Source organism: Rhyacophila brunnea, unplaced genomic scaffold (assembly GCF_057557595.1).
Source record: "Rhyacophila brunnea isolate RB1 unplaced genomic scaffold, BYU_Rbru_1.0 scaffold_13, whole genome shotgun sequence".
NCBI lineage: Eukaryota > Metazoa > Arthropoda > Insecta > Trichoptera > Rhyacophilidae > Rhyacophila > Rhyacophila brunnea.
Window position 1 is genome coordinate 9,129,947 of NW_028232785.1, and position 72,089 is coordinate 9,202,035.

The following is a 72,089-nucleotide window of genomic DNA, read 5'->3' on the forward strand; positions in this document are numbered from 1 at the left end:
TTTCAATGGCTTTTCCACAGAATGAGTCATTTTGTGTGATTTTATGTGACTATATAATAGGGACGAGTAATTACATACATTACATTTAAACTGTTTTTTACCAGAACTCGTCAACATATGTAATATTATGTGATTTGATTCATACTTTTTTTCACTAACATGAGTCAATTTATGTGCTTTCATGTTACCAGATGTTATACACGAGTATTTACATTTATCACATTTAAATGGCTTTTCGCCAGTATGAATCATTTTGTGTGACTTCATACTACTAGATTGTGAACAAGCGAAATCACAATCACCACATTTAAATGGTTTTTCGCCAGAATGAGTCAGTTTGTGTGATTTCATATGACTAGAATTAACGGATGAGTAATTACATTCATTACATTGGTGAGTAATTACAGTGCGTAACTTTTTATTTGAATGTGTTATTTGATGCTTTTTCATATTGTCTTTTGTTATACACCGATAATCACATTCGGAGCATTTATATGGTTTTTCACCAGTATGTATCATTTCATGTCTCTTCATGTCACGAGATACTTTACATGAGAAATTACATTCATGACATTTAAACCGCTTATCTCTTGTAGTACAGAATGTTTTACTCTCTGAAGAACTCACTCTGTGAAGTTTCAGCATGTCTACCGTTGCAAAGAAACTGAAACAAATATTGCACGCAAAGTTATTATCATAAAAATGACTTCTTTCCAACTTTATAACAGCTACTAATTCAGCGTTAGATTGAATGACATTTTGTTCAACTCTTTCGCTCGCATTTGTCAGACTTTCATTGTGTTCGTCTGGTTCTTTTTTAAATTCTTTTTCATGTATGCGTATGTCACCGGCATTTTCTTCCACTTCTGACATGCATATGGTCTTTTGAAGATTATACACCATTACTGTGCCAACAGCTTCTGCCTAAAGGAAACAAACAGAAAAACTAATTATATTTTTGTCAGAAATCCTATATTGAATATACATATTGCGTCCGTAAGCTTTTCCAATTAAGCTAAGGGCATCATGGAAAAGCAAACTGATGCGAATCAGGTTCAAGATACGTCGGGTGTTAAATTATTTTTTTGAGTGTAATATATGCATGAGATATTTTCAAATTATTTATATTTAATATATAGAATTTTATATTCTGAAATCATTTATTGTATTCGTTGAATACTAATATATATATATATATATCTTCTTCTTATTGTTCCATCCCCTAGCGAAGGTCGGCCATCATCAAAGCGATCTTATCTTTGTCGTCTGCTACCCGGAACAGTTCAGTGGAGCTGCACTCGTACCAATCACGGAGGTTCTTAAGCCACGAAATGCGGCGCCGCCCTCTGCTACGCTTCCCATTGATCTTTCCTTGAATGACAAGTTAGGGAATGCTGTATTTTTGTCCTCTCATAATGTAGCCGAGGTACTGTAGTTTCCTGGTTTTGATACTACGTAGAACTTCTCGGTCCTTCCCCATTCGATTGAGAACTTCAACTTTTGTCACCCGGTCAGTCCAAAGAATTTTGAGGATGCGCCTATACAGCCACATCTCGAAAGCTTCAAGTCTCCGTGACATCTCTTGGTTTAGCGTCCATACTTCCATACCATAGAAAAGAAATGAGAGAACAAAACAAGGTACCATACGCAGTCTCAGACTTACGTTAAGATATTGCTAAGGAGGCGTCTCATTTTGAGAAAGGCGCTCCTTGCGATCTCAATTCTAGTTTTTATTTCCTGAGACTGGTCCCATTTCTTATTGACCCATGTACCGAAATATTTATAATGGGTCACACGTTTGATTGGTTCGCTGTTAATGACAAAATATATATATGAAATATATTATAAATGAAGAATTTATTCGTAAAGCTTTCTATCTAATAAAAACACTTTCTACATAATAAAAATAAAGCCATCCACATTTTTATTGGACAATGTATAGGTACTTACAGAATACAATGCTCTGAATGAAATGGAAGGATAAGTTCAACAATCTTTTAATCTCATGACTATATTCTCATTGTAAATAGCCGTTAATTAGAGTTAGTATCGGTCTATAGTGTCGAGGGTCCCAGGTTCGAATCCTGCGTATGACAAGTACACATATTGTTTTTCAATTTGTGTATGAGTCAGAGTATGGACCTGATAGGTTGAGCAAGTGGCTGACATCCATTTCTTGTAATAATAAAATATGTTAATACAAAACTCCACTCTGTGGAGGCCCATATGATCCTATTAGGATCGGACATGCTCGAAAGAAGAAAGAAAAAGATTACCGATTTGGCTAACAGTTAATACAAACATTCTCCTGCCTAGAAATAATTCTCCTAAAAGACTGTGTACTGCATACCCCTGGTATTAGCGCATTTTCTTTGTGCACAGATGAGGCGATCGATTCGTCAGAGGATTTAAAAGAGGGCATCGAATTTTTAATGTGATAAGTACGCCTTTACCTTAGGAATTCCGGCTATACTCCCAGGGCAATTCACGAATGAAGCACTTCAAAATACGTCACCGAACCGCTTTAACTGAAGTACAGGAGATATTGTGTGTATAGAGCTTCGAACGAAATGGCTAAGTGAGAAAGCATTCAGCATGCTTATACCTCATGTTCATGCGTTAGAGTAAGATAGAAAGTAAACATGTCATGACGGAACTCTTCTGAATTTCATGGAAATTAAATAACATTTTTATCCATTTTGGTAATGACTTCATATTTAATCAGTACTTACCGTTAACGTTGCATTATTAAACCATTCATTGTTGAAGTACGTCACCAATTAATCTTTAAACAAGCTAGTTACGTCTCCAATATAACAATATTACAACACGGAATTTCCGTTGTATTTTGCAAACAAACATGTGTGTTTCTGTATTTCAAAATCACAATAAATATTTAAATGAGAATTTAAACACAAAATAATACTTTCAGCGGTAATAGTAAAGCAAAAGATAGAAAAAAATAGAATAATAGCCTCTTCTATACTACGTACGAATTTCTGACGTTAAATAAATGTCAAACGGAGAGTTGCTAGCCCCTCTACCGCCAAAGCGTGTATACTTCAATTGCATACTGTACTCGACACTACCGGTTGACTTTTAATATACTTCGTTAAAGTAGGCTTGCGCTTAACGTAAGCGCAACCGGTCATAGTGCTTCATACGTGAATCGCCCTCCAGGCCGAACTGAAAGCTATTGCGTGGATTGATGCTTTGCCTGTTTCGCGGTGATCTGTTATATGACTAGTTTTTTGATTTTTTCGCAATCAAGGTTTTTTTCAAAATCATTACAAGATGCATATTTCACAGAAGTAAGGTACCTATACAACTTCACAAAAACAACAAAATCCTTGTAACTAAGATCAAAATGGTTAATAACATCAAATCAAACGTACAAGTACGAATATAAACAATATAACAGTCTTGTCTTCAATACCACCTTCAATAATAAATTATTATTTTTAATTACAGGGTTTAATACGGTCATTATGGTTTTATTTTTATCGTGGAGTGCCTCAAAATTAGTCAAGTGTAACAGGCATCCACGTCCATAAAACCACCACTGACTAGTATTCAGTAATCATTATAGTGCTACAATGTTTGAGGCTTTCACGGTTATTTTTTTATCGTAGCAGATTTTTGGGTATCCACCGTGTGTCCTTCCTTCTTTCAACGACGTTTTGGGCTCGTTGCAGAGGCCATTATCAAAAAATGATTTATGATGAAATTTAGTGTAGGTACAGTATATGAATGTTAACGTTGCTCTAAGAATGTCAAAAGAAATCCGATTAGCTAAGAGCAAAATTGCTCTGAGTAATGTGTGAATCGTTACGACCAGAGATACCGGCTCGAATATTGGATTTTGCTGATTGTGAGTGCAAGAAGCCATGATGTTTTTAACCGTACTCCATCATCCCTACTAATATTTTCAGAGTTTCTATGGTTATAGCAACGTTTACATTCATATACTGTAACGATATTTATTCAGTTGTCTCTGAATAAATGCGTTTTGAACACTGGCGACCCCGTGCAGCAAAAATACGGCGCCGTACGCTTGCAAATCTGGAATTGAGTATGTTTTCACGTTGGCAGCTATGCGGCGTGAAACAAGACGTAATCGACCAATCGGGCAGGATCTAGAAGGAGGACATTAACGGAGAGTGACGAAGGAAGACGTGTTTAACGAGACTTCGTGCCGGTTCGGACACCGGCCAATGGAGGCCATCTTGCGGTAAATCGTTAACCAAGTATCACCCTTTTCGCCTATTCTAAGGATTCACTTCATTGTTTTTATCTTAATAATACCCCACAGAAACTATTTCTTGTAGGATATAGGCCAGGCATTGTTCGATTATAACTGTTCTCACTTTTAGTATATTTGTGGTTGGACCACGTGTCATTTGCAAATCTTGTTGAATAAACCTAATGTTTTGGACTTGGCTCCTTATCAAACAAATCTTTTATTTATTTTTATTGTTGCCTGATTTATTCCCAGTGTTATTTTCACTCCGTTGAATAGATCCGGCATGGCGCCCTTTAATTCTTTTGCTCTAATTAATTATTTCCTTAAAGGTGTACTAGAAGACCTCTTTGACAAGTGAGCGTTTACAACTGTTCTCACGACCCTATAATAAATATGTTTGCTTTTCTATAGAGATTCCATGGTTTTACCGTTTATTCATTGGACTGAGCTAGGCCGATTTTAACGGAAATTGAGTGGTAGTATTCTATATCAAATAATAATTTTACTACACCTTAATTACGTTTACAATACCTACACTACATTTCATCATAAAACATATTATCTTCTCTTGATAATGTCCTCTGCAACGAGCCCGAAACGTCGAGGAAAGAAGGAAGAAGGACACACGGTGGAAACCCAAAAATCTACTACGATAATTATAGTGCTCTTATCCGCAGCATTTTTCACAATAGTAATGATGTGCAGTCGAGCCCCTAGCAGCTCTATCATACGACAGCCGCGGGAGTAGGACAAAGATACAGCACTCGAAATGGATAATTTTACGAATCGGAGCGCTTAATAATTTTACGAAAATCTTTAGATAGATGAATGTATAAATACATAATTATCTAATTTTATGTATATTTTATGAAACTAGATGTGACTGATTCTTTGTTATATGGCTTACTACGAGCCATCGAGTATTATCGAGTATTTTTTTGTGATACCTAGTAAAAGAGGTGATGTTTTATTGTCTTCAACTAAAATAGAATACGTTCATTCTAGTTTAATCATACAATGGAAGAGTAACGCGCCAATCAAATTGAGGTGCATGTAGCCTACTGTCACGGCGACAAATTTAATCTATGCTTTCGTCATTTTCCATAATATTTTAAATTCTTCGTGAATTCAGTAGAGAATGGCACTGATGAAGAGTGCCAACTATAATGTATTATTAATTTGAATTATTATTATATATTCATGCCAATTTCAATTAACTTTAACAGTTTTACGTGTGCACGTGTCTACGTGTACGTTTGAACAGATCTCAACCTGCAGACCAAAGATAATAGACAACATTCTTATAGAAAATACATACTGCCAACCGCTAAAAACAATAAAAAAAACGTGATTTGACATGACAGTCGAAAAGTGTAGGCATGTAGAAGGCGATAAAAACGTTCACTGAGTCATGCGAGTGCCGATGTAGTGCAGTTCAAAGTGAGGTGACCTCATTATTGTTCTGGTGATTTCAGCAGATTTGGCCTACTTAACTAACAAAAAGATTCAAAATGTGCTACGGGATGAGAGCGTCAGCTTGATAACATTTTAAACACCAAGAAAAACGACATTACACACCCTTTCCCGTAGCGGCAGCTTACTGTGACGTCACGTGATATTCTGCAACATGCCCTTCAATTTGGTTCGCGCTTTAGAGTTGACCATTATCAGTTTTGATACTGGATAGTCATTAGATTATGTCTTCTTGAAATTGGACATAGCTGATAAACATTATCTAAATTATATAGAATATTAAACACCTACCTGATTATCTGGTGTGTATTCCGAATAAGAACAACTAGGTTGTGATTCTGCACAATTGATTGGGCGTGTTGTGTCATCAACAAATTCTTCCTTGATGTCAAGATGGTATAAATCAGTGTCAGGTTTTATTAACATCAGGTCTGTTATAGGGTCCTAAAAAAAACACATTTTTGACACATATAATACACTATGCGGTTTCCCTTCTACTTCAATGCTGACCAAATGGTTATAAACCATTAGAATATGTCAAATGACAAAAAGTTAGAAGCCTTCAAGGATTCACATGTAGGTAAAAATGGAGGTTTTATGCTATTTTCAGAGCAGCAAGATAGGTGCTGTTAAAATATAGCATTTATTGCAACAATTACAACCAATTTATTTTAATTGTAACAATAAGTGCTTATACTTTGATACAAACCGACCCTAAGTATGGTAATATTTATCACTTTAGCGGTCAATAAGTATAGAATATACCCACACGTAGGTACTATAATTCGATGACAAAAAGAGAACAGAATAAAATTCAACGATGGCGACTTACCGCCAAAGACGGCGGAAGACCAGTCACAAGCACCTAATATTCATCAACATATTATTATTATTATCATCTACTTATAAGTTTACAAGATTATGCGAACATAGTAGTAGAAAATATACAAGTTTTGAAAACCTAACCTCAAATGTATGACTATCGTTGTTGGCAGCCTCTTGTTTTATATATGTTTGAGTATCGGAGCCGTTGGGATCGATTATTGGCACATGGAACCAATTCTGCTCTTCTGTTTCAGGTTCCAATCCATTTGGTTCAGTTTTCACGTCCATTTTGATGTATTCAAGCCGTAATTATGTCAGAATTGTCGTGGTTGTCATTGACTACTAAATCATAGGGATGTAATAAAAGTATTGATAAATTATTACTGATATTTCAATACTTTTGCATCTATAATAACTTTCTGTTTATATTACACTGTGTATAAAGACAGTACCTAGTACGATACTTTATTGTCAATGTGGGATAATAAATACTAGGTACTATGATACTAATGCCTGCTTATTGTTTTGTGATAAAATTATCATTATTTTCCTAGTTTTTGCTTCTAATAATACATAATATATTATTAGCATGTATATTATATGAAGTAGAAGTGATTTCTTTTAAACATATCTTCTTCGCGTATGTTTAAAATAATTAATATAATATACCGAATCATAAATAAAATATCATTTTGAGGTTACATAATATTTTCAACTTTGTTTTCTGTTGATGTATCAAAAAAATCCCACTCTAGTGTCTGGTCTCTTATGTTGGATCGAGTGGGACGTGAACTCACATCTTTCACTTTCCGGACGTTTGCTTTGGCCTCCAAGCTATCGATCCGACTATGATTCATGTAATATATTTATTATAGTCATGTGTAAACTGAGGTAATGGGCCGTCCACAATGATGATGGGTATTTTAACTCCCCCCCCCTATCTTCACATAATTTTTTACCCCTTGTCTGTATTATGTCACATTCTGTCACTCCATAAACGTTGAAAAACATAATTTTTTTTTTTTTTAAATATTCTTAAATTTTTGGTATACTCTGTGACGTCACATTCCCTGACCCTTCCTTACAAACCTTCATAGAGCGTGATCGCCCCCTAAGTAGGTACTTCAAATCAGTATCAACCAATCAGTAGATGTCAATCTGCTTTATGATTAATGTAAAGAACATTACTAGGTAACTTAATTGTGACATACGTCTGATCTTTTGTGACTTTTTTAAATATGTTTCCTTTTCATCATTCTTCTCTTCTCAACTCTCAACTCTTCTCAAAATTTTTAAGACCTTGTGTACTTATATTCAATTCTGAATAAAAACAAGGTACATTGAAGTATGGAATTCTCGGTTTTTACAGGTATTTCAGTTTGTATAATGCAATGTTAATTATATATATTTGAAATAAAGAACAAAAGTCATCAGTTGTTTTCACAAATACATTTATTATGTACTCTCAAACAGCATCCTAAATAAAATGGAGTACATAAGCAATTTAACTATAGGTAATTAATGGATACACACGTGACAGAATTAAAATAATAAGTCTTAGGGACACATGCAAAGTCATATTTACATAAATAAGTAAGATTATGCCCTACCTACGTGTGACAAGGAATGGATTTATTATGGAATGGTACCTAGTTAGATGGAGTCTTATTCCAAGTACCAAACGTTTTTACCCACTTATTAAAGTAATAATGACTATGCATAGGGTTCTTACAATAAAAACATGCAAATTTCCATAATAAATAAAACGTATTGTTATAATTTTTAGATTTATACAGATTTCGAATTAAAAATATAAATTCAACTCAGCAAAACAATTAATTACAGTTGTTACTTAATTTATTTCAACCTTACATGATAGATTTACATAATTTTAAAAATGTATTCGCTTTTCTGGTGCATAGTGCGTAGTCTCTTTTCTTTTAATTGAAAATAATATTACGATTTTTGTAGAAGAACTAAGTGTAATTATTGTTGATATACTAAAATGACACTGGCTTCTACGTCAAAGATCTATCAGCGAAAGTGGGATATGGCTCCACCAACGACAGGCACAAATTTTAAATTTGTTATCTCCAAATGTACAATCGCGATTGGAGGTAACCAAACTGACAAATGTTCACTACACTATTCAATTCTTGACTGGTCACGAAGGATTAGCCTCCAAGGTCACGAAGCTTGGACTTATTACTCAACCAACATGTCCATGTGGCGGAGAACTACAGGAAGCAAATCTCGTCTTCTGGAAATGTCTGAGAATGTGCTGCAAAAGGGAAGAGATGCTCAAGTCGCTGTTGTCACCAGCTGTTGGACCGGGACGAACGATTTGCTCACCACAAAGACCGTTGCGACGTCTTATTGTGGACGCGAAGATCCTTTCACTTAGTGTTTGTATACTTAATATTTTGTTAACTAGATTTATTGTTTTTGTTAGTTAATCGTGCTCTTCTCTCCTATGGGCACTTTTAACTCTGTAAACTCAGTCAAAGCATACTTGATATTGTGGCACTTTGGTTTCTGCTCCTGAGACATTACCAGGCGTAAACAACTGCTGACGTTGGACATTCAAACGTAGAGCCTCGTTATACACTCGATTAAGACCAAGTGTGATGCACAGCGGGTTAGCTTGGAGGGCGTTCATATTTCAGTTGATTATACAGTAAAATAGACATTGAAACTGTTAACGTCTATAAGCCCCTTCTTAAGGGATATAACGTAGTATTTTATATTCTACACAATTCTCGAATCAAGAATATATTAATCGATAAAATGTAAGTCTTAAAATTACAAAAAAATTTATACAATTACACATCACGTTACTGCAAATGATCTAAAGAATTATTGGTAAGAACGATTACTTTTTGATCAAATACCTCTCGAATCAATTATATAAAACATAGCATATACAAACGTCTTACAACTCTAAACAATTAACTAAACTTATTAATAACATAGATTCTAAATGTTTTTCATGTATCTATCAAAAGTCGTCAAACATTAACCTTTCACTAAGTCCTACAATATCATATTACCAAATTAACTAAATCTCATGCAGCGTTGCCATATAATTTATTTTACCAAATCAACATTGAAATAAAACCATGTGAAATAAAAAAAAATCGAGATACAGTAGCAAAACACTGGGCAACTTAAAAATGTACAGTTTAATATTTCTTATGTTTATTTCTATATCAATCATAAGTGACACAAATCAACTACAAAACTCATATTAATAATATTAAACAATTTGTTTTTTAACTTCAGCAGAGTATATCTGAGTATTCATCTGAGAAAATACCTGTTCGGTAAAGCAATTAGAATTTGACAAAATAATTGAAAGTAGCTTGAAAATATTTTACAGGTATACCACGCATCCACCGCGTTTTTTTGTCTTAAACTAAATATTTGTATTTGTTGAATAATAGCGGTCCCGGGCAGGAAACGCTGATCTAAGGACACCAACATAGATTAAATGATACAAATATATTCATTAAACTTTCGAGAACTAAGAAATATTCCATACAGATTTTATTCTTAACTGGTTGCCAGATCCACAATCCAAACATTAAACACCATTACTGTTATATAATGTTGAGGCTTACGCGGTTTTTTTTTTATCGTAGTAGATTTTTGGGTTTCCACCGTGTGTCCTTTTTCCTTCTTTACTCGACGTTTCGGGCTCGTTCCAGCGGCCATTATCAAGAGATGATATGTTTTATGATGAAAATGTAGTGTAGGTATATGAATGTAAACGTTGCTTTAATAATGTCAAAAGGAATCCGAATAGCTATGAGCAAACGTTGCTCAGAGTAATGTGTCAATCGTAACGACCAGAGATTCCGACCCAATATCTTGGTTTCAAACATGACATGCATGTCAGCAATTGTCGAGCATTCGATGGATACAGGACGCAAACTTGACTTTGAAACCAAGATATTGGGTCGGAATAAAGGATATTTCGCACGATTGGTAAAGGAGGCCATTGAAATCCATAGAAACCCTAAAAATATTAATAGGAATTTTAGATTACGGTTAAAAACGTCATGGCTTCCGGCACTATCGGCAAAATTCAATATTCATTGATAACTTGATAACGGTTTCTGCAACGAGCCCGAAACGTGGAGTAAAGAAGGAAGAAGGACACACGGTGGAAACCCAAAAACTACTACGATATAATTACTGTTTTCTCTTTAAAAGTACGCTGAATGCGAGATTTATGTCTCAAACAAATATTCTCTTAATAATAATTGTCATAAACGTACTGAACAAACAGGTACTATTTAAATTATACGTGCATAATATGTACATTGCGATAGTTACTTATATTAAAGAGTTACATTATTATATCCAATAATGGAAAGCGTGCATTAGAAGGTTTTAGATGTTATGGTCATTTTGATGACTTTTATTATAAATTGGCGAAATAATATCGACCGTGTTTAGGAAAAAGGGCGCAATCCACACAGAACAAATTTTACAGAAGGTAAAAAACGTTTTTTGAATGATTTTGGTTTAATATTCATAAAAAAAATAGGCACAGACATTGGGTGCATGCTGATTGATGATTTGATGTAATATCTTTTCGATCTACTAATAATTAAAGAAGTTATTACAGAAAATCATTAAAATTGAGGGTAAATGCTTTTTTTCTTAAATTAAAATTTAATTAAAGCTCAATTAAAACCTGAATTAAGATAATAAATCGGCATTTGCGGCTTATTTCCTTTTAACAGAACGTGTATTTAGTTGTATACATTGTTAATATCTAGTAAAAAACACTTTTCGAAAAATCGGGGGTTACGCCCTTTTTCCTAAACTTACGAGATATATCTTGTGCAGTCGTAAAATAATGTTCATGAGATTGTGTTGACCTTTATTATCTAACGACACTTAAAGCAATTTCTCTCTGTAATGTTACATCAGGGATGTTCTTAAAATTATAGATACCAGCATAAAGTTCTTACAGATTAACAAGAATTAGAATATCCTTGGATGAGATTTCTACATGGTTAAAATTTATACATTTAGAAAACATTAACTTTTTTTCACGATGTTGCAATAGCAAATGTCATGATTATTTCGGAATAATTGAAAGCACACCTAAATTATTAACAGCAGAATGAGCCATTTTGTGTAAATTCATCTCACTAAATGTCATGAAGGAGTAGTCACACTCGTCACACTCAAATGGTTTTTCACGGAAATGAGACAATTTATGTCTTTTGAGGCTCTCTGATTTAATACTTGCAAAATTACATTCCTCACATTTAAACGGCCTTTCTCCAGTGTGAGTCATTTTGTGAGCTCTCATTTTACTGGATGTAATACAAGCGAATTTACATTCATCACATTTAAACGGTCTTTCGCCAGTGTGTCTCATTTTGTGTGATTTCATGTTACCAGATGTTATACACGAGTAATCACATTGGTCACATTTGAATGGTTTTTCACCAGAATGGGACATTTTATGTCTTTTCATTATGTCAGATGTAATACTTGTAAATTTACATTCGTCACAATTGTAAGGTCTTTCACCGGTATGAGTTCTTTTATGAGATTTTATTTTACTCGATGTAATACATGAGAAATCACACTGATCACATTTAAAAGGTCTTTCCCCAGTGTGAGTCATTTTGTGTGATTTCATGTTACCAGATGTTATACAAGAGTAATTACATTCATCACACTTATATGGTTTTTCACCAGAATGAGACATTTTATGTCTTTTCAGAGTGCCAGATGTGATACTTGAAAAATCGCACACGTCACATTTGAATGGTTTCTCACCGGAATGAATCATTTTATGTGACTTCATGTTAAAAGATGTTATACATGAAAAGTCACACTCATCACATTTAAAAGGCTTTTCACCTGAATGTATCATCTTATGTCTTTTCAATGTGCCAAGCATCACAGAAGAAAAATTACATTGTTCACATTTAAATGTTTTTTCACCAGAATGGGTCAACTGATGTGATTTCATATTACCAGCTGTAAAACATGAATAATCACAGTTGTCACATTTAAACGCTTTTTCACTAGAATGAATCACTTTGTGTCTTTTCAATTTACTAAATGTTATAAATGAGTGGGAGCAGAGATCACATTTGAAGGGCTTTATACCGGAATGACCCATTTTGTGTAATTTCAAGCTGAATGATTTTGTGGAAGAATAGTCGCATTCTTGACACTTATACAGCTTAACGACGCCATTGCGATTTCTTTTCTGTTTTGGTTTTGCATGTAACGATTTGTGAAGCTTCAGTAAGTTTGAAGATGGAAAAAAACTTGGGCAAATACTACACGCAAAATTTTTATCATAAAAACAAGTATTTTCCAACACTATAACAGCCACTAATTCGCGGTTAGATCTACTGACATCTTGTATAGTGTTGCGTACATCAATAAACTCTTCAGTGCGATTCGCAGTCTTAACTATTGCGGTGCTGGCAGCAAAAACCTAAAAATATACAGAAAATTAAATAATGACGTACGTCTTCATGGGCAGTGTTTGAGCCACTGTTTGATATAAACTTCTACTATTTATTCCCACTTTATTCTGTCCCTAGCTACTTATTTACTAACACCCACGGTGGCGCGCGGCTTAAGCATTGGACTACAACGCCGTGGATCCCAGGTTCGAATCCTGGGTCTGGCAAATGCACATATTGTTTTTCAATTTGTGTCTGTCAGAGTATGGACCTAATAGATTGAGCAAGTGGCTGACATCCATTTATCGTAAAAAAACAAAATCTGTTAATACAAACCTCTACTCCGTGGAGGCCCATATGATCATATTAGGACCGAACATGGTCGAAAGAAGTTTCTTGCAATCATGTATGAAGATAAATGTCTCGAAGTAGCAACAAATTGCTTAACTGGATCAAAAGCGATCCTCATCAATGACACTAAAATCAAGCCGGACAGTGAATACGTTCATCTCAGGAAACAAATCGATGGCTTAGTATTGAACAGTAACAACTCGAAAATCGTAGTTTTGATCGTAGTGAATCGTAGTCACGATATATAAGTTTTATAAGGAAACATGTAGGAATGTATCTATTTGAAATTGAAATGTATGGTCAATCGCCAGTTTTAAATAGAAATAATTCGAAATGGATCTGTACAAAATTGGTTCTTTTTGAAAGTTTGTAAAATTTCATATGGATCTCGAGATATCTAATTTTTTTTTCGAATTGTTTCAGTATAAAACTGGGAAGAGCTCATTTTTACAAATATTTTGACTTATTGCCATTCAATACTGGGCCATCGAAATGAAAATGGATGATGTGGTATGTGTGGCGAGATTGCTCGCAGAATCAACATGGCGAGGAGCATATTTTGGCGTCGAAACGACACCTCACATTAAGTCTTATGCGGCGAATACATTCCCATCACTATACGTGCTTTTACGTGCTGGCATGCTGATAAATTTAGTCTATGGTTTCGTATTTGCGCAATATATTATAAATGATCTCTATAAATCCATGTATCGAAAATGCCACCTCTAATTAATTATCAATATTTTAAATAGTTATTCATAGAAATTTCAATTGTTTGAAAATTTTCTGTACGTTGAAATTACTTAATGCATCTATCAGTAGCAAAGGGTGGAGGTAGGCTGTGAAGATCCTCCATATATAGTGCACGTTAAACTTTGTTAGTCATACGTATTTGTTTTTATTGAACTAAGACTACAATTATTTACAGATTGTGGTGGTTAGTTTTAAAAATCAATTAAACCCTGCCTTACCAAACCATACCAGTTTTGGTATACTTGGATCGATACGAAAAAATTGTGTACACTTTTTCATTAATACTTATTTGTTTTCGTTGAATTAAGAATACATACTACATCAATCTATAAAGAGATAAAAAAAATATTATTCTATTTATAAAATATCCAAAGTTATGTATCATTTAATTGCATAATTTTAGATATTTTATAGATAGACGAGTATTTTTTGACTATTATCTATTATGGCTTGGTTTCGCAGGAATTGAATTTTAAAAACTAACCAACATTATCTGTAAATTGTCTTATTTTAATGAAAATAAATGCGAATGAATGACAAAGTTTAGTCTGCACTATTTATGGCGGATCTTAACATCCTACCTCCACCCTTCGCCACTGGCATCCATAGATAATATTTTGAACATAATCCAACCAGCCGATCATAGATAATATAAGTCAACACCAGAAGAAAGGAAAATAAAAACACGATAGTGTATAAAAAGAAGATTTATAGAGATTAATAATACCTGATTATATGGCATGAATACAGAATGGGAGCAACTTGGTTGTGAATTGTCATAGTTCAATGGGGGCACCGCGTTCTCACAATGCTCTTCCTTGACGTAAGCTCGTTGATAACCAGTCTCCGATTTTACAGCTGTCAGAACTGCGGAAGGGTTCTGAAAAAAAAAACAATTCATTAGGATTTAGCTTCTGTTAAACATGGCGTCTATTGTTGTATATTTCAATCATCCACAATACAGGTATTTGGTGTATATTCACAACAAATGAATTTTATATCTTTAAAACGATTAAGATATCGTTTTCTTCTGAAATAATTATACCGCATTCAAATGAAAAAAATATGATATACTAGCTGTATCACCCGGCACTGCCCGGGAGTTACGTAGAGTGCATAGGATTGAATTAAAAAAAGTAAAAACATATAATATTAGAGATTTTTATTTAATTGTACATTTATTGCATTTAAATATCTTAAATAGTACATATTCAATTTATTATTGAAAAACTATCCCGGGGTGCAACGGGTTAAAACTGAAATTCGAGACCCCGACCACGCACTCCGGGGCTAATGCCGCTACATACAATTATTGTCTGTGAGTGAAGCATTCCAATCTATGCGTAACGCCAACCTGCCGATTAGCGATTCTAATAACACAATTATTTGTATCTAACTTTGCCATTTGACCTCCGATCGAGCTGAAATAAACGCTAATATTTTTTTAATGTACACATTCTAGCGACATTTTCAATAAAAATGGGGGTTGCAGCATTAACTTCCGCGGTTCAAGACCCTGTACGCAGCGGCCTTTTCCGCGAAACCCGGAAAACTGTGCCCGGAGTGCAACGGGTTATATCTGAAATTCGAGACTTCGACCACGCGCTCCGGCTCGTCAGCCTCCGTCTACTTTCCAAATTTTGTCGAAATCCGACTGCGCGTGTGGATTTGTATAAAGAAAAACCGAAGGACGGTACAAACAAACATGCAAACATCCAAATATATTTTTCAAATAATAGTGTAGCCAGCCAACACAAAAGATAATTAAACATTAACGATGCAGTGTTAACATCAAAGAATTTAGACTCTAGATAGAAGGAGTCTTGTATGCATTCCGTATTACAATAAATTTTGAATAATTTATTTTCTTCTTCTATTGGCAGCGCCAAAAACAAAATGACACCTATCGTTCCGATCTGAAGTCTATTGCTTTGTTAACATAACATACTTATAGATTTTTACAACGTTTTAATTAGCTCGTATTCTTGTTTGTCCAGTGGTTGTTTGTCCAGTACAAATCTTGCAATCGATTTTTAACTAACTTCCCGACTAGCTAGACATTTGAAACCTTTAGAATATATCACAACACAATGACAAAGCATTCTTTTAATACTTTTAGCCATTTTCGGTTAATTCTGTTTTGTATGGAAAGTTATTTCAGGAAAATCCGTAAAAAGTAAAAGGCTATTATTGGTTGCTAAGGGAGTGGTCCTAGCAACTAAATTATTAATATATACGTGCGTTACTATGGAAATCAAAATGAAACGTCAAAATGACATTTCAGTATTCTACATTTCGTCGCTTAAGAAACAACACCGTGGAAGTCAATTAATTAAAATTTTTAGGGGAAACAAAAAACGTCTCAAAAAATTGAAAATTGATACCTTTTAACTTATTTTTTTGTGTTTAGTTAAAAAACATTTTTTTTCTTCTTGCTTCTCGCTGACATTTGAAACATGACATTGATGCGACAATTAGCATGTTTGCGTGTAAACAGTAATTATAAACCAGCTAAAACCATAGACTATAGATACATCTAGACGCCACCCGTTGCATTGCTAAATGAAGCTACGTGCCGTGCGTTTGGTTTGTGGGCGAGCGAACGCATTCGCCTACAAATGTTCGAGACTATAGACCATTTCGCTAGTGCTCGCCCAAAGTGCTCGCACTAGACGCTCAGAATTAAAATATAATTTTCTATTTTTTTACGTTATATAGTATTTTTAAGCGGTCAAAATGCAACCATTAGGTAAAGATATACATAATTTAAGTTATTTTAAAGAAACACCGGATCACTGATATTAAAATAAATAATAATATACAAATAAATTGCCACGAACATGTATCAACTCACATATGAAAAGTAATACCATCTTCTTGCTTATCAGTACGGCTACCATATTTTAATACAACACGCAGAACCACCTTTCCTACTTAATTAACTAAAAATATATACCACTGATTTTATGTTTAATACAAAAAATAGCAAATTTAGCAACACGAACTCGCAGATTATCGATGTTACGTGAAGCGATTCACCACGATTTGCCAGCGATACTTTTGGAAACTGACTCAAAAATATGTAAACCTTTTATCTTACTCTAGCGCGTGTCGCAGAGATAATAAGGGTGCCGAATACTTTCTCACTCGCACTCATGCATCATTTTTGTTCAGGCCTTGGCTAAAACAGTAAAACGTTTTGAGTACTTCCTGCGCACTAAAAAATATCGCATCTACGCACTTTCAATGTGTTTTTTTCACTATACGGCTTCCAGATAACACAGTAAAACCCGCCAATAAAATGATTTGAATTCGCGGATGCGATCAAAACAAGATAAAAGTATATAATTATGTAGATACTTAGCTGGTTTGCAATTTGCAGCAATAGCGAACCTACACTCCGTGCAAACTTCTTATCGACCAATGTATCAACAATAAAACATGCACATGAGAACGTTTTTGACATTTTAACTAGTGACATAATAATAACCTCAAAACTTGACGTCTGTAACTTTTAATCAAATGTTAAAACAATCGATTATTTGGTTACCGACGAAGGACAGTTATTTTGAGTATGGAAATATAGTTTTTGTTTTTTTTTTAATTATTAATAACCATGTCCTTGCTTTTTCGTACAAGGTGGGTGGTTGTTAGTAATTTTGGACAATCATAAACACCCAGGCTTTGAGAAAAACACAAATATTGTGCACTCACCGGGATCGAACCCAGAACGCTCGGGCGGAAGACCAGTGCCTTACCCACTGCACTACGGGCGCCACATGTATAGATTGTTATTAGGTGTTATCTAATTAACAGTGTTAATTTTGACATTTGTACAACAATTTAATGATTTTGCGTGATATCCGAGATGAGTGATATAGCGCGAACACAATATTACGATCATATCACGTGCAAAACTACCAAGAGCCAAAATGTTGAAAAAACCATAGTTTGTAGAGCCATGCCGAAGGGTGGAGGTAGACTGTGGCGATCTGACCTAAATAATTCACACAAAACTTTGACAGACTCACTTTTTTGTTTTCATGGAACATAGAAATTGCAGATAGTCTTTAAATACAATTAAACCAACCCATAAAGTATGTACGTATATTAAAAAGAAATAAGTATGACTGACAAAGTGTAGTGTGCTCTATCTATGTCGAATCTCCACAGCCTAACTCCAGCCTTCGCAGCTTGCAAAGACGGAGCGTACATAACAAGAAAATGCACGTGTAAACACGTACCTATTGTCATGCAAGTTACAACATTGCATGCATGAATCAAAAAAGTTCGGAAGCTTCTGGATTTTCACGCGAGAGTTGGGAGATGTTCGATATCTTACCATACGAAGATTTACGCAGAAAAAAAGTATTTATTAATACATAGAATTGTCAAGTTTATATGATTCAACAGAAATTTTTAAAACGTGGTAAGTACCTATATAAAAAGTTCTTTTTATCTTGTTATTATTTACGCTTCATCTGTCATTGTGCTTAGTTTTCATTAAAAACAATACATAGTTGGTATAACAGTATTTTTTAATTGTCTTGTATGATATCAATAATTGGTGTAGCACACATTTGTTTTGTTTTTAACAGTAAATTAAATGAATTACGGGTCGTTTTTAAGTATTTTTTGACGTATTATTTCTGCGTCTTTCTGTATTTTTAAAGTATTGTATTGCGCTTTCAATGTAGAAAAAACGCCGAATTCAGATATACATGTATAATGTATACATTTAAAATGTGTATAATGTCCAAATCAAATGAACAAAACACGTAAAATTCACTACAATTCATTAGCATTATAAAACTAACCTCAAAAGCACAACTGGAATAGTCGGGAATCTCTTGCTTTATGTAAGTATTGCATACCGGATCAATTGGATTATTTATGGGGACATCAAACCAGTGCTCTTCTTCTTCATTGGTGACAATTTCATCAGGTTCACGTTTCACGTCCATTTTGTGTATCGATTTGAAGTGCAGCTCAAACACGTGTAAACAAACCTTCAAGCATCGTCTGGCTAGGGCAGTCACTTAAGTATTGATATATTTTTACCGTTACTTCGTTACTTTAGCATCAATAGTTTTCTCCGTAGTTGGAATATTAAGGCTATACCTCAGTTGAGGCATGGTCTAAAAAATCGCGGATAGGCGATGCGCGGATTGCGGGTCGCGGTGCAAAAGACGCATGCCGAACGAAATATAGTTTGTCATATAAATCCGAGGTTTGTTAAATTTAATTAACGAGGTTTTACTGTAATTATTTGTTATATTTTGACACTATTATAAGATGCGACTACCAGCACCTGTATGGATTTACTGGCACCAATAGTGTGGAAATTAGGAGATACATTAGAGAAAGGATTAAGGCTATACCTCAGTTGAGGCATGGTCTAAAAAGATCGTGGCTAGGCGATGCGTGGATTGTGCAAATGACGCGTGCCGAACGAAATATAGTTTGTCATATAAATCCAACATGCCTCCATTTAATGTTCTGTTTTTGTTCTATTAATTACAATAATAATATTTTCATTGACATTTTTCTTTTTCAAGTAAATGGGTAACGTTTTTAGCCATCTTTACACGATTTAAGAATTAATACCCCCGTCGCCATCACAAAACATATTGACGTGTTCCCAGATCGACGTTCTCTCTCCGAATGCCAGTGAGTCCAAAATTTCGTCGCGCCTATAGTTGAATATTATTTGCCGTTTCACTGATGTTATCGTCTTAAAATAAACTGCTCATTATCGACGATTACAATGTATTAGAATATTTGTCAAAATGTGAGACATTATTATCAATGTGGTGTTAACATTTTTACTCTAGATATCATCATCAGCCGGGGTCAATCCACTGCCGCATGAAGGCCTCTTCTATTTTCTTCCAGCTCTCGCGATCCTGTGTCGTTCGCTGCGACGTATTTCCTTCGAACTTTATCAGTTCGTCAATCCAGCGGCTTTTAAGGTAACCCTGTCGCCGTCTAAATAGTATCTTCAAGAATGACCTACCATTATGTCTTAAGCGTAGGGTGTTCAACCAATGTGTGCTTCCCGTGCTCACATATGGCTGCGAGACGTGGACCCTCAACACGAGAGATGTCCAAAGGCTAAGAGTCGCACAGCGAGGCATGGAGAGGTGTATGTTGGATATCACGCGAAAAGACCGTAAGAGATACGAATGGGTCAGGAAGCAGTCAGAAGTACGCGATGTAATAGACGTTGCCAAACAGCTGAAATGGAGGTGGGAGGGGCACATTGCTCGTCGAAAGGACAGCCACTGGCTAAATGCCGTCATCCAATGGTACCCAAGGGGCACGAAACGGCCACTCTAGATGTACGTCATAACAATGTACAACTCACACTAAAAGTACATAATATGTATGAAACCAAAGAGATTGTGCAATGTCTTTTGTCAATATTTTTTGACTTTGTGGTTTTATTTTTAAGTGTATGGTTTTTTAAATCTAATAGAGCTCCTTTAAGTAATAAAAAGTGTCTCATTCATGCTTAATAAGCTTAGTTTCATGGTCACGGAATGGAAAATTATTATGCCCAATTTCATAAAAATAATATTTTTTTTTCGACCATGTCCGATCCTAATAGAATCATATGGGCCTCCACAGAGTAGAGGTTTGTATTAACAGATTTTCTGTTTTTACGAGAAGTGGATGTCAACCACTTGCTCAACCTATTAGGTCCACACCTTGAAAAACAATATGTGTACTTGCCAGACCCAGGATTCGAACATGGGACCATCGGTATTATAGTCCAACGCTTAAGCCGCGCGGCCACTCTGGGCGTTATAATAATTAATATTGTATTGATCAATATTTTGCTGAAAAATTACTGTCATTAATAGACTATTCAGCAATAGAACAAGGAATCTGCTAGCTATATAAAAATGGTTAATTTGAGTGAAAAAATTATATTACGCAAATTTTAAACATGTACAATCTTTGGCGAAAATGCCCATGCATGAAAGGAGTTTATTTGTATTATTATAATTTCGGTCTTTGCCAATAAAATCTCATAGAAATCGTAAATAACAATATCGATCATTAAAAACACAGTTATGGAGATGGTAGGTAATTTTATTTAACTAATTAAAGACGTTCACAACATGTCATTAGAATAAAAAGTAAGTACTTACATGTAAATCAAATTCGTTGAGAAAAAAGCAAACCAAAAAGCCACCTTAAAATTTAATTAGTCGCGTGATAATTTTCTTAGCTAAAAGAAGACGGCATATTTCTGATAATACTATGTCGTATTATTAGGCAGTTAATTACCCCGAAAAGTTGACTTTCTGTACTGTCAGGCGTGATATTTTTTAACACGGCCATGACCCATGACCGCGCTAACTGCTAACTATCACAATATTATTATTGTTGTCGTTGAGTAACACAATTAACACTTTTACCACTTGCTTCATTCTAATCGGATGCATTTGCAAGAAGCAGTGTGGTGTGATGACAATATTATTGTAGATAACCGTCTTCTTGATGGAATAAACCATGGCGCCCACATCCTGAAGCGGGCCCCCCTACCTATCGCTAATGGTAAAGTCAGTGTGACGCGCTGCAGTAGCGTTAACCAAATTTAATGGTGTATTTCTAGCAATGTATTTACATCCATTTGAATTATGGAGCTGTTCTTTAGTATAGGCACACAGTAAAAAATTGCATCGTACAACCAGTCTTAATTTTTAAAATCATCAAAGTAAAATAGCGCCGCAGGCGTTTTTTTTACCATTAGAGCAAATTTGTGATCTGTGTTTATATCGGTATGATCGGCTCGTCCCGCCGGGCCCTTCCTGAGCCCGGGCCCTCAGACTAGAGGCCTGTCAACCCCCCCTTGTGGAGGCCATGGAATAAACTACTCCGGGCGATATCCGTGTTATTTTAGAGCAATAAAAATGACGTAGACGTGTCACCGGGTTAACTATTTAGTTAGAATAACTCTGCTGGTCAGGTAATAAAAGATATTGGATTGAAATATTATCAAAGTAGGTATTTATTTATTAAAAGAAATAGCTTAAAAAGTTATGAGAAATTTGCATATAGATACACGAAATTGCTCACATTAATAGGTACTTATAATTAACAACAAATACGATGATTTATTTCTTTATAATAAGATAAATTATTAGTATTGCTTGCTTGTTTCTCAACACATCCTTACTTCACCGAGAACAAAAATGTTCACAGCATATGCGGAGGTACTCACTATGAGAACACATACTTTAAATCAGTGATTCCAAACCGGGTCCACGAGCTCTGGTAGGGTTTCGGTGAGAATTATTAGAAAGAGTTTACTAAAAGCTAAACTCGGAACTGTTACGAACAGGTTACTGAACGGTACGACAGCCAATGGTTAACACGGTATTTACATGTACCGTTTTAGGGGTTTCGCCAACCTAACCGATTCGAAGTCACTGCTTTTATTGAATATTAAATTATTAAAACATTTTGATTTAAACTACGTTAGATTTCGTAACACTCTGTATATAAAAGCATATTTATATGACCTATTCTTATTTATATAAAAAAAAATTGATAAAAAACACATCTTAATTAATTCTATATAAGTTGCCAAGGGTGGAGGTAGGCTGTGGAGATCTAACAAAGTAGTGCACACTGTCAGTAATACTTATTTGTTTTCATTGACTAGGTTGGATAGTTATAACATTCAATTAAACCCTCCCACACCAAACCACAAAGATTATAAAATATTCTTCATACAAACCCAAAATAATAATATTTCCATCATAATATGAGATATTTTATCTATTATGGTTTGGTTTAGGCTGCGTGTAATTGAATTTAAAAAAAACTAACCAAAGCCACCAGCAATAAACTTAGTTCAATGAAAATAAATGAAATGTGAAATATTACTGACAAAGTTTATTTATGACGGATCTCTATAGCCTACCTCCATCCTTTGCCACTGCTCTATATAATATGAATATATTTATAATATAGGTAGCTACCTCAAGGATTCTCTAACATTGCGTACTTAATTAGTTTTTCCCAACGTGTAGGTTGTGAGCATCAGCTCCATTGCTTTTCTTCTTCTTATCGTGCTATCACCTAGCGGAGGTCAGCCGCCATCAAGACCATCATTGCCCTACCATCGACTACACGAAACAGTTCAGTGGAACTACACTCGTACCAATGACGAAGGTTCTTGCCATGAAATGTAGCATCGTTTTCTACTACGTTTATCTTTCCCTGGATGACAAGTTGACGAAAGCTGTATTTTTGTCCTCTTATAATGTAGCCGATGTACTGTGGTTTTCTGATTTTGATACTACGTAGAACGATTTCATGTAAATTATACGAAAAACATTTCACCGTGGCACAGTTCGCCGTGAGCTATGTTATCAGAAAGAGGTGACCGTATACTATACGGTCTCCAATTAATTCAATTTACATAGCTGATTTTGGCAAAATACGTGTTTTTAAGAATAAAAAACTAATCTAACCTAACAAATAGTATATCGGCTATTTTCAAAATTTGTTTGCTGTTACGACCAGAATCGTCTTTTATTTAGACATGAATACTTATGTCAGTACTATAAGACCCTATATTCCCGATACAACATTTCACGGTGAAGTGTGATACGGCGAACTGCATAGGCACAAATTTTCGAACACGACGCAGAACTGCGCAGTCATTACTTATTAGATCAAGAACTTTAACTTATGTCACCCGGTCTGTCTAAGGATTTTTGAGGAGATATACAGAACACCTTAGCAACCGTAAAGTTTGATAGTTTTGACAGAAAACATGTCATGAGCAACGCCAAACGAGAGGAAACGACGCTACAGGCTTCATGTAAGAACAGTCGGAAATAACAATTATAACAAATTTACTCTATGTAATACGTGCGCATTGATCAGAATGTGGTATATACCAAAATCTAAGTGCAGTACTGCATGCAATGACGACGATATTCCTCCGCGGGTTTCCGATCTGCCAGTTGCCAATGATGGCAGTCTTTCTAGACAAATTATTGAAATCCGCATGGGTGAGGCGGGCCGCATAGAGGTCAAGGCTCTATGTGTGAAACCAAATGTTGTTTGTTCGACGCGTGCATGCTGCCTGTGCTCTTGTATGGCTGAGACGTGGCATCTTACTAAACTTTAAAAATCCCGGCTCCTGAAGTTTTCAATGTGCGACAGGGTTATATAATGTTTGAGGCTTTTACGGTTGTTTTTTATCGTAGTAGATTTTTGGGTGTCCACTGTGTATCCTTCTTACTTCTTTACTCGACGTTTCGGGCTCGTTGCAGAAGCCATTATCAAGAGTTGATATGTTTTATGATGAAAATATGATGTAGGTATATGAAATTAAACGTTGCTCTAAGAATGTCAAAAGGAATCCGATTAGCTAAGAGCAAACGTTGCTCAGAGTAATCTGTCAATCGTTACGACCAGAGATACCGGCTCTAATAATGGATTTTGCTGATAGTGCCGGAAGGCATAACGTTTTTAACCGTAATCCATCATCCCTATTAATATTTTCAGGGTTTCTATGGTTTTCCATGGCCTCCTTTACCAATCGTGCGAAATATCCTTTATTCCGACCCAATATCTTGGTTTCAAAGTCAAATTTGTGTCCTGTATCCATCGAGTGCCAGCAATTGCTGACATGGTGTAATGTTTAAGTCAGTATGCCCTCTCGTGTTCACTCACACGCTTCTTTACTGTTCTATAAGTTTGGCCTATATACGTTTTTGGGCATCCGCGACAGCTTAACTGGTAAACACCTGCCGAGTCCAAAGGTTGCGAGTCCTTTACCGGTCTTAACATATTTCGGACCTTTGTCGTTGTTGAGTATATTGTTTCGATTTCATGTTTCCGAAGTATCCTGGAAATGGTATCGGTGGTGTTTTTGATATAAGGTATATAGGCCCGGCCTTTGAACTGTATCTCTTCCTCCTGACTAACCGGGTTAAGTTTGATTTTGCTTTTGGTGGCTTTTTGGATCATCTTGTTAGAATATCCGTTTGTTTGAAGAGCCTTTAATACTTGATATCTCGGATTTTAAATACGATGATTCGCCGAGCTCTTGTCATCAATTTCAAAATCAAACCCATTTTTTGAGCAGGGTGATGCTGAGATGATGCATGTAAATAACGATTGCTATGGGTTGGATTTGGTAGACTCTGTGTCCTAGAGAACCATCCAATTTTTGATAACTTCCACGTCAAGAAATGGTAGAGCTCCATTTTGATCAATCTCTATTGTGAATTTAGATTGTTTAAATGGGCCAAAAACTCATTTAGAGCTTCTGTACCGAGGCCATATTAAGAAGGTATTACGAACTACGATGCGACAGGGTTTATTGTTTTCACCGTTACATATGTGCCATTTTATATTATTTATAATAATTGTAGCACCATGAAAATTTATAGGTATAAACAATGTAATTACATATATTCAGTAAGATGTGCAATTTTATGGGTGTTTAAAGTAATCAACGATTTGCATGAAAATGCACATACATCGCATTTATGTGGTCTTTCTATGGTATGGGTCATTTTATGTTTCTGTAAACCGTCAGACCGCTTGCAAGAAAAAGGACATTTGTCGCATTTGAATGGATTTTCTCCATGTACCAACATGTGCTTTTTTAAATACCTTGGCGCTATACACGTATAAAAACAAACGTCGCATTCATATGGCTTTATACCAGTATGTTTCATTTGATGTTCTTTGAGACTATTGAGCCGTGAGCACTTATAAGAGCACATTTTACAGCTATACGGTTTGTCTTTAGTATGAATTAATTTGTGCGTTTTGAGATGTACGGGCAAGACGAATGAACGGGAGCATACATCACATTTAAATGGTTTTTCACCAGCATGGTTAGTGATTTTATGATATCTTAGAGTAGTACTCCGTGGGGACTGATACGAACACATATTGCATTTATGACGCATTTCAGTGGTGTCCAGGACATCATCATTGTCATCAGGAATATTACTGAGTAATGTAGTCAGTTGATTAGCAGTTGTATTTTCAGTTGAACTCTTTTTTAAAATAACTTGTTGTCGTCTTTCAACGCTGATTTTTTTAAACGATTGGCGAAAGCGAAAGAAATCAGCAATGACATCATCGTGAATGATTTTGTGTCTTTTTAAAGCACTTACAGACCTAGCGACTTCATAGCAAATATTGCATATAAAATTCCTTCGAAAAAATGTTACTTTTTTCAGCTGAATACGCACTTGTTTCGGAAAATCTAACAACATGACTTCCTGTTTTATATTTCGTACATCTATAGTCATTTCTGAATTCTGCATCATTTTGTCGTGAAGTTCATCGGCTGTAGATTTTAAACAGTTTGTGGATTGGTTCATATTATTGAACGTATTTGAACTCGTGCCAGCCTGTAGATAGTCATTAGTATTGTCAGCTCCTGTTAAACATTGCTGCGTGGAAACCTACGAAAAGAACAAACATTTTATATAAAGTAAACACCCAAAAATATTTTCGTCAAACTGACTCACATAAGGTCATGGCCCAGTGTGATTGATAGGGCTCTAGCCTTGTCTCCCGGGCTCTAGAGGCCCAGCGTCACGGGTCGAGCTGATAAGTGAGACAATCACACAACATAATTTTCCCCTAATGGGAAGTCGCCTGCGGTGCTATTTTACAGCGTTTTTGTTAGTTCGTATTCTTTTTTGTCCAGTACAAATCTTGCAATCGATGTTTAACTAACTTCCTGACTAGCTAGACATTTAAAACTTTTAGAAGATATCAGAACACGATGCCAATGCATTCTTTTCAAGCCATCTTTAAGCAAATTGAATTCATTTTCATTAATTCTGTTTTGTATGGGAATTTATTTCAGAAAAATCCGTAAAAAGTAAAAGACTATTATTGGTTGCTAAGGGGGAGGTCCTAGCAACTAAATTATTAATATATACACGCGTTACTATTGAAATCAAATTAAATGTCAAAATGACATTTCAGTAGGTATTCTATATTTCTTTGTTTTTTATTTACTTCATATCAAGTACAAGTTTGAGCATATTGAGCATAATAATTCAACAGAAAATTTAAAAACTTTAAGAAAATTTAAGAACTAAAAGTTCTTTTTATCTTGTAATTATTATTTATAGTCTTAACATTATAAAATTTAATGTCTAGACATAAATATACTAAAATGTCTAAACATACGACTAGTCGTATGATGCAATTTTTGATTACTGTGGGTCGATATTCGACAACTCAATAATTCTATTGGGTTTATTCAACAATACAAAAAATCGCTAAAAATACTTCTTTTTCTTCCACCCTGTCACGTCCCAACATTGGGGCATAGAGCAAGCACAAGTTGGCGCCACTTCCCTCGGTCCATCGCCAACTCCTGCGCCTCTCGCCATGTCAGACCTGCAGCACGTAGGTCGCTTTTGTAGCATCGCTGCAGGGTGAGGCAGGGCCGGCCACGGCGACGATACCCTTGAGGCTGTGCCACAAGAGTACGAAGTGCCGCACTCTTTGGCGGCATCCGGAATACGTGTCCCAGCCACGTAAATCATCTCTTCGTGATAACTTCAATCACCGAAGGCTGTTGTGTCTGCTCACGAACTCGGGTATTTGTAACGCGGTCGTACCAATGTACCCCTAAGACTCGGCGGAGACATCGATTCTCAAAGCTCAAAAGCCGAGACTCTTGAAGCTTAGTTAGATGCCATGTCTCACAGCCATACAGGAGCACAGGTAGCACGCACGCGTTAAACAAACGACATTTGGTCCTCACAGAATACAGCCTTGACCTCCATGCGACTCCAAGTTGGTTGAACGCAGCGCCCGCCACACCCATGCGGATTTCAAGCTCACTAGAAATACCACCATCATCGGCAACCGTGGCACCCAAATATTTGAATCTGGACACCAGCTCGACAGGCAGACCGGAAACCCGCAGAGAAGACAAGTGTCGGCGTCGATGCATGCAGCACTGCACATGGATTTGGTCTTAGCGGCATTCAGATGAAGACCCACGCGCTTCGAGTTCGCGGCGAGCCTGTTCACGGTTACCTCCAACCTTTCGATCGTCGAGTCAAACACGACTGCGTCGTCTGCATACTCCAAGTCGCACAGTCTCTCTTCGCATAGATCGGTTGTGTTATCATGATGTAGGCGTATCCCACTGTCGGCGCAAACCGTCTTACGCATTATGAAATCCACCGAAATATAAAAATACACCGAATACTTAAATTCACCTGAAACAACATTTGGAAAACGATTCTGAAAAAGTCGCACTGCCTTTAACCCTAGCGATGGGGAGGCGGGGCTGCCAAATATCCTGGCCTGGGGCATTATTTATATTCGTCAAGAGCGCTAAACAGGCGCGCACACGAAGTTATGTAAAACGAATAATATATTTCTTTTTTCGTCAGGAGCTTATTACCCAGGGTCGTGATCAATTTATATTTGGTTATCAAACGGCCTTTTCAAAGGGTTGTCCTCACTCTTCTCAAGATTAAACAGTACCTACGCAATGCAATGCCCGTGTGAATGGAAGACCTGTGAAACTTAGCATTTCTTGCAATCATCAAGAGCATCCAATGTTTGCTTAATATTCTTCAAACGCGGCATGTTTAAAGAACAAGACAGCGCGGATGACACAAAAGGAAACTAACGATACTAATAATGCATAACCGAAATACTTTTAAGTGAAGAAGCGATGTTGGACCTACCCCAGCCAAGTCCTGCTGATACCTCAAGAGAATATCAAATTTGCTTGCCTGTTCCTCAAGCTGACTGATTTCGGTGGCATGGAAGGCCAGTATCTTTCCCCCCCCCCCTTACCTATCACTAAGAATAAAAGCAATGTAGCTCTATACAGTGACATTTTCCAAACGGTTTTCGAAGCAAAATTAAGAGAATTTAGTATATTTTAGCGATGTTTAGTATTTTTTAATACATCCATTTAAATGATTGAATTATAAAGTATTGACACACATCAAAAATTATTTGAATCGTATAACCACATGTTTTAAAACCATAATTAACATTAACATTCGAAGTAAATAGGCGGCTTTTTATTTAATCTTGATAGAAATAATACTGAAATGTCATTTTGACATTCATATTGATTTCCATAGTAACGCACGTATATATTACTTAATAATTTAGTTGCTACATACCCCTAGCAACCAATAATGGTGTCGAAATAACTTTTCATACAAAACAGAATTAACTGAAAATGAATTCAATTCTACTTAAGGATGGCTAAAAGTATTTAAAAAATACATTGGCATCGTGTTCTGATATATTCTAAGTTTCAAAAATCAATTGCATGATTTGTACCGGACAAAGAACCAATGGAAAAATAAGAATACGAGCTAAGAAAAACGTTGTAAAATAGTATTGCCTTCGTGCTTTTTTTATTTGAGATTTATGTGACTATAAAATTTTGATATGGGGGGCATGGAGGTTTTTGAAGCTTTGCAGTTGGGCTTGGCAGAAATAAGGTTGGGAAACACTGGTCTAAATGAAGGCATAAAGATGCCAAAATGCTATACATAACTATGGCAGACATAGTGTTCCAATTTTATTAGGTTCAATAAGTCCGTTACCTATCTAGAAGAAATTTTATCATGTGCGATGTATAATGAACGAGTCCTATTTATCGGAGATACTATATTATAAACACGCGGCAACTTTAAAATGGCAGATAATTGTACCGGATTACCTGTGATTTATCATCAAACTTCGATGCATTCGAGAATGCAGGCAATTCTTCAATCGAATGACGTCTTTTAACAACGACTTGTGTACTAAGAGGATCGATTTCCGTATCAGCTTCCACATCAAGTTGGCACTTAACCTACAAATTGATAATTGGGTTAGCCCATTTGAAAGACGCATAAAATATTTGTCATAATAATAGGTACACGCCATAATTGTTTGTCAAAATTACCTGCGCAGTGACATCATCCACATGTTCTTGTTTGATCAGAGTCTGTGACGTTTGGCCTTCCGTGTTAGACGAACTGTTAATTGGTATAAACAGCACACCTAACGGTATTCCTGTGTCAGATTGTGGGTCTGCTGGCTCGGTTTTAAATTCCATTTCTTATATTTTGTATATTTGATCAAAATTACCATGACACAAGGCAAAAATGTATAAATAGGGAATGACGTCATATTACGGTGTTGCTATAATCGATAATAATTTTACCTTCGTGTATATCTGGATATCTAAAACGCACGCAGAAACGCAGCAACAACAAAAATCAACATTCTTTTTAAAAAATATCGATTTTTGACGTCACAAAACCTTCTTCATTTTGCACTCATATAATATTTAAATAAAAAATATAATTTCTCATTCCTTATTTATGGTTTTCATTCAATTTCTACGGTAATAAAATAACTCTGTAGGTTTTCTTTTTTTATAATTAATTATATTGATACGTCTAAAATAATATTATCCTAAATCCTGAGTCTGCCAAATAGACAATAATATAAATTGTTTTTTTACTTTGTTTTCGGAGTCAGAGCATAGACCTAATAGGTTGAGCATGTGGCTAACATCTATCTAAATATTTAAAAACAAAATCTGTTAAAATACAACTGCTTACATTCTGTGGAGGCCCATATTATGATAATCTGAGGCAGTGTTTCCCAAGGTGTGGTACGCGTACCCCTTACGGAAAAGAGCATTTTATATTGTTGGAATTAACTTCAGATGGATTCTTGAAACATAAATATAAGGAGTGTACCTACTTTAACCTCATTCTAGTTGCAAATGTAACATGTGTAGGTACATGTCCAGTTTTAACAGATAGAGTCCTGGATTATTATTATCTTGTCTTTTCCAATTTCTATGTGAAGTTGTTTTTTCAGTATTATTTGAAGACATTAAGTCAGAATAAAGGAATAGGCTTTTGGATGTGGAACCGCATTTCAGATTAAAATTAACAACCAGGGAACCAAATTAATAATCATGATGATCTGTCTCAAAATAAACAATTTCATCCTTCTCATTGATTATAATGAACGATATTTATAATTATAACTGGTTATGATATAACTATGAATTTTATTTTTCGTTTATTATTATTTTGTTTATGTAGATACTTACTTAAAAAGGAAAAAATAAATATATTTTGATTGTTATTAAAGTGTATGCAATTTTTTTTGGACGAGGGGTAATGAGTGTTACGAAAATTATAGAAGGGGTACAAAGAATATGTCGAAAGTTTTGGAAACACTTTTATTTATTTATTTATAACCGTTTTAAGGCCTTAACATGTACCTATCACACAAGACCGGAAACTTGTAGGTATGCAGATGGCCGTACCACAGTTCATCGTGAGCTGTTGTATCGGTAATAGATAGACGCATGGTATTGAGATCAAATTCATCTCTAAATAAAGTAGTAATAACACTGCCGGAATCATAGGGAAAGATAGGCGAAAATAGGTGAGTAAATTTGAAATACAATCATATCACATAATGATTATGATTAAGTCATACCTATCAAAAATATCTGATAATAATGTCAGCATATTACTTAGGTACCACACATTTGATACCAATCAATATAAAATTGAATTTGTATTTGAATCTAATCAAATTGGAACATTAGGTACCGTCTATATAATACACAGATGGCAGTCTAATCGATGACAAAGTAAGGGCAACTTTTGTAGCCTACGAAAATGGACACATAAATAACCCCCCGAAAATTTAAGCTCGAAAGCTACTGCACTGTTTTCCAAGCAGAAATATTGGCTATCAGAGAATCTCTTGAGTGGACACTGAAAAGATTAAAGTTCCACAGGTACATCTTTACTAGGTACCTATGTCAACATATTCTTAGATAGCCAATCCAGTCTGGTAGCTCTCTAAACCCATCATCCACACACCCCCTAGAAAGGAACATTTTAACACTATCATCACAGCTTCGAATGATAGTAACTGTTGATATATAGCCGTCTAATATAATAACATAACTAAATATTATAAGTAATAATTTAAGAATATTATTAATACGTTTAACTATGGCACTGGCTGTCCGCCAATGCTAAATACTAATTAATACTAATTACAGTTCTATGTTCACTTGGGTGTCCGGCGTGACAACAGTGTGTACTCGAAGGTCTATTGTAACGGTCGCATAACAAAATGTAATCTATTACTCTGTATATTATTATTCATGAAGTTGATAATAATAAAGTTAATCATATATGTAAAACTATGTTGATAATTTAACATCCTCTAAACGATCCATTATTCTCAACAGTAACAAACCCTAGATTCTTCTGGATAAGAAGTCACACAGGGATAGCCGGAAACGAGGAAGCTGATAAATACGCTAAACAAGCCACAACAGATAAAAGACCTTCAACCTTCACCCTCTAATTTACGCAAAACAAAAACTAAACGAAGATACAATAGAGCTATGGAACCACAGATACACAATATCCAAACATAAACTCTGCAACAACGACTGCCCTATACTAGACAGGGAGCGATGAACTCTGTGTAAACAGCATAACAATGAAATTGACCTCAAAAAGCCTCACGAAATACTAAACAATAAAAAAAAAAAGAACACTACACTCTTGCCATAAAGAAAATTTAAGATATAAATGGATGAACATAATTAGCCACACATCAATACAACTAACCTTCCCAACCACTTTGTACGAAAAAGCAAGGGAATGGTTATTTATATAAAAAAATGTTCCACGAATAACGCGTTATCTTTTGATCTCAATGCTATACGGTCATTTCTATCCGGTATGACCGCTTCAGGGGTTCCGTCAACCTAATCTGATTGGAAATCATTGCTTGTTATTGAATATAAATTTTTGATTAATTTGATTTAAAGTACCTACTTTACATTTCGTAACACTGTATAATATTATAAAATCATATTTATATTAGGTATCTACCTATTGTTATTTATATAAAATAATAATGATAAAAACACATCTTAGCTCATTCTCTATAAGTATCCAAGGGTGGAGGTAGGCTGTGGAAATCCAACAAAGTAGTGCACACTGTCAGTAATTCTTTATTGTTTTCATTGACAGGGTTGGATAGATTTAAAATTCAATTAAAGCCTGCCTAACCAAACCATAAAGATTAAAAAATTATTTCCATATATAAAGACATAAAGGCTAGTAATTGTGAACGCTTTTTACGCAATTGTATTTTGACAAAGCATAAAATTTAAACGGATGAGTTTTTTCAAAATTTGTGTTAGTCTTTTATTAATTGGAAGTTGCATTTTTTTGAAAAAAAAACTTTGTAAGTACAACTAATATAAAAGTTATGAATTATTTTTGATCTGAGGTAAAGCGTTCACACTTACCAACCCATGTGAGGCAAGTGGAAACTCGGATGACAACTTTCTTAATATAGTACGCTGGAAGTAAAGTGTTAGGCAAGTGAATAAAAAAAAAACAATTGAAACCTATAAAACGTTTATTTTTCTAGTAAATATTGATAATTGCAAGAGTTATATAAATAGAATTATATTGTGGGCATACAGGCAGAAGTCACTAACTCCAGTTTTGACGAAATTGAAAGCTTGCCTGGCATAAGTCACGATTTAAGATTATTGAACATATAAAAAAATAAAAGTAATGAAGAACTCAAAAATAGAGATTTTACAACCATCTTAAGAACACCAAAAACACAAAACATTGAATATCTCAGAACTGTGTATTTGTAATTAGTGACTTCTGCCAGTATGACAACGATATAAACTTTTTTGGGTGAAAAAATGAATTTCAAAAAAATTCAATTTTAAATATATTTTTTTTAAATAGTAAAATATTTATACAAATCTAAAAAAGGTCAATATTTGCATTCAGATATTATGTTTTATAAAACAAATAGTGATAATATAAAAGAAAAAATGCTTGATTTATTGGAAAATAATACCTACCTACAAAATATTTTTAATTAATAATAAACATTTTAAGGCTTCTATCGTTGAATATAAGACTGTACAAAGACTGGTTTTATCCAAATTCCAAATTAGGTGCTTTTGCCGCAGATTATCCAAAATATCTAAATTGTGAAATTAGTTTTTTTTTTCTGGAATACTCTATAACTTGTGGTTTTTTAATAGAAGAATTGGTAAAATTGCGAAACCAAACTTTTCCTGGGATTTTATATTTAAAAGCACTTGAAGATTTCCTCACATAATTATTAATCATTATTAGAAAACATGAAAAGTTGAAATTAACTAAAGTTAATACGTGTAAACACCGTTCACACTTGCCTTACTCAATCGGTTCACACTTGCCGTCCATGTCATTGTTAGTAAGGCAAGTGAAAAAATTACTGCTAATGTAAACAGAATTTATAGCCGTTTTGACTTTTATCCTACTATACTAATATTAAGTTCATTAAACATGTGTTTTAAAAAAATTAGCTCACTAACTTAGTTTTTATCGATGAATTAAGCAGTTCTATTAGCACGCTGTTGATTGTTGTTTGCATACTGTGTTTCTGCCAGTCAATGAATATAAGTATTTTGGTGACGTAGGGCAAAGTAGATTCCAGTATGAATTGTTGATTCATATAGCCAATTATTGTTTCAACAGAATACGGTAGAGGTCAATTATCAAAGATTTATTTTTAGCCCATTTATGATCTGTGTTTACACTTGCATCATGTTCACACTTACCAGTTTTTACCTTAACTATATCATAATAAGAGATATTTTACCTATTGTGATTTGGTTTAGGGAGGGTGTAATTGAATTAAAAAAACTAACCAACGCCATCAGCACATAGTTCAATAAAAATAAATAAATGAAATGACAAAGTGTACACTATTTATGACGGATCTCCATAGCCTACCTCCATCCTTTGCCACTGCTCTATATAATATGACTATACTTATAATATAGGTAGCTACCTCAAAGATTCTCTAACAATGTGTACTTAATTAGTTTTTCCCAGTGTGTAAGTTGTGGACAGAAGCCCATTTGATTTTCTTCTTTTTATCGTACTTACTATCCCCTAGCGCAGCTCAGCCACCATCAAGATCATCCTTGCCCTACTATCTGCTACACAAAACAGTTCAGTGAAATTACACTCGTACCAATCACTAAGGTTCCTAAGCCACGAAATGTGAGATCGTCCTCTGCTACGTTCTTCGTTGATCTTTCTTGGATGACAAGTTGGCGAATGCTGTATTTTTGTCCTCCCACAAAGTAGCCGATGTACTGTAGTTTTCTGGTTTTGATACTACGCAGAACGATTTCATGTAAATTGTACGTGGCACAATTCGCCGTGAGCTTTTTTGTCAGAAAAAGATAAACGTATATTATACCGTCTCCAATTAGTTTAATTTACATAGCTGATTTTGGTAAAATTCATGAATTCAAGAATAAAAACCTAACCTAACCTAAGAAATAATAGTGTATCGGCTATTTTCAAAATTTGTTTGCTGTTACGACCAGAACTGTTTTGTATTTAAACATGAATTTTATGTCAGTACTATACGACCCAAAGAGGTTGGACGGTCTTTAATATACCGATACAATATTTCACGGCGAAGTGTGATACGGTGAACTGCATACGTACAAAATTCAGAACACGATGCAGAACTTCGCGGTCCTTGCCCATTAGTTCAAGAATATCAACTTTTGTCACCCGGGCAGCATTCAGCCAACTTGCGAGTCGCATCGACGTCAAGGCTATAAATCTATGACACTAAATGTTGTTTTTTCAATGCGTGCATGCTGCCTGCGCTACTGTATAGCTGTGAGACGTGGCATCTTACTAAGTGTTAAAAATCTCGGCTGCTGCACTTATCAATGTGCGACAGGGTTTATTGTTTTCATATGCGCCATTTTATATTCTTTATAATAATTGTAGCACCATGAAAATTCATAGGGACAAACAATGTAATTACATCTATTCAGTAAGATGTGTAATTTTATGGGTTTTTAAAGTGTTAAACGATTTGCATGAAAATGCACATACATCACATTTATATGGTCTTTCTTTTGTATGGGTCATTTTATGTTTCTTTAAACCGTCAGAACGTTTACACGAAAAAGAACATTTGTCGCATTTTAATGGATTTTCTCCGACGTGTATCGCCTTATGATTTTTTAAATACCTTAGCGCTGTACACGTATAAAAACAAACGTCGCATTCATATGGCTTTATACCAGTATGTTTCATTTGATGTTCTTTGAGACTAGTGAGCCGTGAACACTTATAAGGGCAAATTTTACAACTATACGGTTTGTCATTCGTATGAACTAATTTGTGCTGTTTGAGATGTACGGGCAAGACGAATGAACGGGGACACACATCACATTTATATGGTTTTTCACCAGCATGGTTCATTATTTTATGATATCTCAGAGAAGTGTTCCGTGCTGACTGATACGAACACATATTGCATTTATGACGCATTTCAGTGGTGTCCAGGACATCATCATTGTCATCAGGAATATTACTGAGTAATGTAGTCAGTTGATTAGCAGTTGTATTTTCAGTTGAACTCTTTTTTAAAATAACTTGTTGTCGTCTTTCAACGCTGATTTTTTTAAACGATTGGCGAAAGCGAAAGAAATCAGCAATGACATCATCGTGAATAATTTTGTGTCTTTTTAAAGCACTTACAGACCTAGCGACTTCATAGCAAATATTGCAAATAAAATTCCTTCGAAAAAATGTTACTTTTTTCAGCTGAATACGCACTTGTTTCGGAAAATCTAATAATAAGACTTCCTGTTTTATATTTCGTACATCTATAGTAATTTCTGAATTCTGCATCATTTTGAGGCGAAGTTCATCGGCTGTAGATTTTGAACGATTGGTGGATTGGTTCATATCATTGAACGTATTTGAACTCGTGCCAGCCTGTAGACACTCATTAGTATTGTCAGCTCCTGTTAAACATTGCTGCGTGGAAACCTACGAAAAGAACAAACTTATTATATACCAGGTAGGTACTTTAGGTCCTAAAGTCAATGATATTAATATGGACGAAGCATCTGGAAAAAAATGACTCATTTTTCTGTCGGGTCTGCCGAATGGCATAATCTGTTCTAAACAGTGGCGCACCCAGGATTTAATATTGGGGGGGGGGCAAGGAGGAGAATGTAAATTAGTCCCATAGACTCTTTTGCTTCTTCACAGCCTAATTTCTCGTTTATCGGTCTTTTGTCTATTGCACTCGGTGTACCTATACCATGGTCCCCACATCCTGAAACGGGCCCTCAGGCTAAGATATTTGGCGGGTCCCCTAAGCTAAGATTAAATGCAGTGTGAAACACTACATTAACGTTTTTCAAATTGTGTTTTAGTTCAAATTAAGGGTACTTATACAGTGAATTATTGGCGATTTTTAATACATCTACTTTAATAATGGAGCTGTCGAGTATCGACACATAATAATCAAAAAATATATTGCACAAATATATAAGTAATTGAAAATGTTCATGGCCATGAAGTGTAATAGCGCCGCAGGCATCTTTTTTTACTATTAAAGCTAATTTATGATGTGTGTTTATCCCACTTATCTGGTCAACCCAACACGCCGGGCCCCCCACAGCCCGGGCCCCCAGGCTAGAGCCCTGTCAGCCCTCCCCAGCCATGACCTACACCACTCTAAAATTCGGGTGGACACCGAGAATTTTTTGACCGTTCCCTTAGTATTGTTTCTAAAAACACCTGACATTGGTGTTTCGAAATTTTTGTGCTAGAAATTAAAATCTAAGAAATTTTTCTAAAAAGGGTGCTGGAGAATTATTACAAATCATTTTTTTGCCGTGTTTTATTGGCTTTCGATGTCAATGTTTAAAATCATTCTGATAATTTTAATGTTTGGGGGTGCCAGGGCTCCTTGCCCCCCAAAATCTAAGAAATTTTTCTAAAAAGGGTGTGGGAGAATTATTACAAATCATTTTTTTGCCGTATTTTATTGGCTTTCGAAGTCAATGTTTAAAATCATTCTGATAATTTTCATGTTTGGGGGGTGCCAGGGCCCCTTGCCCCCCCTCTGGGTGCGCCACTGGTGTAAACCACTCCGGAATTCAGGTGCACACCGAGAATTTTTTGACATTTCCATTAGAGATTGAGTTTCTAAAATATTTTGTGTTAGAAATTAAAATCTAAGAAATTTATCTAAAGAGGGTGCTGGAGAATTTCAAATCATTTTTTGCCGTGTTTTTATTTGTCTAATCTATTGGCTTTCAATTTCAATGTTTTTGGGGGGGGGGCAAGGCCCCTTGGGCCCCCCCTGGGTGCGCCACTGGTTCTAACGCCATTACAATAAAGCTGATATTGCTATAAATTCCCGATGTTTTTTGTCGGTCTGCCGAAGTGCATAATTCATATTTTAATATCAATATCATTCGCTGAAATGAACATTTACACTAGAAACACTGTTCTAACGCCATTACAATTAAGGTGATATTGCTATAAATTTCCGATGCGTGATATCGCATAATGGAAATTGCAAATTTTGTCACGTGACGTCTACCTATACATGTGCGAATGTCGCTATGCTCGAATTTACTTGCTTGCTACTGTACTGAGTGCGTTGTCCATTAATAATGTCATTGCCTAAAGTAAACTCCCAAAAATATATAATTATAAAAATTTTAATTAAAATATTATATAGGTACTAACGAAAGTTAAATTAAAAATAATATTGCCTTCGTGCATTTTTTATTTGAGAATAAGTAGCTAACTATAAAATTTTGATACGGGGGCATGTAGATTTTTGAAGCGTTGAAGTTGAGTTTGGCCATTGCCGACTCAAGTAGAAAGCCAATACATTCACAATGACTGGTCCTACTTTTACCGCCCCTCCCGTTGTTGTCTACCTATGAACTGTCATTGCCTGTCATTGTTCTATAGAGTGCTCATACTGACGCGTCTGTCGTGTCAACACAGAGAATGGTTTGAATTTAATAGATAAGTTACATGATAAATAATACACTAGCATTAACACACCTTCTACAAAAATATAATGCATAGATCAATACTACATATTTTTGGAAATCGATATTACCACCGGTTTTTGTGTGAAGGACTAGTCTGACTTTGACAGCTGATGAATAACAGGAATGTATATTATTTATTTATCACACTGATAGTGAATATATTTGATCTGAGAATTTTTTATAATTCAATTTGAAACGAGAAAGGGCGAATCAATATGTCAAACAATCTGCGATCTGATTTTGACAGCTGAAAAGTGTACCACTCATTACTTGTGCAAAAAGTTATGCTCAGGATTTATTAATCTAACGATGGCGGTTGTTTTGCAGAAATAAGGTTTGGAAACACTGGTCTAAATGAAGGCATAAAGATACCAAAAAGCTATGCACAACTACTATGACAGACATTGTGTTCCAATTTTATTAGGATCAATAAGTCCGTTATCTAGAAGAAATTTTATCATGTGCGATGTATGAACGAGTCCTATTTATCGGAGATACTATATTATAAACAAGCAACTTTAAAATGGCAGATAATTGTACCGGATTACCCGTGATTCATCATCAAACTTCGATGCATTTGCAGGCAATTCTTCAATCGAATGACGTCTTTCAACAACGACTTGTGTACTCAGAGGATCGATTTCCGTATCAGCTTCCACATCGAGTTTACATTTAACCTACAAATAAATAATTAGGTTAGCCCATTTGAAAGACGCATAAAATACTTGTCATAATAATACACGCCATTATCGTAAATCAAAATAACCTGCACAGTGACATCAGCCACATGTTCTTGTTTGATAAAAGTCTGTGACGCTTGGCCTTCGGTGTTAGACGAACTGTTGATTGGTATAAATATTACACCAAACGGGGTTCCTGTGTCAGATTGTGGGTCTGCTGGCTCGCTTTTAAATTCCATTTCTTATATTTTGTATAATTATTGATGATCAAAATTACTACGACGCAGGGAAAAATGTATAAATAGCGGTGACATCAAATTACAGTGTTGCTATAATCGATAATAACTTTACCTTCGCTATAAATCTGGATTACTAAAACGTAGGAACATTATTATTAGTGTCTCATACAAAATAATACAATTCAAAAATCAATAGTCTTTTAGCTATCTATCCTGAAAAATATCAATTTTTAACGTCAAAATGCCCTCATATAATATTTAAATAAAAAATATAATCTCTCGTTACTAATTTATGGTTATCATTCAATTTCTACAATAATAAAGTGAATACGTGTATTAATTAAGGCTCTAATGCCGGCGCTCCATTGGCACGCAAGTCAGACGATTTACAGTCTTCGGACTTTTTTTTCGCGTGGAGCACCCCAGGTCTGCGGACTTTTTAATCCGCAGACCAGGCTCGTTGGATTTCAAACATGTTTGATATTTTACTCGCCGAGCCGCTGAAATTCGTACGTTCACCACGCTTTACCGTCACATTATTTATATCTATGCCGACGGACGACAGCGCCATATATTAGTCTATGAGCGCCATCATTATTTTACTGTCATTCAAAGTGTTCGGACATCGAAAACAACAATGGTAGATCTACGAGTGCATTCGAAAAGTTTCTTGGAAGATTTTATTAGTTGTTTTAAAGACAACCCGTCGTTGTGGAAGACGACCAGCCCACTATACAAGAATCGTGATGCCAAGTCCTTGGCGTATGCGGAACTTTTGGAAATATTAATCAAAGTGGAGCCGCAGGCAACGGTCAACGATGTCAAAAAGAAAATACAGACATTGAGGTCGGGTTACAGAAAGGAGAGAAATAAAGTAAGGACATCATATCGAAGCGGAGCCGGCACAGACGCAGTATATCTACCCAAACTGTGGTACTATAAAAATTTGGAGTTCTTGAACGACCAAATGGAAGGTACGTGGGAATGCTTTAAAGCTATTTATTATACACGTGCAGATTATGAAATTGCCGTAGCTCTGAAAGTGACATCGCATTAGATTAGCTACTATTAAGCAATTAAAACATACAGCTATGAATCATTTCTAGTCACAATAAAATTACTTATTCTTTGCTGAGGTAGGTAATAAATAATAATAATATATAGGTACGAGGGAATGCTTTAAAGCTATTTATTATACACGTGCAGACTATGACATTGTCGTAGCTCTGAAAGTGACATCGCATTAGATTAGCAACTATTAAGCAATTAAAACATACAGCTATGAATCATTTCTAGTCACAATAAAATTACTTATTCTTTGCTGAGGTAGGTAATAAATAATAATAATATATAGGTACGAGGGAATGCTTTAAAGCTATTTATTATACACGTGCAGACTATGACATTGTCGTAGCTCTGAAAGTGACATCGCATTAGATTAGCAACTATTAAGCAATTAAAACATACAGCTATGAATCATTTCTAGTCACAATAAAATTACTTATTCTTTGCTGAGGTAGGTAAGAAATAATAATATATAGGTACGATCATGGCGGTGGAAGCGCGGCTTATTGAGTCGTGGTCGGGTCCCAGGTTCAAATCCTGGGTCTGACAAGTACACATTGAATTTCAATTTGTGTATGAGTCAGAGTATGGACCTAATATGTTGAGCAAGTGGCTGACATCCATTTCTCGTAAAAACAAAATCTGTCAATACAAACCTCCACTCCGTGGAGGTCCATATTATGATCGGACATGGTCGAAAGAAGAAGAAAAGAAATGATCATAAAATCAAAAATCGCTCGAGTTAGGTTCCTTCAGAGACAATCAATAAATCGTCAATCATCAATCAAAATTAATGGTACAGTTTGGTTATGAGGAATACAGCGGAAAACACATTTTGAAAATACCCGATATACTGGATTACACCAATTATACCAATATCAATATTAACCGTATGAAGGAATGGGTACTTAGGGGAGAGATAATAAAAAACAAGTTTGAGTATTATGTTGTATTTTAACAATTTACATTTTGTTTTACAGAATCGAGCTCAATATCCAGCATGGTGGACGATTTGGAAAACATGTCTCCTGATGAGAGTTACTCCAACTCGTTAAACAACGAAGATTGTATTGAGGTAAAACATTTTAACTAAATTGTTACATTGGTTTAATTTATCTATTGCTTATCATACTTTCTTGCCATGTGACAGCCCCGGTAGTATTAAAATATTTTTTTGGTGCAGGTATTTTTAATCTGCCTTCGTCTAAACGTTTGAAAAAATCAGATTTTCTCAGTACGCCTCCATCAGAAATACGTCCATTTGTTCCAACATCAACATAAATAAATTCATAATTAGCATTTGCAATCGCCATCAAAACAATGCTGTGGAAATGTTTGTAATTATAAAAGTGGGAGCCGGCGCCTGCAGGTGGCACGATTGCAATGTGTTTCCCATCAACTGCGCCCAGGCAATTTGGAAATTGCCATTTACTATTAAATTCTTCTGCAATCGTCTCCATTTCTTCGTGCGTATCAGGGAACTGCAACAAAAAATAATCAACATTTTATTTACAGATAGAATATTCGCCTTCAACATCCACGTTGTCGACTACTCCAAGGTCGAATCTCAATAGAGCACCAAAACCCCCATCGTTCAAACGAAAAAAATCGAATGATAGCGCCAACAAAGTGTTAGAATTAATCACCGACAAACTAAGCAAGACTGAAGATGAATTTGATGTTTTTGGCAAAATGATGGCCACGAAACTACGATCGATGTCACAGGGACAAAGATTGCTGGCCGAGAAGCTGATGCATGAAGTTGCCTTTATGGGACAAAGTGACAAAATAATGCCAGCAACTACTGTTCATACTCAACCAGTTTATCGTATATTAAGCAAAAATGTACAAAAGCCGGTATAATAAATTAATGTTTTTTGTATGAATAAATATCTTGTAAAAATATTTGTTTTTATGCCTATAAACCTTAGCTTAAGCGATACAACAAATGGTAAGTATTTGAGCTATGTTAGCAAACCTATATTATTATGTGGCCTCATTTAGAAATCAAATTCCATGCTTGCTTTTCGAAGAATATGACTAGTATTACAATACATTCAACAGGAATAATTAAGCAGCTTGCTTACAGCCTATATGGAGAGTCCTGGCTAGGTACAGCATTCTAATGGTCTATTGAATATTTAGCATGTCAACGATGGCCTTATTTGTGACTATATATATACCTATCTCAAATGCATCTTGTCTGCCATTCTTATGATGTTGCCGTCTATGATTTATATAGGTAAAACAATCCACTAAACGTTCACTTTATAAGACCAACCAATGTCTACTTGTTAATGATATATTTGTAAATTTGCCCAACTTTATTAGATGACGTATAATATAATACACACCTTGAAATATTCTCCTTTCAAAACGTCAATGATGACTTGGCAAGTTTCGGGAATTATCTTGCCCAGAGTTTGTCTTCCAATCGCAGTTCTATAATGCAAGTCAGTGAATGTTCCGCCGGCAGCCAAAAATCGCAGGGTTGCACATAATCTATCATGAGGAGAAATAGCTTCCCTCATCATAGTATTTTTTTTTTAATAAATGGGGAGACCAAATTATACAGTTCTGTGTATACATCCTCCGACATTCGCAAATAATTGCGGAAATCGCTCGGTTGCAAACGCAATTCTCGTATTAAATTTGTGTGGGATAATGTCGTTCGTTTCCTTATCCAATGTTTCACCCAGTATTTGTGTACCCTTTGCTTCGTTATTACATTATCTGCCACCCAATAACCCAAAAAACATAAAACGTCGGTATCATTTAACGCCATCACGATTTAACTGTCAGATATACGTATATTATCTATGCTGTCAAAGTCGACTGTTTTACTCGTCAAATTAATTATATACTCGTTTCGTTGAACGTCTGTTGGCCAGTAGCAGAACGTAGAAAAATCTGAAGACTTATTGTCGTCGGACTTTTGGCTCGCCAATGGAGCGCTGGCATTAGATGCTTTCAAGTATTGACTATAGAAATCTGACGTTTATCCAGGGAGTACGGTCGTAACATAGAGCCGCTTTGTTTACTTGGATGATATTGTAATATACGCTGACTCCATAGAATCCCATTCTCAGAAACTACGCGAAATCTTTCAACGCCTTAACCAGCACAATCTTAAACTGCAACCGGATAAATGCGAATTTATGCGTCACGAAGTTGCGTACTTAGGACATATCATTTCCGAAGATGGAGTTAAACCAAACCCCTCAAAAGTCTTATCAATTACAAACTATCCCAAGCCTAAAAATACCAAAGATATAAAATCATTTCTTGGTCTCGTAGGATATTACAGAAAATTTATTCCAGAGTTTTCAAAAATTTCTCAAAATCTTACTTGTTTATTAAAAAAGGATGTAATTTTCAAATGGACTAAGGTTCAAGATGATGCTTTCGAAACATTAAAAAATAAATTACTTACTGAACCAGTCTTACAATTTCCAGACTTCACGCAACCGTTTAACCTTACAACGGATGCTTCAAACTTTGCTATAGGGGCCGTATTATCACAAGGACCTATATCCAGAGATCTTCCTATAGCATATGCATCTCGTACACTAAATAGGGCTGAAACAAATTACTCTACGACTGAACGGGAGTTACTCGGGATCGTTTGGTCTTGTAAACACTTCAGACCCTATCTCTATGGCCGAAAATTTAAAATAATCACGGATCATCGTCCTCTCACATGGCTTTTTAATGTTAAGGATCCCGGTTCTAGACTCATTAGATGGCGATTAAAATTAGAGGAATACGATTACGAAATCATTTATAAACCAGGTAAATTAAACTCTAATGCTGACGCTTTGTCCCGAATCGAAAATCAAAATACTGTTCTTGTAAATAATCCTTTTACCGATAATCCTTCATATTCATACAATGACTTTCTCGAGAAACAAAATGAACGTTTCAATGTCAACTTAAATGAAATCGACGAATCCCTTCTAAATCAAAAACAATCAATTGCGCACTGTATTTCAAATGATAAATCAATGTCCAAAGGGATAGCTTTAGAAATAAGTACAATCATTACCAATCATGATGAATTAGTTAGTACACATTCGAGAATAGGAGATGTACTCGAATCAAAATTTCGTAAAAATAATATTTACCACTTAATCACAAAACAAAATTTTTGGGAAAAACCAAACTATAATTCCGTTTTTCTGGCATTATCAAATTTAAAAAATATTCTTAAAAATAACAAAGAACCAAATATTTCATTTCCACGACTCGGTTGTGGTTTGGATAACCTCAATTGGGAAAAAATTAAAAAGATTATTCAATATGTTTTCAATAACTCAAATATAAATATCACTATTTGTCATAATACAATAATTAACCCTAATCACAATGAAATTCCACAAATACTTAAGGAATACCATGATTCTCCTTTAAGCGGACATTCAGGATATCACAGGACCTTGAACCGTATACGACTTAAATATCGATGGACTAATATGCAAAAGGATATTAAAATGTATATTAAACAATGTGAATCATGCCAAAAAAATAAAATATCCCGAAAAAACTTAAAACAGCCCATAGAAATTACTACCACCAGTCTAAAACCATTTGAACGTATTGCTTTAGATATAGTAGGTCCTCTACCTTTAACCGAAAGTGGAAACAAATATATATTAACCCTCCAAAACGATTTAACAAAATACTCTCAATGTTACCCAATCCCGAATCATGAAGCAGTAACCATTGCAAAGGAACTAACTTCAAAATTTATTTGTCAATATGGAATTCCAGATAAAATACTTACCGATCAAGGAAAGGATTTTACTTCAAATATTCTCAAGGAAGTAGCCAAACTTTTTAAAATCGAACAGATACAAACTAGCGCATATACGCCTACCAGTAATGGATCTCTAGAACGAAGTCACGCTACCTTAGCTGATTATCTAAAACATTATATCTCTCCGAATCAAACCGATTGGGATGAATGGCTTCCATTCTCCATGTTTAGTTATAACACTACTCCGCATACCGCCACAAAATTTACACCATTCGAATTAGTTTTTGGAAATCCACCAAGTTTGCCGACAGCTCTAAAAACATCTGAATTCAAGTACACATACGATTCATTTATCGATAATCTTAAACTTAAATTAACAAAATCACATGAAATAGCTAGAAACAATCTGATAAAAGGAAAAGAAAAAACTCAGATAAGGTATAACAAGGACAAAACATTAAGAACATTTGAAATCGGTGATAAAATATACTTAACCAATAACGCCTCTAAAATAAATAAATCAAAAAAAATATCTCCTAATTTCCAAGGACCTTACGAAATTGTCAAGGTTAACAGTCCGTTAAATGTTACAATTAAGGTTCAGAATAAGTTAGTTAAGGTTCACACAAATAGAATTAAGCAAGCTAATTTAGATCCCTCACAATAAATAATCTCATTCAAAGGATTATGTTATTATTTACTTTATTATAATATGTACTAATATTAAGAATTTTATTGTCTTTCTAAATGTAAAAAAAAAAAAAAAAAATATATATATATATATACCTGTATGTAATATGACTTCAATTGTTCTAAATCTATTTGTCACACATCACAATCTATTGTTCACAACAAAATCTATTTTCGAAAACCAATGTATTAATATGATTATAATTTCTTTAACCAAACTCATGGTAAAAAATTGTGTACCATAAGTTTATTCTTTTGAAGGGAGGTGTTATGTGCCATTCAAATTTGTACCGTTAGTTAGTCACCCAGCGGGTTCGAGCGGCTGAAACATGTCGCATCTTGTTCATTTCTTTTGTTTGTTTTTATTGTTTCCATCCTAGAAGTATTCCAGAATAACAAACCACTCGACAGCTGGACGTCTCACAAGAAGGACGCATTTGTGTACCTTGTAATTTTGTGTACCTTGTAATATTCAACATTATATTAGTTTACCAGAAATAATAATTGTATGTGATTTTGTGTTATAAATCGGGAATAAAAGAAACGTTAAATATAATTAATAATATCTTTTAATTAAAACCAACCCATAACAACCTTATATTTCAATATTATTATTTTATTTTTACATTTAATAAATTCGTTGGGTAGGTAATGGTGGGTTTATTATATTCATGGAATTTGGGCCACAGGTAATGGAGTGACTAGTTAGATAAAGTCCATTAATTTCGCTGGGTTTTTTCAGTTAATATGCTATTGATATTAAATATTTTGTTATTGTTATTTAAAATTATCCTAAAATTACCTTTTATTGGTTTAAGAATATCTTTCTGATTCAAAATATGGTCAGTAATATTAAAATTATTAAGAATTGAAATTATTAGGGTACCTACTTATATAATAATAAAATATTAGTTACCTATTAAAAAAAATATTTGGGGTTTATTATTTAGTTAATTAGTTTGGGTTTACAAACTAGTCTTTATTGTCAATGGGCGCAATGTTCCAGATGGTGCGTGGGGGTGGGGGGGAGGGTTAGTGGGAGTGGTAGAAAGGGCCACATTCTAATTTCTACTTTCACCAGCATTGAGACTCACAGCACCAACATTAACAATCTGTTTATTGTGGTTGACGGAGGACATCTCCTACATAAAGTAGTTTTGCCCCGAAATTCATGCTTTGATGACATTGCGAAGATGTATTCGGATTATTTGACAAAACATTATAAGTTACAAATTGAAGTTGTATTTGACGGATATCCATCCAATGCTGCATTCAGTGGGACAAAGCTTGTAGAAAGATTACGCCGTATAAATTTAAAACCATGCCCTGAAATTATGTTTCAACGAAACACTATCAATCAGGTGGACAAGGAACTTTTTTTGAGCAACGGAAGTAATAAAAATCGCTTGATAACACTACCTACTTAAAACAAATTTCTCACGGGTTGGCATAAAAGTGAACCAGGCAGAAGAGGATGCCGATGTTTTAATTGTAACTACTGCCATTTCAAAAGCAAATGAATTTAAAAGCGTAGTAATAATAGGTGAAGATATTGACCTTCTTGTACTGATGTCGGCAAGAGGACAATTCTTGGACAACTTATTCTTTCGAAAACCTGGAAAGGGAAGTAAACCAGATGTGTTGTTCTCGACAAAATCGTTTAAATATGACGCACGTACCATTCTTTTCACACACGCGTTCAGTGGGTGTGATACAACATTCCCTCTATTTAGCCATGGAAAGATTAAATTGTGTGGTATTTTGGAGAAGAATATTCAGTTGAAGGAAGTGGTCACAGTATTCAACAATCCAGATGCCAGCACTTATGAAATAGCTGTAGCAGGAGAACAGGTACTTATGAGGTTGTACAGTGATGCCTGTAGACCTGAGGAAACACTGGACACTACGAAATCGGCCAAACATATTAAATTTAATTTATCAAGACTACCACCAACTCGAGACGCAGCGCGACACCATTCACTGAGATCCTATTACCAAATACAAACTTGGCTTGGCACTGTTAAAAAACCAGAAGATTGGGGGTGGCAGCGAACCAGCAATGGCCTAATACCCGTGGAGATCATTAAAGATCCAGCGCCTGAAAAAAATCTGAAAGTACTTTCATGTGCATGCAAGAAGGGGTGCAGTAAAGCATGTACCTGTCGAAAATCAGGGATGAACTGTTCGTCAATTTGCAATAACTGCAGTGGAGTAAATTGTGAAAATGTAGCAGATATTTCTGGATTGGAGGAAGAGGACGCTGAAGAAGCTGACTTTTATACTCAAGGAGAACTTCCGAGATGATATGAAATTAATATATATATATAATATCTCTCCATTCTTTTCAAATTAATGGAATATATGCACCCACGGTGGCCGCGCGGCATAAGCGTTGGACTATCACGCTGTGGGTTTCAGGTTTGAATCCTGGGTCTGGCAAGTACACATATTGTTTTTTCAGTTTGTGTGTGAGTCAGGGTATGGACCTAATAGGTTGAGCAAGTGGCTGACATCCATTTCTCGTAAAAAACAAAATCTGTTAATACAAACCTCTACTCTGTGGAGGCCCATATGATCCTATTAGGATCGGACATGGTAAAAAAAATATATATATAATTTTGTAGGATAATGATTCCGACGTGGGAGCTGCATTGCAAGACTTTGACGACGTAAAACCTTTGCCTACACCTCACCAAAGCGGCAGAAACGGTTAAAAAATTAAGATGTTTGGTGAATATTATTATTCTGTACATATTAACATTTGTTTTGCAATCATTACTAAAACTATAGATATATAGATATACTTTATTTGTAAGATCTTAAGCTTAGATTTAGTATTTCTTCTCATCAAAGTTTGATTTTTACTAAAACGCGGGTTTTCAACAGAAAATATCTCATAAACGGTTAAAGATAGAAAAAAACATGTTTTATAAATATTTTTAGGAAATTTAATAAGCTTTAATTCTTTGTAAAACAATATTTTTCTACGACCAACCGTTTTTGAGATATAAGCGAAAAACCAAAAAAATACCCAAAATTTTGCGGTTTTTTGCCCGCCAAAAGTTGTGCCGAAGTCATCCGAATTCGCAAAATTTGTTTTCTTGTCATTCACTACCATATACACAAATTAAAAAAAAATCTTCTACCCGACCTTTTGCAATCATAAAGTACAGATTGACTGGACTATTTAGGCCGACTGTTTGACTGACATCCGCGAGTTCTTGCATTCTACCGTGGTGGTCTTTCGGGTCTTGTGAGAGTATAACAATATCATCTGCAAAGCGCAGGTGACTGAGGTGCTCCCCATTAATTAGAACACCTTTTTCCTCCCAATCAAGTTTCCTGAATAAGTCCTCAAGAGTAGCGGTGAATAGTTTAGGTGAAATGGTATCTTGCCGAACACCTTTCTAATGGGGAATTTACACGACCTTTTGTGGAGTTTCACGCATACTGTGGCATCACTGTATATACTGTTCAATATGTTTATGTAGCGTCTGGAAATTCCTTGGCTGCTAAGGGCGTCTATAATGAAAGGAGTTTTACCTACCATTAAAACTCTTATTATTCTTGTTGACTCTGAAGTCCCTTGAGATGTTGATCGTATTTTTTGCCTTGTGTTCTTCTGTGCTGGCCCCTTTTTACCCCCTTTTCTTCTCGATTATTTATCTCTATGGTTGCTCAGCTTGTTTAGCAGGCTGGCAGGACTGACGCTTCTATTGGTGGCATCCTTTATCTCTGCTTATTCATTTTGATATGTCTCAAGGAAACCAGGTAGGTGTTCTCTCGACTTCAGAGTCAACAAGAATATTAAGAGTTTTAATGCTATGTAAAACTCCTTTCATTATTCGCTTTACAGACGATTTACAGTCTTCGGACTTTTTTTTCGCGTGGAGCACCCCAGGTCTGCGGTCTTTTTAATCCGCAGACCAGGCTCGTTGGATTTCAAACATGTTTGATATTTTACTCGCCGAGCCGCTGAAATTCGTACGTTCACCACGCTTTACCGTCACATTATTTATATCTATGCCGACGGACGACAGCGCCATATATTAGTCTATGAGCGCCATCATTATTTTACTGTCATTCAAAGTGTTCGGACATCGAAAACAACAATGGTAGATCTACGAGTGCATTCGAAAAGTTTCTTGGAAGATTTTATTAGTTGTTTTAAAGACAACCCGTCGTTGTGGAAGACGACCAGCCCACTATACAAGAATCGTGATGCCAAGTCCTTGGCGTATGCGGAACTTTTGGAAATATTAATCAAAGTGGAGCCGCAGGCAACGGTCAACGATGTCAAAAAGAAAATACAGACATTGAGGTCGGGTTACAGAAAGGAGAGAAATAAAGTAAGGACATCATATCGAAGCGGAGCCGGCACAGACGCAGTATATCTACCCAAACTGTGGTACTATAAAAATTTGGAGTTCTTGAACGACCAAATGGAAGGTACGTGGGAATGCTTTAAAGCTATTTATTATACACGTGCAGATTATGAAATTGCCGTAGCTCTGACAGTGACATCGCATTAGATTAGCTACTATTAAGCAATTAAAACATACAGCTATGAATCATTTCTAGTCACAATAAAATTACTTATTCTTTGCTGAGGTAGGTAATAAATAATAATAATAATATATAGGTACGAGGGAATGCTTTAAAGCTATTTATTATACACGTGCAGACTATGACATTGTCGTAGCTCTGAAAGTGACATCGCATTAGATTAGCAACTATTAAGCAATTAAAACATACAGCTATGAATCATTTCTAGTCACAATAAAATTACTTATTCTTTGCTGAGGTAGGTAAGAAATAATAATATATAGGTACGATCATGGCGGTGGAAGCGCGGCTTATTGAGTCGTGGTCGGGTCCCAGGTTCAAATCCTGGGTCTGACAAGTACACATTGAATTTCAATTTGTGTATGAGTCAGAGTATGGACCTAATATGTTGAGCAAGTGGCTGACATCCATTTCTCGTAAAAACAAAATCTGTCAATACAAACCTCCACTCCGTGGAGGTCCATATTATGATCGGACATGGTCGAAAGAAGAAGAAAAGAAATGATAATAAAATCAAAAATCGCTCGAGTTAGGTTCCTTCAGAGACAATCAATAAATCGTCAATCATCAATCAAAATTAATGGTACAGTTTGGTTATGAGGAATACAGCGGAAAACACATTTTGAAAATACCCGATATACTGGATTACACCAATTATACCAATATCAATATTAACCGTATGAAGGAATGGGTACTTAGGGGAGAGATAATAAAAAACAAGTTTGAGTATTATGTTGTATTTTAACAATTTACATTTTGTTTTACAGAATCGAGCTCAATATCCAGCATGGTGGACGATTTGGAAAACATGTCTCCTGATGAGAGTTACTCCAACTCGTTAAACAACGAAGATTGTATTGAGGTAAAACATTTTAACTAAATTGTTACATTGGTTTAATTTATCTATTGCTTATCATACTTTCTTGCCATGTGACAGCCCCGGTAGTATTAAAATATTTTTTTGGTGCAGGTATTTTTAATCTGCCTTCGTCTAAACGTTTGAAAAAATCAGATTTTCTCAGTACGCCTCCATCAGAAATACGTCCATTTGTTCCAACATCAACATAAATAAATTCATAATTAGCATTTGCAATCGCCATCAAAACAATGCTGTGGAAATGTTTGTAATTATAAAAGTGGGAGCCGGCGCCTGCAGGTGGCACGATTGCAATGTGTTTCCCATCAACTGCGCCCAGGCAATTTGGAAATTGCCATTTACTATTAAATTCTTCTGCAATCGTCTCCATTTCTTCGTGCGTATCAGGGAACTGCAACAAAAAATAATCAACATTTTATTTACAGATAGAATATTCGCCTTCAACATCCACGTTGTCGACTACTCCAAGGTCGAATCTCAATAGAGCACCAGAACCCCCATCGTTCAAACGAAAAAAATCGAATGATAGCGCCAACAAAGTGTTAGAATTAATCACCGACAAACTAAGCAAGACTGAAGATGAATTTGATGTTTTTGGCAAAATGATGGCCATGAAACTACGATCGATGTCACAGGGACAAAGATTGCTGGCCGAGAAGCTGATGCATGAAGTTGCCTTTATGGGACAAAGTGACAAAATAATGCCAGCAACTACTGTTCATACTCAACCAGTTTATCGTATATTAAGCAAAAATGTACAAAAGCCGGTATAATAAATTAATGTTTTTTGTATGAATAAATATCTTGTAAAAATATTTGTTTTTATGCCTATAAACCTTAGCTTAAGCGATACAACAAATGGTAAGTATTTGAGCTATGTTAGCAAACCTATATTATTATGTGGCCTCATTTAGAAATCAAATTCCATGCTTGCTTTTCGAAGAATATGACTAGTATTACAATACATTCAACAGGAATAATTAAGCAGCTTGCTTACAGCCTATATGGAGAGTCCTGGCTAGGTACAGCATTCTAATGGTCTATTGAATATTTAGCATGTCAACGATGGCCTTATTTGTGACTATATATATACCTATCTCAAATGCATCTTGTCTGCCATTCTTATGATGTTGCCGTCTATGATTTATATAGGTAAAACAATCCACTAAACGTTCACTTTATAAGACCAACCAATGTCTACTTGTTAATGATATATTTGTAAATTTGCCCAACTTTATTAGATGACGTATAATATAATACACACCTTGAAATATTCTCCTTTCAAAACGTCAATGATGACTTGGCAAGTTTCGGGAATTATCTTGCCCAGAGTTTGTCTTCCAATCGCAGTTCTATAATGCAAGTCAGTGAATGTTCCGCCGGCAGCCAAAAATCGCAGGGTTGCACATAATCTATCATGAGGAGAAATAGCTTCCCTCATCATAGTATTTTTTTTTTAATAAATGGGGAGACCAAATTATACAGTTCTGTGTATACATCCTCCGACATTCGCAAATAATTGCGGAAATCGCTCGGTTGCAAACGCAATTCTCGTATTAAATTTGTGTGGGATAATGTCGTTCGTTTCCTTATCCAATGTTTCACCCAGTATTTGTGTACCCTTTGCTTCGTTATTACATTATCTGCCACCCAATAACCCAAAAAACATAAAACGTCGGTATCATTTAACGCCATCACGATTTAACTGTCAGATATACGTATATTATCTATGCTGTCAAAGTCGACTGTTTTACTCGTCAAATTAATTATATACTCGTTTCGTTGAACGTCTGTTGGCCAGTAGCAGAACGTAGAAAAATCTGAAGACTTATTGTCGTCGGACTTTTGGCTCGCCAATGGAGCGCTGGCATAAGTACCAAAAACAAAAAAACTGACATTTTTATAGAAAAGTGTTCTACATACTAACGCCAATAACTTCAGCTATGGTCTAAGTGCCTCAAGCAAGTCAAAAAAATACAGCAAAATATTTAAACCTGTTGACGTTGTAAGTCCGTTGGCCTATTTTATTTATAATTGTGTAAATAGCACTACAGTGGTCAACTTCATTCAATATAAAATGGCTGACGATGGTGTGTTGACACTTGCGACTTCCTAATACCTAAAATTATAGAAGCTGCCGTGATTGCTTCACACTGTAAAACCACATTTTTCAAAAGGTCTGCTTCATGAAATTTTACTGCAATGACTCGGTATTTTGTATCTACAGGCAATACTACTTTTTGGTACTTAGAGCCTTAATTAATACACGTATTCAAGTTAACTTTGTATGTTTTCTTTTTTATAATTTATTATAAGTATATTTTTTATACTTACGTCTTAAATAATATTATAATAATTCGCTATTGCCTTGAAGTCCCTTGAGAAAAGTTGAAAACAATGTTACGTCATAGTTCTTCAATTTTTATTACCTATCATTATAAAAGATAGGTATTATGTGAGTAATAATTTGTATAAACAGGTAAAAAATGTAGTGCAACAAAAATGGCTGGCAATGGAAAAGAACTTGAATGAGTCAAGCATATTATTAGGTCCTGCAGGCCTCGAAATAGACCGGAGCGCAGTTCCGGTTCACGAAATCTCCGAGATTATCACACCGTCTACTGAAAAAATAAAATTGACCATCTGAGCTAGATAGGTATCTAATGCCAGCGCTCCATTGGCGAGCCAAAAGTCCGAGGACAATAAATCGTCCGATTTGTCTATGCCCTGCTACTGATCAATGAACGAATAAAAAAGTCGAGCTGTCAAAAGTCAAAAATTGCGATTATCGTAATGTCTTCTGATAACCCTATAATTTTGTGTTATTTATATGTAGACTTGCGTAAAATAATATAGCAGTGAAAACAACACAAGATTTACGTTTTCTTTTATGAATTTCATAAATAAAAATAAAAAAATAATTGGTAAATCTCTCATTTTATAATGTGTAAATTAACAAATAAATCAATGAAAATGTTTAAAACAATTACAGAATTTTTTGCGGTCCGAATGATTGCGTATTAATGTAAAATAAAATTTGCATTGCGATCGACGGACGAAGTCTGGCAACTCGGAGGTAAAATATCGAGGGTATACTTGCAGAACGCATTAAGTGAGTTTTTGCTGTTTTTCTGTTTTAAATGCCAAAATTCTTAGAATTTTACGCTCTACGTTCTGGAAAAATGCACTTAGTCATAGGATATACTGGTAAGAAAATAGAAACTGCATTAAGTCATATTGTTATTTTTTTATACTGACAGAAAGCATTATATGACCTATAATGCGTTCTGTGTGTACAAAATACGGGACTTGTAACATGGCATATGCATTAAGTGTGGCATAATGCATTCTGTCAGTACAAATTTTGTCAATAGATGTCACCATAGGGCATAGGCCATACCTTTGCAATTTTAATTCATATGTCTTTAGTGATTAGTGAAACAATACATTGAACCATTTGAAGAATTTATTAGAATGGCTTCGTCTCAAAGAGCAAAACATAATATATTAAAGATGTGTTGGAGTTGTTCTTATGATCGCAAAAAAGATTACATTCTAAAAAATGTTGAGATTGAAATTCCCGTTGATAGAAAACCAAGGAATGAAAAAAGGAAATCCAGACAAAACTAAAGAGTTATTTCTTTTTCAAGAGTGGACAAAAAGTCAGAGTTTTTTAGAGTAGGTACTTTACACATTTCAAATAGATCAGTAATTCACGCATTTAAAGGACAAGAAGACGTGGGAGTACAGTTTACGTTACACGATCGTAGAGGTAAACATCCCCCTATTCACAAAACAAGCAATGAGAATTTAATCCATATAAAGTCTCACATAGAATCCTTCCCGTTTATGGAGAGTCACTACACGAGAAAGGACATATATATAAGGTAATATTTAGACAGTAAATTAACAATTTGCAAAATGAATAACCTGTGTAAAGACTATTGCACAGAAAAAGGCGTATCACCATTGACACAGAAAACCTATCATAGAGTGTTCTGCAAAAATTATAATTTATCGTTTTTCAAACCAAAAAAGGACCAGTGCACATTTTGTAATAAATACAAAGTAAGTTGCCCCGAAGACAACATCATAATGGAAGAGGATTTTCAGAGTCATTTGAAAAGGAAAAATGAATGTCATTCTAAAAAAGAAAAAGATAAGGATATGTCCAATAATGATTCCTTATTCATGACTGTAACATACGATCTTCAGAGTGTGTTACATATACCATCCACAGAGGTTTCACTGCTCTATTATAAAAGAAAATTAAATATGTTTAACTTAACTATTTACGAAGGTCCAAAGCCGAATAAAGGATTTTGTTTGGCTTGGACCGAAATAAATGGAAAGCGAGGGAGTTGCGAAATAGGAAGTCCATCGAGTGTAACTGAAATATCTTTCTTCTCCGATACATGCGGAGGCTATAATAGAAATTTGCAAGTATCTGCTCTTTTCTTGAATCTATGGAATGCGATTCTATGCATAGTGCCATAGAAAACAGGCAAAAGTTTGCGTCGATTTATTGTGCCAATGACTAAATGATTTTTGAATGTCTCGTTTCATTTCGAAAAAAAAACCATACGAAGCAAGCGAGCTAAAATATACTGACTTTTATGACCTCAAATTTTTATCGAATCAGTTAATAAAAAATAAAAACTTGGCGTAAATTGGCTAAAAATTAAATGTCTTAAATATGAAAAGGAAAAACCATTTACCATTTACCATTCAATATAAATATAATTTTAGTGATGTGTACGAAACAATAAACGTTTTAAAAATTAGAAATGCTTCGCGTATCAACCAAATTTGTTTTGTAGAAATCGAAAACATTCCACAATTATAATATAAAAATCCATTAAAAATAAGTTGTGCCAAAAAAAGGATTTGTGTGAAAAAAATGTAATGCTGGACATTTTTCATTGGTGGTTTCAACAATTATCTGCCGAGAATAACAGCTATCCAGACTTACTTCCGGAGCCCGATATAAATGATTCCGATGCCGAAAACGACGAATAATAATGAACATTCTTTTTTTTAATATTAATACTGATACTAATCTAATTGTTTTCATGAATAAGTGCAATGTGCAAGTGCAAGGAAATGCAAAGAATGTCAATCAGAATTAAGGCTAGTCGTAATATGTAGCATACTATCCAATCTGCACACCCTTCAGAGAAATTTTATTGTAGTTTACGGTAAATAATTTAATTTAAAAAAAATCTGTTTAAAAATTATTGTGATTTATTATTATTTCATTGTATTTTTTCTATATTTCTCTAATTTGAAATAAATAATGTTATTTTCATTAAAAATATTATTTTTATTTGTATTATTATGTACCAATCTAATCATTAACATAAAAAAATATAACAATAATGCATTGTCATTTATCTAATAATATGTCAAAGTTAGCGAATAGTTACTGACAGACTGCATTATGTCAGCGGTCACATTACATTTACATTTTTAAAAAAATATCCATACAACTTATCAACATCAAATCTTATGTTTTGTATGCCAAAAAGGTTATTCTTTATAATGTAGAAAAAAAATATAAAAAACATAAAACATTCTACATGGGAGAAAGCTTTGAAAAAAAAAATAAGCTATTAATGCGATTATCTCAGAACTTGTTTTAATGACTTAATGCTTTCTGTCAGTATACCCTCGAATTATCAAACATGTTTGAAATCCAACGAGCCTGGTCTGCGGATTAAAAAGTCCGCAGACCTGGGGTGCTCCACGTGAAAAAAAAGTCCGAAGACTGTAAATCGTCTGACTTGCGTGCCAATGGAGCGCCGGCATAAGTAGGTATGCCATTTTATAAAAAAATCAATCGGCTTATTTATATAAATTATAACACTTGAAAAAATTGTAAAAACATTGTTAGGTATTATTATTATATTATTGTTAGTAAATTTGCAACCCCACTTCGTATCAGTTGGTCATAATAGTCCGTCCATCTGATGGAGCGAACGAACAGAAGTCTCCAAAACGCTATGATCGCTCAAAAAGATCTCATGACGGAATTGGTTTGTCGAATATCCGTTTTTGTCGAAATCCACCGTTTAATGCAGAATGATTTTGTGTATCTAAATGGACCAGAACCATCCTTTTCTTTGAATTATGTACTTTGAAAATAAATACAGCATTCATATACTGAAAAAACGACAATTTAAATAAATCCATGTATTAAAATATAAGATAATCAAATTTGTTTTTCGTCCCCTGAACATTTGAAATTTGGTCTTTTCGACAAACCAATCCTACAGCGACGATGGGGCAACGCGTTGTTGATTCGAAGAGTTTTCATTAATAGGAAATTTGACATAGTGACGATACTGCACATTCAGTAGGTATATTATTATAGTCTATGGTGAAATGACAATTTCACCTTACAATGGCTCTGCCTTACGTCATGTCATAATCTATCACACGTCTACACATAAATAATTATCTTCAATGGACGTAAAGCGAGAACCAGCTGAATTGGACACTGCTGCAGAAGAGCATAACTATTGGTTTGACGTACCAATATTTCATTCCAATAGCCCGGAAGCGCCTAGTTATGTAAAGCTGGAGAATTCTGACGTTGGCGGATCCACTTTCCAGGTTAGGTTTTAAAATTTGTAAAGATGTATTTTAAATTATCGCGATAATAACTGCTTACACGTCATAGTGCTGACCATCCACCGGTGTTGTCAATTTAGACGCGATCTTGTCATTTTAAATACCTACTATTTGACAGGTGGTAAGTAATGAAAATCCGTTATCATCGTGAGTGGTGAGGTGACCTTAGTGTGCTTCTATCCTCAAGGCTGCTTTCGGCGGCAGTTCAACATATTTTTATGTATTGAGGAAGGTAATTGTTAACCTTCTGAACTGTCAAAAGTGCTATGTTTTAACAGCACCTCACTTGTCTGTGCTTACTTTTATAGCGAGATAGACAGTTTTGACGGTTTATACGGCTAACTTATTTCCATAATTATAATACCTCAGTACGTAAATATGATAAACTACTCTCGATAGCAGCCTTGTGTATTTAATAGATGCGCTTATACATTTTGTACTACTGCTGAGTTCCGATAAGTATTGTTTGGAGTTAATTTGTATGGGTGATATTGAAATGCGGTCGCTAAAAGCTACATAGATGTATGCACTGAAGATGCCTCTGCTTTGATATCTTTGGCAAGACGCGACCGGTCTTATAGTTCAGAACTACAAACTCTACAGAATCTAAAGAATGGATGGAGGAGCAAGGATCAAGACTCGCAACTGGACAGAATCTGACATTCGAACGTCGTTTTCAAAATGTAGTACATATAGTAGTTCGTAATTCTATATTTGACCGTTCTATAGATAAGTTTGTAGGACTGTATCTAGACTTTACCATGTGCCAAAATATATAAGTACGAGTATTCAGGTACGTTTGTCCTCGGCTTTATGTATCCATACTTTTGTATTTTTAGAACCTTAGATCGGACCTAAATAATATAAAATCTGAGACTGATTCTCAGCAAATCAAGGAAGAGACTGTGGAAAACACAATAAGCCCACTCAGCCATCATGATCCACAACCTAGTTGCTCAAATTCGGAATGCTGGCCAGTAAACCAGGTAGCTACTGATCTAATTTCATTTATTTTAAATACTACATACTTTTATTGAAGTGGTTGCAGAATGTGGCTACCTACATGTAAATTGTATTTATATTATTATTATTTCACCGTAGCACAGGTTAGCCGTGAGCTTTATTTTTTTATTTTTTTTTGACCATGTCCGATCCTAATAGGATCATATGGGCCTCCGCAGAGTAGAGGGTTGTATTAACAGATTTTGTTTTTTACGAGAAATGGATGTCAGCCACTTGCTCAACCTATTAGGACCATACCCTGACTCACACACAAATTGAAAAAACAATATGTGTACTTTTCAGACTCAGGATTCGAACCTGAGACCCACGGCGTGATAGCCCAGCGCTTTATAGTACCTCTCTATAGTAACTAGATGAAAATAATACGCGTTGTTCGTGGACCATTGTAGACAATAAATGTTACAATTTTATTAGATTCATGAATGATAAACATTATTGATTAGTTTTAAATGCTATCATTATTTGAATTCTAGAATGAAAACATAACCTAACCTTACAAATAATCCAGTATATCTATTATCAGTAATTGCCTATTTGTAATTGCCTTAGGCCTAGACTGAAGTACCCACGCAAAACGTGTGCTTTTACTAAATTTCTATGAATTAAAATAAGAGCAGGAGTAATAGACAAAATATAGAAATGAAAATCTAATAGTACTTGTCATAGACTACTGAATACGGTCTAAAATATTTTAAAATTAATAATCATCGCTTAATATTTGATATTGTTAATATAATTATTGGTTAATGATTTATGGTTGTTTTTGTTTAGGTTATCGCAGCTAGTATTGTAGCGAGCAGAGATACGAATCGCAAACCGTCGAGGCCGATAACAGAAGAACAATCGTCTTCCGATAGCATACAGATCGACGAACAAAACATTAAGAAAGAACTTGAAAACCTAAATGAAAGTGTTACCATTAAAAACACCAAAAACCACGATGGCAAACGTATTTTAAAACAATCTAAAGTCGAATTATTATTACCCGTTATAAAATTAGAAAAGGCTTATTTTCATTCAGAAAATTTTGCGTGTAGTATTTGTTATAATTTTTTTGCATCATTAGATTTATTAAATTTTCACAAAAAAATTCACAATAAACCAATAATAAAATTTACAGGTAAGGGTGCGCGGCAATATAAATGTGATAAGTGTAATTTTTCATGTTTACATTATGACAGTTTGAAATCACACACATGTAATTGTGATCAAAAACCATTAAAATGTGACAAGTGTATTTATTCATGTCGACATGCTAGTCGCATGAGATTACACAAAATGACTCATTCTGGTGAAAAACCATTGAAATGTGACGAATGTGATTTCACATGCTTAGTTAATGGCAACCTGAAATCACATAAAATGATTCATTCTGGTGAAAAAAAATATAAATGCGACAAATGTAATTTTGCATGCGTACAATCTAGAAATATGAACTCACACAAAATGACTCACTCTGGTGAAAAGCCATTTAAGTGTGATGAATGTAATTACTCGTGCATACGGTCTACTCACTTGAAGACACACAAAATGTCTCACTTGGGTGAAAAGCCATTCAAATGTGGCGAGTGTGATTACTCGTGCCTACGTCCTACTTACATGAAAATCCACAAAATGAGGCATTCTGGTGAAAAGCCATTTAAATGTGAAACATGTAATTACTCATGCACACGGTCTACTGACATGAAAACACATAAAATGACTCATTCTAGTGAAAAACCGTTCAAATGTGATACGTGTAATTACTCATGTGTACGGTTCTTCGACTTGAAAACACATAAAATGATTCATTCTGCTGAAAAGCCATATAAATGTGATGTGTGCAATTACTCATGCAATTATTCTACTAATATGAAAAGACACAAAATGATCCATTCTGGCTATATGAAATCTAAAGATTAGAAATATAATGTTAGTATTTTTATTGTGAGAATTTCGATAGGTACTGCATCTGAGGGTGGAAGGAGTCCGCAGACCAGTGAAATGTGTAAATAGCAGTTAAGACAGTTAAGAAAACCTAAAGATTACAACATTTTAATAATCACAATATTTTAATATATTTTATTTAATGTTTTAATAATCAGCAAAAACGCGGCCGTGCGAACTGACAAATGATCGTATTCCACCGGCCGAAGAAATACTCACGTGTCGGATGTCATTTGTCGCATCACAGGAATGAACGAGTAAACAGTGCATTCCTGTCTTTGTGTCGTGAGAAATCCATTGTTGGATTGATAACGTTTGTACCTTTATCAAATTTCGCAGACAAAATTCCAGGAAGCGATCCGCAGTGTGGGAACGAAAACAGCAATAACTTACCCACGCCACGGATAGCATTTCCTTTGTCTACTTTCAATATAAAAACAGACGTGGCAATCCAACAAGAAATCAGTACCTTAAATTCGCTCGTCTTAATAACACGCTTCTCGCTTCAACGTTAAAATAACTTTTATTACAAACACTATCGTCGTAATCTAATTTATAAACTTTGTATTATACAAGCTGTAAATTGAATTTGTAATTTGTGTTAAGGGATAATAAATTTAGGGAATTACTTTTATATGCATCAAAACCTTCTGATTCTATTCATACCTACCCCTCATCACACCATCCCTTGCAACAGTGGTGACCCGTAAAGTAAAATTCAATTCATTCATTTTCATTTTACAGACTTCGTTTAATTTTTTATTAACTACTATTTTACTGTGTTTGTGAGAGAATTATTTTTTCGTTGGAGCTCGTTTTCCCGCGCAGTTTTCAACATCCGTTTTCCCGCGTTAATTTTCTTAAATTCACTTGCCTTGTCAAGATGCCCAATGGACAGTACTCCACTGGGTATGGCAGCAATGCCGGAGGAGAAACGACAACACCAGCACCAGCCCAGCAGACCACACCTCAGATCAGCCGAGTGGCAGTGAGGATTCCACCATTCTGTCCAGAAGACCCTGAAATGTGGTTCTGCATGGTGGAGCGAAGCTTCGAAGCAGCTGGCGTCACGACTGACGCGTCCAAATTTGGATACATCCTGGGAGCTTTGGAATTTCGTTACGCTTTAGAGGTTCGAGACATCAATCTTAACCCACCTCGTGAAGGAGCCTACGAACACCTCAGGACGGAGCTGACGAGAAGGCTGAGCTCTACCCAGGAGCAGAAGACCAGACGACTACTAGAGCACGAGGAAGTTGGTGATCGCAAACCATCACAGTTCTTGCGCCACCTACGTTCTCTCGCAAGAGCAGCCGTTACTGATGACATCCTGCGCACGCTTTGGATGGGCCGCTTACCACATACCATGCAATTGGTACTGGCGACACAGAAGGACGCGGATCTCAACAAGGTTGCAGACCTAGCTGACGCCATGGCAGATTCCACATCAAAGGCATCCATTGCTGAAACCACGATGGAAGACCTGTGCGGCATCAGCAAGCTGGTGATCACCTTGCGGGAGGAAATCTCAACTCTTCGCGAGGAGCTCTCCAAAGAGCTCGCAAGAGGAAACCGACCATCAAGGCCACGTCACCAGTCACGATCAGCCAGCCAAAGGAGGAACCATTCCCGACCGCGAGACCAAAGCCACAGCAAACCTGGCATGTGTTGGTATCATCGTAGATTCGGCCAAGATGCGGAGAAGTGCGTCACACCATGCACCTTCAACAAGGGAAACGCCACGGGCAGTCGCTAAGCGCGGCCAGCGATTACAGCCCTACCTCCAGCCGCCTCTTCGTCACCGACCACGCCACGAAAATACAATTCCTTATCGACACCGGAGCGGACCTTTGCGTTTTCCCACGCACGAAAGTACAGGGGCGCCGACCAAAATCACAGTACGAACTTTCAGCAGCAAACGGATCTGTCATTGCTACGTATGGCAGTATCTCACTGACGCTGAATTTGGGGTTACGAAGAGAATTCACCTGGAAATTCGTGATTGCAGATGTCACCAAACCCATTATTGGTGTTGACTTTCTAATCCATTTCGGATTATTAGTCGATGTCAAGAATCGCAGACTGTTGGATCAGACGACTCAACTTACAACCTCTGGACGCCACAGCAGCACTGAGATAGCAACTGTCAAAACTGTCGCAGGTAAATGCCTTTATCATGGATTACTGCAGCAGTTTCCGGATCTCACGCGCCCAGATGGAGCTGGTAGAGAAGTCATCCACAACACGAGACATCACATCCGAACCACCGAAGGACCTTCTGTAGCTCAACGTCCTAGACGCCTAGCTCCCGACAAACTTCACATCGCCAAAAAGGAATTCGAAACCATGACCAGACTTGGAATAGCACGACCATCTGAAAGTTCTTGGGCGTCACCCCTCCACCTGGTGCCCAAATCTGAAGATCAATGGAGGCCATGTGGTGATTACCGCGGATTAAACGCTCGAACCGTACCTGACAGGTACCCCGTGCGTCATATCCAAGACTTCACACAAACATTGCGTGATAGGAAAGTTTTCTCCACGATCGACCTGGTGAGAGCATACAACCAAATCCCAGTGGCTGAAGAGGACATTCCGAAGACTGCCATCACAACACCTTGGATTGTTCGAGTTTCCATTTATGTCGTTCGGCTTGAGGAATGCGGCCCAGACTTTTCAGCGCTTCATTGACGAGGTTCTGCAGGGTCTGGACTTCTGCTACGCCTACATAGATGACATCCTGGTAGCCTCCACAACAGAACAAAAGCATCTTCAACACCTGGAAATTTTGTTCAAACGCCTACAGGAGTACGGCCTGGTAGTCAACTCCACAAAGTGCCACTTCGGAGTACAGGAAGTAAAATTCCTTGGCTACCTGGTTTCCAGCACCGGAACTCGACCACTTCCAGATCGTGTCAGCGCTATTCGCGAATACACCCGCCCAGACACTCAAAAAGGACTACGACGGTTCTTGGGAATTTTGAATTTCTATAGGAGATTCGTCCCCAAGGCCGCAGAAACGCAAGCTCCACTGAACTCACTCCTGCATGGAAAAACTTCCAAGAAAGAACCTATCATCTGGACACCAGAAGCAATCGAGGCCTTCGAGGAATGCAAGAAGAGTTTGGCGGAAGCAACGCTATTGAAACATCCGAAAAGTGAGGGGACTCACTTAGCGATTATCAGTGACGCATCCGATACTTCCGTTGGCGCAGCACTTCAACAACGGGTTGACGATCAATGGGAACCGCTGGCATTCTTTTCAAAGAAGCTAAGTCCAGCGGAGAGAAAATATGGCGCTTACGACCGCGAGCTTTTAGCTATCTATCTAGCTGTCAAACATTTTCGACACATGATAGAAGCTCACACGTTCACCATATTTACCGACCACAAGCCCATTACGTTCGCATTCCAACAAAAATCGGACAAGTGCTCACCAAGACAATTCAGACACCTCGATTTCATCGGACAATTCACGACCGACATACGTCACGTCGCTGGAAAAGACAACATCGTCGCTGATGCCTTGTCTAGGATAGAAGTCGTTGAAGACACACTGAATTATGCCAACCTCGCAGCCGACCAGGAAACTGACAACGAAATGAGTACATTTTTACGTGACGGATCGGTACTTCAGTTGAAACAAGTACTTATTCCCGATACAGACATAAAAGTATTCTGTGACTTGTCAACACCTATCGCAAGACCTTTTATTACCAAACCGCACCGACAAGCAGCTTTTAATCATATCCACAGACTTTCACATCCCGGAATTAATGCGACCGTCAAACTTGTCACACAACGATTTGTTTGGCCGTCGATTAAAACGGATTGTCGAAATTGGGCCCGCAACTGTCTTCAATGCCAGAAGAACAAGATCACACGTCACATATCAGCACCACTCGGAAACTTCGCACCTTCAGGACGATTTGAGCATGTCCACATTGACATCGTCATCCTTCCTATGTCTGAAGGCTGCAGATATTGCCTCACCTGCGTTGACAGATTCACGCGGTGGCCGGAAGCATTTCCGATTAAGGACCAAGAAGCGGAAACGATCGCCCGTACATTCTACAATGGTTGGATCGCCCGTTTTGGAACGCCCTTGAGAGTGACAACGGATCAAGGCAAACAATTTGAGTCGAACCTTTTCAGACAATTAAATCGTTTGACTGGTACGGCGAGGATTCACACGACAGCATATCACCCAGCCGCAAACGGTATGGTCGAAAGACTGCATCGCCAATTAAAAGCCGCTATAAAATGCCACGAGAATGAGAGATGGACTGAAACATTGCCGACAGTGTTAATGGGAATCAGAGCAGCTTGGAGAGAAGATTTAAAGACGACAGCAGCTAAGCTTGTGTACGGCGAACCCTTACGCCTACCAGGGAAATTTTTGTGCCATCAAACCAGCACAAACCAAGACCCGAGCAACTACGTCACGATCCTAAAAAAACATTTCCAACAACTGCAACCTGTAAAAAGCCAGCAACACGGCGAGAAACGCGTTTTCATTTTCAAAGACCTTAACAAATCGACACATGTCTTCTTACGCGATGATACAGTCAAAACTCCGCTAAGATCTCCATTTACCGGACCATATGAGGTCATCACGCGCAATACGCGGACATATGTCATTTGCAAGAGAGGAAAAAACGTCACCGTTTCCATCGACCGTTTAAAACCAGCGTACATTCTCAAGGAATATAAAACAATGGAACAGCCTGAGAAAAATCCTGACACCGTGAGAGCTCGTGTTACCCGATACGGCAGACGTGTCCATTTTCCAGACCGTCTCTAGGTCAATAGGACAAATATCGGTTAACAACATCAGGCACGAGCCAAACAAAGCAATCGGGGTCGTGTTTCAAAACAGCACGCGGAGTCTCCGATTTCAAAACAGCATCGTTAGCGATGGCAAGGAGACACATCGACCTAGAATCTAGGTCAGTGGCGTACGCAATACATAAAATGCAGGCATAAACAATTCATTCACAATAAAATACGGATAACTCAACTGGATTATTCAGTATTTTACAATCGTCATCACCAGGAGACACCAGCATACGAAAATGGGTGCACAACAGACAAAGGAAGAGATCATCGTCGCACAGACTGCGTCGGGCGGAGCAATTGCCAACGACACGTCGACAGGCCAACTGTCGTGGGCAACGCTTGCCTTGATTATCGTCATCATTGCCGCAGTTTCCAGCTACCTGCTATGGACGAATTGCAAAAAGCACATCACCAAAAGAGTCATCAAGGACATGAGAGCAGACGTCCCGGCATGCAGACCTCCGCAGCATCCACCGAGACAGATCTGATTAGACCTTCAAGCGACCACCTCTACCTACTTTCATCGCGATCTACGTGCCGCATATCGCTGGAAGGGGGGTGTGAGGGTGGAAGGAGTCCGCAGACCAGTGAAATGTGTAAATAGCAGTTAAGACAGTTAAGAAAACCTAAAGATTCCAACATTTTAATAATCACAATATTTTATTTAATGTTTTAATAATCAGCAAAAACGCGGCCGTGCGAACTGACATATGATCGTATTCCACCGGCCGAAGAAATACTCACGTGTCGGATGTCATTTGTCGCATCACAGGAATGAACGAGTAAACAGTGCATTCCTGTCTTTGTGTCGTGAGAAATCCATTGTTGGATTGATAACGTTTGTACCTTTATCAAATTTCGCAGACAAAATTCCAGGAAGCAATCCGCAGTGTGGGAACGAAAACAGCAATAACTTACCCACGCCACGGATAGCATTTCCTTTGTCTACTTTCAATATAAAAACAGACGTGGCAATCCAACAAGAAATCAGTACCTTAAATTCGCTCGTCTTAATAACACGCTTCTCGCTTCAACGTTAAAATAACTTTTATTACAAACACTATCGTCGTAATCTAATTTATAAACTTTGTATTATACAAGCTTTAAATTGAATTTGTAATTTGTGTTAAGGGATAATAAATTTGGGGAATTACTTTTATACGCATCAAAACCTTCTGATTCTATTCATACCTACCCCTCATCACTCCATCCCTACCAACACATCTAATACGTCTAGTTAATTTTAAATCGCTATGTTTATACTGTATATATTTCTATCAAAGTAGGTTTGAAAATTAATGTAACAAAGACCCTCAGAAAGATCCTCATCAATGGCACTCAGCTCGAACATGTGAAAAGCTACATCTATCTGGGACAACAAGTGTCTATACATGGATGTATATTTGATGAAATTGTTCGCAGAGTGAAGCCAGGCTGGGGTGCTTTTGGCCGCCTGAATAATGTCTTCAAAAGTGACCTTCCACTGTGCCTAAAGCGCAAAGTATTCAACCAGTGTGTGCTTCCCGTGAACGCATATGCATGTGAAACATGGACCCTAAGTAAAAGAGAGATCCTGAAACTTACAGTAGCACAACGTGGTATGGAGAGGTGCATGCTGGGCATAACACGAAAGGACAAAAAGAGGAATGAGTGGATAAGGAAGCAGACAAGGGTTTGCGATGTAAAAGAGTTTATTAAAAGCCTCAAATGGAGATGTACTGGAGACATAGCTCGAAGAAGAGACAATCCTTGGACAAATCTAGTCATCCAGTGGTATCCAAGAGTAGACCTAGAGGCCGCTGGATCGATGAAATGATAAAGTTCTGCGGAAGTACGTGGCAACGCAATGTACAGGATCGAGATAAGTGGAAGCAGCTTGAAGAGGCCTTCATCCAGCAGTGGATAGATTCAGGCTAATAATGATGATGATATTTCTAATGCAGATAAAATTTTACATGTTTATTACATAAGTATTATTTATTTCTACCCCATTTCACAGTATTCCTAATATTTATTATAATATAACCGTTTACAAACTCGAGTATACCTACATGTTGGTTATCATGTTTAAAATCTTCATTATGGCAGTGAACGATGTAATATAATAATATCCAAAATGTGGTAAGGACCACTAGCTAACCCGTATGATAAAATAATCAGAATTACTACCACGTAATAGATACATCGCCTCTTGTTCTTTTGTTTCCATTTTCTAACGAAAGTTAGCGACCAAATCGAAGTACCTACATCTCATTACCCTGGGCTTGTCACCTCAGATCCCTAACGCCTTGACCTTGTGCCAATTACGTAGGTTGCATAGCTGAGGAAGTCTCCTTCATCTAGCATTACTTCTATGGAGATCAACGAGTGATGTAAGAATAAGCATTGACATACAAATCGATCGCGGATATACATTTTTTTTATATAAGTACATTTTTTCACAGGCCGTTAGCGCATCGGATAAGGCTTACTAATAATTAGTTAATAAGCGAAAAATAAGCTTATCAATCACATGAATCTCTTTACCAATTCCAAATAAGAATTTTTATCTCAGTGATATTATTAATATTCAGTATGGTAAAATTTATTTTTCGCCGAAGGCATGGGATACTCATTGTAAGCATTATGTAGATTAATAAATAGGCCATCACGATTGAATAAATATCTCACTTCACTTTTTAGTTGATAAATATTAAACGATTTTATAACGTATCGCCACTTTCCTTTCCAACAAAATATTTAAGTAAGTAGGTATATAATTTTTAAACTTGTTTGATATTACAGAGCGGTTATGGCAAGTCTGCGGGCCAGACATGACCACAAATAATTGTCCATGCGGCCTCATGTATGATTGTAATTATTGTACAGTATAACATTTCATTAAATAATAATTGCTTGGGCCATTTATATTCCCATTCCACTCCGTATCTCCTCACCCACCTCCTAATCCCCAGTGTTATTGTTACCAGACAATCAATAACCAATTACGGATCATGAGAGACGGTGTTACAAAGAAAATTCAGTTGCATCTCGATAGCAGGCGTCAGCAGGCTTCTTATAGCTTTCCGTCGCTTAAGTGATTGACTCAATAGATACAGACTCATTCAGAATCTTTCATCATCATTCATACACCCTCACATATAATCCAAAAAAACTGTGTCACAACGTGCGTGAGTGTACGAACCTGGCGACCCAAAACAACAATACCGCGCGAGCGAAAGTTGACACCAGACCACGAAGCTTTCATACATAATCACAAAAGTCAGTGTCTGGCACTCTGTTCCATCGGCCCCACCCCTAGATCCGACCTCATCATCTTCCCACAAACTAATTACAGTCCACTTAAAAAGCTCAATCAATAATATAACGATTTTTTACATAATTTATTATCAAATAAGACGAAGCCAAAAAAGGATTTTCTTGCCAGATCTACCATTTTTTCACCTGGCGTTAAATCAAGCGTCTTCCGACACTCCAAGACTGAAATAGATACCAGCGCATATATGCTATACATAGGGCAGCTATCGGCGGTAATCGAAGGTGGTGTATCATATATATGTATTGAGCGGTTAATTATTGTTACAGTGTATGCAAGAGACAGTTTTTACAGCTAAATTATTGTTAATATTGTTCACAAGGCCACTATAAGTAGATATCGGTGACTATCGATGGTAGTTTATCAGTTATTTATGTATTGAGTTAGGTAGGTATTATAGTATTTATAATATCTACCTACCTCAATACAAAAATAACTGTAAACTACCATCGATAGTCACCGATAACTACAGATAGCGGTCTTGTGTACACAATAGATATGTAGGAACGAAGTAATTATACCTATATATTATTACCTATGCAGGTGAGTACTCGAAAACCAACCTGCTGGTATTTTGTGTCATAAAACAATAATACTAAGTAGGTACTATCAGAACTTGCTATACATTGATTTACCATATTAATGATATTATAGGATAGGCCTTTAGCATAAGTCAGTGGTCGGCAAACTCATTAGTTAACAGAGCCAAATATCAACAATTCAAGGATTGAGATTTCTTTTGAGAGCCAAATTTCTTAAACTGAAATTATATACCTATGTAGGTACACTGTTTATTAACTTAATACATTTTAGTTAATGATTTAAGTCTTAATTAAACTATTGGTATACTGAATAAAACTTGATATAATAATTAATAATGATCTTATTTATTGATAAAAATTTAATTGTATGTAAGGTATCCATAAAATTTAATCATGACAATGACTGACAAACACTAAATGTGAAGTATGGCTTTGCATCTCCTTGGAAAGTTTGGATACGTCAAGTTTGTAGTTGATGTTTTTAATTTTAAGTCTTATTGATGATTCCAGGTTCTCATCAATAAGACTACTATAAAATTTATTCTTGATTTCCTCTCTTTGAAATCCATTTACTAACCACAAAACATACAATATTAACTTTGTTGGAATATCATATTCAGTAATTAAATACAGAACTTGATTTTTCTTGGCTCTTCTAAAGTTCCTCAACTGCTTTCTTTCTTGCATCATCGATAGGATATTTTGTGCTAAATGAAGTGTGTTTAGTTGTAAAGTGTCCCTCCAAATTTGACTTCTTGTTAAACGCCAATTACAATATGTTATTCGATTCAGGTCGGTAGGCCCTTTATTTTCGTCATCCGATTTTCTTTGCTTCTTCGTTGTAGCCATGTCAAATATGGCAGAGGGCATGTGTGGCAGAGCCACACTCAAAGGGCCAAAGAGCCACATGTGGCTCGCGAGCCGACCACTGGCTTCAGTCATATAACTAATTGCATTGCCTAAACAATAAATAATATTATTGGGTAGGTGCCTACTGACCTTTTTTAATGCATTCATTGGTCGGTGCATTAGTAGAAATATAGTACCTACTCTTATATAGAAAACGAGGTAGGTGCCTACTTATTGACTGATTATTATGGAGTGCTTTACAGCCAATGAGGCAGTTTTTCGGACGTTATGGTTTTGAAGTACCTACTTTTGAAATAAAGATAAATTTAGTTACACTTACTCCAATATTGGGGTACCTAAGTGTAACTAACTAACTAGTGATCAATAAATATTAAAATGTCGTATTATAGTAAGATATAATAAAATATTACAGTGGGTTCCTTTTGTACATATTATTAATTGTAATGCTTTTGTAGATCCTATGGTAAGTTTTCAACTGTTCAAAACAAACCTATTCATCATGAACCAAGTTGAAATTCACCTCATTGAATAATATTATTATATGTTACACTTACTCCGACTCACCTTACCTACTCACAGAAAACGAGGTAGGTACCTACTTATTGACTGATTATTATAGAGTGATTTTTAGCCAGTGAGGCAGTTTGCCCAAATTTAATTGAAAGTCCTGTCATACTATGGATAAGGATGGGGAGAAAGGTGGGTAGGATTTATGATGGATAGGAAGGGAATTGGATGGGAAGTATGTAGGCAGCTGCGCCTGGGTATGGAGCGTGGAGATGGGATAGGAACGCGGCAGAACATGAGATTTGGGAAATGCAGGGTCGTGGGTAGTTTGACAATACCTACCTCTAAAACCTTTGTTACCTGTCCGGTTACTTCACTCATTCGTATATCTGTAATAATTAAAGACATGAAAATGCAATTAGGATATCTCGGATTTGAGCGCCACTCTATGAAATGCATAGAGACGATAGTGATAAAAGGTATTTTAAATAAAACGCGT

General features: G+C 35.9%; 5 protein-coding genes and 3 long non-coding RNA genes across 8 annotated transcripts in view; 2 read left to right on the forward strand and 6 right to left on the reverse strand.

Annotated features, from left to right (window-relative positions):
- The window catches only part of LOC147076385 (uncharacterized), a 14,367-nt gene extending 7,504 nt beyond the window's left edge, over positions 1-6,863 (reverse strand). Inside the window, exons 1-3 of the mRNA XM_085941595.1 lie at positions 6,683-6,863; positions 6,008-6,160; positions 628-924 (exon numbers count right to left, since the gene is read on the reverse strand). Of these exons, the coding sequence (XP_085797721.1) occupies positions 628-924; positions 6,008-6,160; positions 6,683-6,829 (597 nt within the window). The 5' untranslated portion in view covers positions 6,830-6,863. The remainder of the gene's footprint in view (positions 1-627; positions 925-6,007; positions 6,161-6,682) is intronic.
- Positions 6,864-11,374: 4,511 nt separating this feature from the next.
- On the reverse strand, positions 11,375-19,127 carry LOC147076386 (uncharacterized). Its single transcript, XR_015069606.1, has 3 exons — positions 18,912-19,127; positions 14,822-14,974; positions 11,375-13,019 (listed from the first exon to the last, which is right to left on the reverse strand). It is a non-coding gene; the product is annotated as an uncharacterized LOC147076386 (long non-coding RNA).
- Positions 19,128-25,462: 6,335 nt separating this feature from the next.
- On the reverse strand, positions 25,463-30,238 carry LOC147076387 (uncharacterized). Its single transcript, XM_085940249.1, has 3 exons — positions 30,041-30,238; positions 29,813-29,947; positions 25,463-26,552 (listed from the first exon to the last, which is right to left on the reverse strand). Exons 1-3 carry the CDS (start codon positions 30,191-30,193, stop codon positions 25,536-25,538), a joined length of 1,305 nt encoding a protein of 434 aa, XP_085796375.1. The 5' UTR covers positions 30,194-30,238; the 3' UTR covers positions 25,463-25,535.
- Positions 30,239-34,185: 3,947 nt separating this feature from the next.
- On the reverse strand, positions 34,186-40,047 carry LOC147076388 (uncharacterized). Its single transcript, XM_085940250.1, has 3 exons — positions 39,828-40,047; positions 39,610-39,738; positions 34,186-37,025 (listed from the first exon to the last, which is right to left on the reverse strand). Exons 1-3 carry the CDS (start codon positions 39,978-39,980, stop codon positions 36,012-36,014), a joined length of 1,296 nt encoding a protein of 431 aa, XP_085796376.1. The 5' UTR covers positions 39,981-40,047; the 3' UTR covers positions 34,186-36,011.
- Positions 40,048-40,350: 303 nt separating this feature from the next.
- Positions 40,351-42,943, forward strand: LOC147076389 (uncharacterized). Its single transcript, XM_085941251.1, has 3 exons — positions 40,351-40,954; positions 42,026-42,120; positions 42,561-42,943. Exons 1-3 carry the CDS (start codon positions 40,618-40,620, stop codon positions 42,906-42,908), a joined length of 780 nt encoding a protein of 259 aa, XP_085797377.1. The 5' UTR covers positions 40,351-40,617; the 3' UTR covers positions 42,909-42,943.
- On the reverse strand, positions 41,980-43,867 carry LOC147076390 (uncharacterized). Its single transcript, XR_015069607.1, has 2 exons — positions 43,400-43,867; positions 41,980-42,526 (listed from the first exon to the last, which is right to left on the reverse strand). It is a non-coding gene; the product is annotated as an uncharacterized LOC147076390 (long non-coding RNA).
- A 6,601-nt stretch (positions 43,868-50,468) lies between these two features.
- Positions 50,469-52,742, forward strand: LOC147076391 (uncharacterized). The gene is made up of 2 exons (XM_085941253.1): positions 50,469-50,940; positions 51,825-52,742. Exons 1-2 carry the CDS (start codon positions 50,604-50,606, stop codon positions 51,935-51,937), a joined length of 450 nt encoding a protein of 149 aa, XP_085797379.1. The 5' UTR covers positions 50,469-50,603; the 3' UTR covers positions 51,938-52,742.
- Positions 51,779-53,803, reverse strand: LOC147076392 (uncharacterized). The gene is made up of 2 exons (XR_015069608.1): positions 53,199-53,803; positions 51,779-52,325 (listed from the first exon to the last, which is right to left on the reverse strand). It is a non-coding gene; the product is annotated as an uncharacterized LOC147076392 (long non-coding RNA).
- Positions 53,804-72,089: the final 18,286 nt, after the last annotated feature.

Bases quoted from the DNA above. Each gene is read 5' to 3' on its own strand.
- LOC147076391 (XM_085941253.1), top strand. From the start codon at position 50,604: ATGGTAGATCTACGAGTGCATTCGAAAAGTTTCTTGGAAGATTTTATT. The intron at 50,941-51,824 runs GTACGTGGGAAT...TTTGTTTTACAG, and splicing joins CTTGAACGACCAAATGGAAG to AATCGAGCTCAATATCCAGC.
- LOC147076389 (XM_085941251.1), top strand. From the start codon at position 40,618: ATGGTAGATCTACGAGTGCATTCGAAAAGTTTCTTGGAAGATTTTATT. The intron at 40,955-42,025 runs GTACGTGGGAAT...TTTGTTTTACAG, and splicing joins CTTGAACGACCAAATGGAAG to AATCGAGCTCAATATCCAGC. The intron at 42,121-42,560 runs GTAAAACATTTT...TTTTATTTACAG, and splicing joins ACAACGAAGATTGTATTGAG to ATAGAATATTCGCCTTCAAC.
- LOC147076387 (XM_085940249.1), bottom strand. From the start codon at position 30,193: ATGGAATTTAAAACCGAGCCAGCAGACCCACAATCTGACACAGGAATA. The intron at 29,948-30,040 runs GTAATTTTGACA...ATCAATTTGTAG, and splicing joins TGGATGATGTCACTGCGCAG to GTTAAGTGCCAACTTGATGT. The intron at 26,553-29,812 runs GTAATCCGGTAC...TTCTTTTCGTAG, and splicing joins AGTTTGATGATAAATCACAG to GTTTCCACGCAGCAATGTTT.
- LOC147076388 (XM_085940250.1), bottom strand. From the start codon at position 39,980: ATGGAATTTAAAAGCGAGCCAGCAGACCCACAATCTGACACAGGAACC. The intron at 39,739-39,827 runs GTTATTTTGATT...ATTTATTTGTAG, and splicing joins TGGCTGATGTCACTGTGCAG to GTTAAATGTAAACTCGATGT. The intron at 37,026-39,609 runs GTAATCCGGTAC...TTCTTTTCGTAG, and splicing joins AGTTTGATGATGAATCACGG to GTTTCCACGCAGCAATGTTT.